The sequence below is a fragment of the Balaenoptera ricei genome, chromosome 6 (genome assembly GCF_028023285.1).
Source record: "Balaenoptera ricei isolate mBalRic1 chromosome 6, mBalRic1.hap2, whole genome shotgun sequence".
In the NCBI taxonomy this organism is placed as follows: Eukaryota; Metazoa; Chordata; class Mammalia; order Artiodactyla; family Balaenopteridae; genus Balaenoptera; species Balaenoptera ricei.
The window spans coordinates 73,876,703-73,948,791 of NC_082644.1; the positions used below are offsets into that span (position 1 = coordinate 73,876,703).

Consider the following 72,089-nt stretch of genomic DNA (forward strand, 5'->3'; position numbering starts at 1 on the left):
GGGCAAGTTGACAGACAGCTCAGGTGCCCCCTCCTTCGATGAGAGCAGGTGGTTCAAACCTCACAAGCCCCTACCCAACTGCAGAAAGCTTCACCCTGACCTCAGCCCCTAACCGCAATAAAACGGTGGACCACTCTCCTCTCCTTGCTCTCAAGCCATTTTGAATAAACTTGGGGCCTCCTCTGCCCTCTCCAGAAAGTCTTGTTATATGAATAATAAACCTTTCCATACCTCTTGGTGTGGTGGAGGCATCATTAATCTTGACGTCTGAACCAAATTTGGGGCAGAGTCTCCACAGCACCTTGTACTGAAGGAAGCCTTGTTCTTCTTCCTCTCATGAATTGCCTTCTGAGGTTGCTACCTTATAATATTTGGTACCCAGAAATTGCTCGACTGCCTCACTGCTGTTCTAATGCTGACTCTTAAATCTCCCTTGAGCTCAGTATATCTCCTGATTTTTTTCCCCTTGTTTTCTTAGTGTAGACCAAAAATTCTCACCAACCCACTCCTTATTTTGTACTTCTTTAATATTATTAATATTATTCCCCCTTTCTTCTGTGTTTATGCTTTTCTACTTTGGGTTGCCTCTTGCTCCAGTTTCTGTAGTGTACTCTTTATTCACTTCCACAAGTATTATCGAATGCCAGACATGATCATACAGAAGCAGACAGAATTATTGGGAAATGAGTATTTCCAGTCATGGTTTCACAATTTTTCAACCAGCAATGACTATTCTACCTTAACAAACAATGGTTATATATGTAGAGTGAAGGTTACAAATACTGCCTATAATTATTGGAAAGTTATACTTTAAAAGTCATTTATTTTCAATTAGAAAGGTAATATATGTATATGGTACACAAATAGTAGACAAGGAAGGCTCCCTCTTACCTCAGAGTTCCCTCCCCTTCCCCAGAGGCAATCACTGTAACACTTTATTAGGTATACTTCCAGAAGATTGCAAAGCAAACATTTTATATGTACATATATAAATGTGTGTGCATATATGTGTGTATGTGTATATGTACATGTATATATATGTATGTATACATACAAGCATATTTTTAAATTATACTTTTACATATACTTATAGATACACTTAAAAAAAACCTCACAAATAGAAATATGTGATACTAATGTGGACATGAGAATCAGAGAGCTTGTCTATCTTAAATTCTGTGTCCCCAGTGCTCAGACACTATCTGGCATTTAGAAGGTACTCATAAATAGTTTTTGAATGAATGAATAATGCTATTCACAACATCTATCCTGAGAAGTGTCCCATATCACACGTACGTTCTACCTCATTCTTTTTAACAGCAAATTTTATTCCATTTTCTAAATTTGTCATAATGTTTTTAATTGAGGCTGTATGATGGATATTTAGGTTCTTTCCAACCTTTTCTTTATAGCAGATTAAATTTATGACAAATAATCTATGCAATGCTTCTCACATGTTGCTTTTACACTCTGATGCTTATAAAATTTTTTGTTTGCTTCTTTCAGGAATACGCCATAAAAACTGATCATCCTATTAGAGGTTTGGGGTTTTCTGTTTTGAAGAACAGCTGCTTAAACATGAGAGAAATACCCAACAGAAAATGTGGAACGTGTTGACAAACAGGCAAAGTGGCATCCCTGACTGAAAAAAATTTTAAGTGTTTTAGAACAAAGCAGTTGCTTAAAATTTTTTAATTTGTAAAAGACCCCTGGAATGAACAGATGTTATCTATCTGTGAATTGACTGTAGGAGATAGTGTTTTGTTTGTTTACCAGTTTGCTCTTGGACAATTTACTAGGAATTAGAGATTAATAATTGTAAACAATGAAAGTATTGCTTACATAGCAAAATAGGTATAAACAATTTAAAACAACTCAAATATATCAGATTGAGAGGAACAAAAAAGTCTGGGAGGGAATCCCTGATACCACCTGGGTCCCCGACTCCCTCTCGTTCTGGACAAAACAGACCCCAAAAGAACCGTTGGTCAATGCAACACTGCAATGCTGTTTGATTTATAATAGATAAACTAAGTAACACAGTCTAAAAAAATGTGAAATATACCTGGAAGATGCGAAATGGAGACTCTCACCAATGTGCCCTCTGAAGAAGGAAACTTAAGAACTGAGAGATTGATTTCCCATAAATGCCTGATTCACAGAACCGAGATGTATCTCCTGACCAATGACCATCCACCAAGAATCTCTCTCCATCCTCAGGGCAATGAACTCACTGCTTGGACTCTGGCTGGATGCCTCCTCTTTGCACTCCCTGTCCATAAATACAGCCCACCCTAACCCTCAATGGACTGGCCTGTAGCTTGCTGGAGCGTGCGTTTCCCAAATTGCAGTTCCTCTGCTATTCCTGACTCAATTTCTAGTAATTCGAGTTTGCCTTAGTTTACCTCTTTATTTAGGTTGACAAAGTTATATCATTAGAAGCCAAATTTAAACTAGCTGAGACAAATTAGGCAATTCACTTACACACAGTTGGGAAGTACAGGGCGAAACAGGCTCAGCTGTATCCAAGGTTTCACATATGCTCAGGGCTCACTCAGGTTCTGCTTCTGAGCTCTTCATCCTCTGTACGTTACACCTCTTTTTCTCCTGCACACACAGTTTTTTCGTGCAGCCAGGAAAGATGGCCCTTCGCCGTCCCAGACTCATACAGTCCAACTTAGCAAATGCAGCAGACAAGCACACTTCTTCCCCAACATTGCTGGGGCCAATCTGAATATCTGGGAGAGACAGGGTATGGAAGCCCTCAAAGGATGGGGTTGGAGGGATGCTACATGAAGATAAGTTACACAGTCAAGGTACTAAGAGCTTCATGGCAAAGACAAGAGTAAACAGAAAGCTGTAATTTCATGATGCTGTGTGCTCAGGAGCCCAGAGGAATGAGCAACCAAATCTTTGTTTTTAAAAATGGACTCAACCTTCCATGGTTAATATCAATGTTGCCTCATCTGAGTAAATGCAGAGTCTTTTGACCTTTATACTTCAATTCTCTTAAGAGCAACATTTTCTCATGAAAAACTGAATAGTAGTTTACTCAGCCCCTTTCCCCACCTTCCTCCCACCCACCACTCCCTGATCTCAAGAAAAAGAAGCTTATTCTGACTTTCAAATGAGCAACGTTTTCTAGTCTATTTCCCCAGAATATGTTGACCTTATTGTTTCAATTGTGTTTCTGTATACATTATCATCAAGATTTCAAATAGTATTTTGGGGTGATGGGGGAGCACAGAAGCACCAGGAAAATTAAATAAATGCCAGTTTCAAAAGTAAACTTCAGGTAGCCTCATTCTGAAATGACTTTTGGAGTACATGTAAACTCTCAGATATTTAAATTGGAGGACACAAAACGTAAATATTTAAATGTTGAGACATTCCTTCATAGGATTCTGAAAAGAAAAAAAATGATAAGACTTGATAATAAAAATAAAACTGAAACACGCATAAAGGTTGACTCATTTAGGTAAATTCCTCAGAGGCCAACTGGGATTTCCATGGGTGGTGATAACAGAAAATTATTTTTTAGGATGCCCAAAGCTGATTACCTAAGACCAGCAGAGAAACACAGAAAGTGATTGTAGGCTTTTTAAAAGTGACTTTGATTTCTATAGAAAAAGAAAACATTTTTAGCCATTACCAGAGGTACTTAGGAACAGTATATTTCACGTCAATGCTGATCTCGACCCAGAAAGATAGAGAACAAGCCGTTTAGAATTCATTTATCTGTGGCTCCCTTAGAAATGGGGGAAGTTAGCTGGAATCTTGGGCGGCATAAACACTACACAATGAAATTAATGAACGCATCCTAGAAAATAATAAAAGCTTTGAGAAGCTATAGACGATTTAGCACTTCCTCTCTGGGAGATCTCTGTCTATTTAGAACTGTTATGTAAAAGAGTAAAAAGTCTGGCTTCGGCAGGGGTCTAAAATCTGCAGGAACCACTAGGAAAAGACCGCAGTAGAGACAAGGCGCTGAAATCAAGGGGCTAAAGAGAGTAGGGAAGGGCTGGTATCCTGTTGCTTTAGGAAAATGGGGAAATTCTGCAAACACTGATGGTTTGCAGCTAGTAAAAATGCAAAGAAGATACAAGATCCTAAGGTTTTTCCTAGGAGTAACAGAGAGCAAGCATATTCTAAAACTGGGCAAATATGGTTGTTGAGAGCTGGCAACAGAAGAAAACCTGCCTGCTCTGAGTCTCCAGGCTGTGTGGTATTTCTGCCTGAGAACAACAGAAAGGTCTCTCAGAATAAGCAAATCGAATTCGGTTTGGCTTTGTTATTATCACTCAAACACAGGGCTGTGGCCCTTTAAATCCTGCTCACGTGTGTAACATTTTGCTTAGTTAGGTGCATTTAATAGATTTTTACTTTATGAAAGAACTATAAACAGAATGGACGATATGTTGGACTCACCCTCCAATTATTTAGGCTCATTGTACCTATTTATAAAATTTACGCAGCCAGAGCTGGCCAGGTTGCAGATAGTCTCCACCAAAATACCCATTCTCAGAGAGGAAAGGAGAAAAAAAATCTGCAGAGGCTCTACCCAAGACACCCTGCTGTCCCTGTTAGGGGACTGCCCTTTGCACTATGCAACAAAATACTTACTATTAGTATCTGAACATCTCACCTACAGAGAAACGTGACGTGACGGTGACAGTGGTCTCACTGCATAGGAATCCTCACATGACAAAGAGATCACAGGGTCCTTTGAAAGCAGCATCTCCTCAGATGCTTTTTTATAAATTAAATAACAAGGGAGGCCAATGACAAAGGCAGTGTTCTAAGGCATTGCTGATTAAATATCAATTAAAACCTATGATAAAAAACAAATCTGAAATAATTACTTAAAAATAGGTATATAACCTAAAAGCTTAACCCTAAAAGCTAGTCTTGACCACTAACCTGCTGGCTCTTATCTAACAGACAGGCAGAGCATCTAGAAAGAAACATGCAGCCTTAGCTGTGTCAGGCTTGCATTTCAAACCTATCACAGACTTCACTGAAGTTAAAGAAAAAGGGTGGAAATGGAAACTTCAAAACTCAAGCCTTCAAGAGACATTTATTTTGATTACTTAAAAAATGCAATCCAGTGAGCACCAGGTCTCAAATTTAAAGCTGGTCTTTAAGAAATACTTAAATAAGAAATAGCCTAGAGCCTAGATAAGAGCCTAGCCTAGATTCTAGAGCCTAGACTTTTTCTGGAAAGAGCCAGATGGGAAATAATGGCTTTGTAGGCTGTACAGTCTCTGTCACTAATCCTCAGCACTGAAGGTGTGTGACAGCAGCCATAGACAACATGCAAATAAGTGAGTGGTTGTGTTCCAATAAAACTTTATTTATGAACACTGAAATTTGAATTTTAAATCATTTTCAGGTGTCTGATATAAAATTCTTTTTGATTTCTTCAACCATTTAAAACCGTAGCAGCCGTTCTTAGCTTGCTGACGCTATAAAGACGGGCTGTGGATCAGATTTGACCAGGTGCCATAGTTTGCCGGCCGCCACACAAACACCGCCTGCCCATTCCACTTCACACTCTTTCGTAAACAAAGCCTGATGTAAGAAAACGGGACCCACCCACAAGAGAGAAACCAGGTGGTAACCCCTAGTGTTAATGGAAGGCCATGTTAACTCTAGGGGTGAGAGATGGAGAGAACAAATATTTCTTGAAAACCTAGTACTGTGTTTAAGTCTTATTGATTTACTGCTCACAACAATACTACTACATTGTGTGTACTAATGTGCTACTAATACTATAGTATTACATGTACATGCACACTTTTCATCGTAGAGGAAAGTGAGACTCAGAAAATTTAAGTGCCTTGCCTCCACCTGGTTCCCAGGTAGGGTTTGAACATGCATTGGTCTTTTCAGAAAAGCTTCAATGTGGTATTGTGACCTGGGAAGAACTGAGTTGATAGTGAAGATGGGAAGAACAGAAGCTGCACTCGGAAGAGATGAAGCTCAAGAAGCAAGAGCTTCGATGCCGGGGGGACGAGATGGAGCCTGAATTAGAGCCCAGAGGAGAGAATGTGAGGACTCGCTGCTCTGCTAGCACAGCAGCTCCAGAGGCCACCCCAAATCAACCCAAACCGACTGGAGGGTGTGACCCCCAGGTTGGCCTGCCATGGTAAGAGAGGCAGCCCAGAAGCAGACAATTAACAAATATAATTTAATTAAGGCCAGACCATATAGCAAGTTAACCCCAGTTGAAGAGCTAGGGCTTTAATGTTGCTGCTTTTTACAACAGTAATCTATATTTACTTTATAGAAACTTCAGAAAAATACAGATAATATAAAAACTGCCCATCGAGATAATCACGTTTAACATTTTTGTGTAATTTAAATTCTTCTAGTCTTCTTCCTTTATGTTTTAAAGTGGGACTATGCTGTTCGTACCACTTTGCACCAAATATATCATGAACATGTTTCTGTGTCATTTCTCGAAGTCTAATTTGCAAAATGTCCCCCAAAACAAAGCAAACTGACCATAATCAAATAGATTTGTGCAATTCTGCAGTGTCAGAGCCTCAGATGTTAACAATGCCTGTTTGATTAGAGCAAAGGCTTGCAAAGATCTCCAGTGGAGAAACCTGGTTCACCTTGCCCAGAGTATCCCTTATTTAACTTATTTAATCATGGGATCCTTCTATAATGTAACTTTTGGAAAATTAATGTTCTACAGAATATCCTTTGGTGAAAAGCTGTTCTATATCATTTGTAATGGGTGCATCATATTCCATTGTTATTTAAAGGTTTCATTAGAGGGTTTCCCTCGTGGCGCAGTGGGTAAGAATCCGCCCGCCTATGCAGGGGAGACGGGTTCGAGCCCTGGTCTGGGGAGATCCCACATGCTGCGGAGCAACTAAGCCCGTGCACCACAACTGCTGAGCCTGCACTCTAGAGCCCGAGAGTAACAACTACTGAGCCCACACACCTAGAGTCCATGCTCCGCAACAAGAGAAGCCACCGCAATGAGAAGCCCGCGCACCGCAATGAAGAGTAGCCCCCGCTAACCACAACTAGAGAAAGGCCGAGCGCCGCAATGAAGACCCAATGCCGCCAAAAATAAATAAATTTCTAAAAAAAACGGTTCATTAGAACTAAATATTGAGATTGTTTTCAAATTTTCACTATTATAAACAATACCATTTACATTTTTGCAACTTAATCTTTGCAGACTTTCATGATAATTCCTTGGACATGCAATTGCTTGGTCAAGGATATGAACATTTTTATAGTTTTTAAGAAATGGATGTTATCATTTATAGAATTTTGTTTTACATGAGAAAGTGAATGCTACATTTCACTTCTAATTTTATTTCACTAATGATTAATACTTAGACATTTAATCAGGCAAATTTTTACTAGATATTTTATATTCTGTGACTATGCTAAAAGCAACATGTATTGATTTTACAGAGCAACTGAAACTCTCATATACGACTGTTGGGAGCATCTACTGAAATGAATACGTGCAAACTCTATGTATTAGTATTCTACTGCTGTATAACAAATTACCACAAACTTAAAAGCAAAGTCATTATTAGCTCACAGTTCTGTAGATCAGAAGTCCAACCCGTGTGGCTGGGTTATCTGCTCAGGGTATCACAAGGCTGAAATCAAAGCGTTGGGAGGATTGCATCCTCATCTAGAGGCTTTGGGGAGAAAGCCATATCCTATTTGTTGGCAAAATCCAGGTCCTTGAGGTTGTAGGATTGAGGTCCTGTTTCCGCGCTGGCTATCAGCTGAGGGCCACCCTCAGCTCCTAGAGACTACTTCTCAGTCCTTACATGTGGACCCCTGTATCGTCAAGCCCCCAACGATGCAGCAAGGACCGCTTGCACTTCGAATCTGACTAACTCTTCTGCTCCCGGCTGGCGAAAACTCTTGCTTTTAAAGCAGTTGGTGTGATTATATTAGGCCCACCTGGATATCTCCCAATAAAGCCCACCTGGAAAATCTATCATTAGGGCATGGATTCTTGGGGGCTATTTTTAGTATTCTGCTGACCGCCTCCTATGACTTCAGCAGTTCCAGTCCTAGATATATACCCAACAGAAATGAGTACATATGTTCACCAAAACACATGCACAAGATTGCTAATAGAAGCACTATTCATATTAACCAAAACCTGGAGAAATTATTCAACAAGAGTTGTGGAATATTCTTATAATTGAATACAGAAATGAGAGTGAACAAACTACAACTACTTACAATGACACGAATGAATCTCATAAACATAATGCAGAGTAAGTAGATAAACGTGTTTTGTGGGAGCAAATGGAGGGGTACCTAACCCAGCCCAGAAAGTCATAGAAAGCTTCCTGGGGGAAGGTACAGTTTTCACTGCAAAGGATTGGAGGAGTGATGGAGGAAGGGGAGGACAGGGCTGAATTTTAAATTTAAAGAATAATATGAACAGAAGTAACACATCTGTAAAAATTTTAAGCAGATGGGTATTATGAATGGATGGCAAAATAGTGGGGAAAAAAGGTGTGCCTAGCAAATCTGGCAGGAGTCAGAACATGGAGAACCTTGAAAGCCATATTAAGAAGATTGACCTTAATCCTGTAAGTGATGGGGACATGGGCGGTCCTTGTGAAAGGAAGGACATGGACAGTTTATATTTGGGACACTGACACTGCAAAGTGGAAGATGATGTTAAAAGAGGAAAACATGGAGGAAACTAGACTAGTTGGGGGGCTATTCAAGGAATACAGGTGAGAGATGATGGGAGCCTGAGTTAGCTGGAGTGAAGAGGAAGAGGGACAATATAGGAAGCATGAATGCCTCATACCCACCTCCCTTGCAGACATCTCTTCTTAAAGTCTTAAGAAATTTTTATAGTTTTAAAATTCTTATGGCCCAACTGTTTCCTAGAAAACATGCACCAATCTGGATTCCCACTAACAATATGCCCATCTCCCCCAGTTCTTGACAAAATGAGTGCTTTATTTTTTAAATGTTCACTAAATGCATAGGCAAATATAACTACCTCATTTTTTTTATATTGTGTTTTTGATTGAAAGCAGGGTGAACATTTTAAAATGTTTATTGATTGTTTTTATGTCAATAAATAAAGTGTCAATTCATATCATTTGCTGGATTTTTCTAAATAAGTGTTTTTTCATATTGACCTGTAAGAAGTTAGATATATTAAAGATACTAACCCTTTTTTAAAAAATTTATTTATTTATTTATTTATTTTTGGCTGCGTTGGGTCTTTGTTGCTGCGCATGGGCTTTCTCTAGTTGCAGCGAGCGGGGGCTACTCTTGGTTGCAGTATGCAGGCTTCTCATTGCACTGGCTCCTCTTGTTGCGGAGCACGGGTTCTAGGCACGCGGGCTTCAGTCGTTGTGGCACGTGGGCTCAGTAGTTGTGGTTTGTGGACTCTAGAGTGCAGCCTCAGTAGTTGTGGCAAACGGACTTAGTTGCTCCTTGGCATGTAGGATCTTCCCGGACCAGGGCTCAAACCCATGTCCCCTGCATTGGCAGGCAGATTCTTAACCACTGTGCCACCAGGGAAATCCCAATACTAACCCTTTTGAAGTGCATTTTTCCATATCTGTACCTTTTAATTTTGTTTAGGCTAATTTTTCATTTATAATAGTTTCACATTAAATAGTTACATCTATTAATCTTTCTGTTATTGGTTTCCACCTTTAGATTTGTATATTTGAGTTCTTCCCCAAATCATGATTTATGAATCTTCACCTATATTTTCTTCAAGTGATTTAATCATTTTATTTAAAGCTTTAATCGATATAGGAGTTAATTTGGTATACAGTATGATGTACCTTGATTTTTTTTCAGATAATCAACTGGCTAAACACAATGGATACTTCCTGCTTTCCCCATTGATTTGGAATGTCACTCTTACAAAATATATTAAAGTATTATGTCTTTAAAACAGGCTGTAATTCCTGGTAGGGCAAATTCTCCCACTTTTCTTTTACAAAATATTCTTGACTATTCTTGTAAGTCAGGGTTAAACTAGCTTCCTACAGTGAATTGAGTTGTTTCCCATCATTTTCTATGCTTTATGTTCTAACAGTTTAAATTCTAAAGAAAATATTGGTTCCTTAAAGATTTGAAAGATTTTGCCTATAAAATTATCTGGGTGCTGAAATTCTCTGACAGTTGTCAACTTCTTTTATAGTTTTTGGTCTATACTGTGCTATTCATCAAAATTGTTCTTTTCCTAGGAAAGCCATTTAATCAAAATGTCCAAAATTATTAGATCATTATATCTATAATCTCTCTTTTCATTCATAATATCATGCATTATTTAGATTTTCTATTTTTCTTGTTTTGCTTTGTCAAAATTAACTTTTATTGGTCTTTTCAAAGATCCACCTCTTGGGTTTATATGTCAATCTCACTTTAATTTTATTCTCTCCTCATGCTTTTCTCAGATTTTGTTCAATTTCTGGCTTCTTGAATTGATTGCTTGGTTTATTTGTTCATGGATAATAATAAAAACATATCAGGCTCTGAATTTTTCTTCTAAGTAAAGCTTTTGGGTATATCTTGGATATACAGCTTTCTCTATTTTTATTGACTTAAATGCTGATTATAATTTGTATTTTCTCTTTGATCTAAGAATTAGGACAATATTTTAATTTCTGCTATTTAAAAAATTATCCTTTTGTTGTGAATTGTTCACTTTATTGCCTGGTGGTCAGAAAATGTAGTCTCTGTTACTTACAGTCTTATTATATCATATTTTTGTACACATTCCACAAATATTTGAAAAGAATATGCACATTACCAAAATCCTCTCTTTTTTGGGTAAGACTATAGTTTTCATGAAATTCTCCTGCTGTTTTTATTTGTTTGTTTGTTTTTTATTTTTCTTTTTGTGTATTTTGATGGAATGTTACTAGCCACTGTTACATCTTCAACATAGAATGTGCCCGTATAAAGTAATCTCCTCTTTCATCCAGTTTTTTTTTACATTAAATTCTATTCGTTTCTGTTTTCAGTATGACTACTGCTGAATTATTTTTTGTTGGCCTCTGCCTTGTTTATCTTTACCAGATAAAGATAATCCTTATCATTTCATTTTAGGTGAGCCTCTAGTGAAATATGCGTGCACGCACGCGCGCGCACACACACACACACACACACACACACTTTCATATTTTGATCCAAATTGAAAAATCTAACTTTAAATAAGGAGATTTAGGTGACACGTGGATTCTACTTTCCTTCTTATTTTGTTTGGTTTTCTTGTGTCTCCTTTCTTTTTCCTATCTTGTGCTATGTATTGATCAAGGCAGTTTTTGTTTCGTTTTCTACAAATTGTGCAAGAAATGACTATACTTTCTATTTATGATTTTCCACCTCCTGATTACTCTTCCCCCTACCCAACCAGCGGTCTATTTCCACTATTCTAATGTAGCTCTAATAAGTCACCAATAACCTCAAATACCTAAATACTGTGGACACATTTCAGTACTAGTCTTACTCCAGACCCCAGTGACATTCAACATAATTGATTACTCTGCCTCCCCGACTGCCCCTTATCCTAGAACCCTGCAGTTTTCTAAGTTTTGTTACTTCTTGAGCCAACTTTCTATCCCCCCTCCCCTCTGTTCTAGACTCTAACCCTCTCTCTCTATTCTACCACAGGTGATCCCATTTCTGTGGCTTCAGTTACCATCAGACATGATTGTGACTTCCAAATCTCCAGTCCACACAACTTTTCTGAGCTCTAAACTAGTATACACAATCACTGTTCTCTCAACATGTCCACGTGATGTCTGACGGGCACATCAACCTCAACGTGTCCACGGATGAGTCCATGACTTTCCTGCACACCAGCTTTCTCCTTTCCTCCACCTTATCAAACTTCACTAACCTGTTGCTCAGGCCATAATAACCTGAGGGTCATGACGGGACCTTTTCATCATTCACCCCTGACATCCTAACATCTTCAAGTCCAATGATTCTGCCTCAGAGGTGTTTTTGGAACTATTCACTTCTTCCTACTTCCACTGATCCAAATAACCATCATTTCTTGCCCGGACAAATGCTAGTCTCCACTCTTCCACTCTTGCCCCTCTAAAATCCATTTTCCACCCAGCACCCAGAAAGAGCTTCTTGAAATATATATCTGATCATAACCTTCTTCTCTTGCAAACTTCCATAACACTGCCCTGCCCGGCCCTTAGAATCAAAATCAAACACCACATTGTAACCTGCAATACCAGGCCCTGTGATGTGGCCCGTGCCAACCACCCCTACTTCCCATCCCCTCTCATCTTCCTTGTTTATACTCCAGCCACCCCACCTTCCTTGGGTTCCTCCAAAATCCTGAACACCGTCCTGCCGAACTCCTCGCACTGGCTCTCCTCGCTCCCTCTATATCTGTAGGCCTGGCTCCTCCGTGTCACCCAGGTCCCCGCTCAAATGTTTAAGTCCCCTCAGGGAGACTCAATCTAAAGTAGCCTTTCCCCAGCACTCAAGTCACCCAACTCTATTTCCATCATAATGCTTATCACCATCCGAAATCACATGGATAATTTGTTTACTTGCTTATGTGTTTCCATCCACTAACACATAAACTCCTTGAATGCAGAGAGCTGGTATGTTTTTGTCACCTTCCTGTCCTCAGTGACAACAATGTGTGGCACTAACAGTTGCTCAATAAAATGAGTCAAATGCAAATAACCTGCTGCAGGCATAGACAGATGGAGGGTTGGATTCAGCAGATCCAGATTTAAATATGGTCTATACCACTTACTAGATGTGTCTTTTAGCAAGTTAGTAATTTCCTCATCTGAAATATGTGGATAACAATGGTATCTTCTGTAAGGAGCTGTACAGAGCTGCTGTAAAGATAAAATGAGAAAAAAGTCCTAAACGCTTGGCACTGTGACCAGCATACAATAAAACCTTAACAAACACTAGCTAGCTAGTATGTATCTATACTAGATTATACTACAATTATAGGTTTTAGAGTCTCTAGACTAAATTACACACACACACACACACACACACACACACACACACTTTGGTGTTCATCTTCACTTGGTTTAATGGGTCTACTGTTTTGCCTTTGAGACTTCAACTTGTGTGTTCTTATCAATATCATATCTCAAGAGAACAATCTGAGTAATATCCTCTGACTAGTTCCTGGCACACACCAGCACAGTTATGAGCTTTATAAACCTCTTTAAGTGATTTACCTGAAAATATAAATATTCCCCTCCAGTATAATACAGCAATTTCACGTGGCCTCCGTTCCATCTACTTCCCCAGAGGTCTGTGAATAGTAAATACATACAGGTCTACACAAATATCTCACATGTTGAAAGGCCTAGGGTAAATCATCTTTGCACTCATCACAAGTTAAAGAAGTAACCCCCAGTATGACAAAAACATGCCCCTTTTACAACACATAATGGCTGGAACAATGCAATCTTTATCATTTATTATTTTTATTTGGACAACATATATACATATGTACAAAATACCTACTGTCAGAATCCTCTTGTATAATTTCATTTGATTTACAAAAACGGGACAGCAAAATAACTTAGGTCACTAATACTGTACAAAAATAAAACTGATTAAACAGTTGTAAAGATAAGTATCTTACAGTGTTACAGATCATTCATCTGTTGTGAAAGAACATCTCAATCTATCCAGAGTGATGAGTACTGTGCTTAATCTACCTGCAAACTGACAACGAGTCAGTTTCTGTAATTATAACTATACCAAATATAATTCTCAAAAGAAGCATGATGTAGGGCTACACCTTAAAGCCACGGCATCGTTCCACAGTGGTGAAGGGCTTTCTTCTTCCCTAACCAAGGAGAGGAGTTATCTTAACTCTAAAACTATTAAATTTTCCAGAATATGACAGCTACTTACAGTATTAGATAAAACAATTTTTCTTTCTTTTGAAACACCTGCAATAGTCTTTCAAAAAATTCAGTTTGGTTAAAAAAGTAAACAAAAATTACTATCCTCCATTTGGATTTTTTTAAGTTAAATCCATGGTCTTTTTAATATAAAAAGTAATTGTTTCATAGTTTTAGTGTTCAACGAACTCTAGTAGTCCTATTTGAACCATATCTTGATAGAGTAAATCTAATTAGAATGCTGGTTCCTGTTTTGTGACATTTTAAAACAGGATTTATCACAAGGAATAAAAAGCCTTGAGTTTATACGTTATGTTACTATAACATATAAGAGAATATCAAATGTGTGTTCTTCAACGACTTGAAAAGGCAAGTAGCAACTCTTTTGGGGAAGTAAATTGTGCATTTTTTTTTAAAACAAGTTGCTGCATTTACATCCATCGAAGTGCTGGACAAAAGCCACATGTAGATTTACTCCTGAAACTACAAAGATTGTCTTTCACTGACTTTGCTTGGTTTTCCTTCATTTCGTTCTGTGAGGGAAAGATGAGTTTGTACAAGTTAGTGGGTTGCTAGGCAACGCCAAACTCCTCACTCACTAAAAGGCAGCATGCAGAGGATCACAAGCAGAACCATTCCATGAGTTCAGTAAGAAACAGGCAGCCTAACCTATTTCGTATGGAAGAACAGATGTCCTTAAAACTTATTTTGGACACAGAAATTAAAATTTGGTTTAAAATAAGCGTTTCAAAAATCTGAAACAGAGGTAGAAAGTGTTCTTTATTTTTCCTGACATGTTTTCCCGTGAGAAAACACTTTCCTTTTTATCCCATGGACTGCTCCCAGTCCCTAATGTTAAAAGCAGTTCTCTTTCCAGAACTACTGATACAACTACGCTGGTTAAACAAACAAAAGAAAAACACCATGCTAGTGATGGCTACTGTATTGGAAGTTGGAGTCAGCTGTGACCCATGCCTGCTGCAGGAGCCCACACTGGTTCTGAACTGGAAACAAGCATGTGTCAGGTGAAATGATGAATTCACCCCAGGTTTACACAACACGTCTCATAGCACACGTATAAACTAGAGTGCACCATAACTCCCTGTTTTAAATATCAGATAAAATTGTCAGAAAACGTTGTTTCTGATGAAAAAGAAGAATATGTAAACATTTCCCCCATGATCACTGCTGACTCCCCTATTTGAGGTTTCTTCTCAACGATGAAAACTCGGTTCATTTTTCTGACCACGTAAAGGCCAAAATTAAGTTTTCAGGTAAATGGTATACTATGCATATAGTGGTTGAGGCCATTTTAGACCCCTGGATACGAGATCTTATAGTGGTGAGGCTACTGATATAAAAGATACAGTGTTGTGTTTTCATTCCTCTATGTTCCATGTGCCTTCCTTCTCCAAAAGGGATGATTTTGCACAGTCTCCTCTGAAATCATCGTGGTATCTTCCCTTAGCGCTCACTATTTATAGGGGTATGTTATTTTTCTTTTCACATTTCAGCTCCCTTTTCCTTTTATGTAACTCTTGCACCTGTTATTGGGGGTTCTGTAGGAACATGGGAAGGTAACCAACAAACCTTTTCCCCGAAGAATAAACGTTTCCAGAGCTAGTTACTGTTATGCACCCATTCAAATAAAACCCAACAGAGTCAAAGCCCTCGCCCTTCGTGGCATTATGGTACAATAAGAAGAGGTTAATTAAAAGGATAGGAAATTTTGGAAAAGTTAATAGAGTTAAAATTGTTTGTTCTTTTTTAAATTAAAAAATATATATACTACCCTCCTTCTCCTTCAGCATCTGTTGTATGTATTCTGCCCTCACATCTCTGCCATGATTTCATAGGGAAATGTGTATACTGTAAAATAAGCAGATTATAACGTGGTTCCAAACAGAATGTCTGCTTCTATCCTTAAAGCATGTATTTAACTTATTCATCCTCTGCGTTAGAAAATAAAAGTGCAGCTTATGTTCAAAAAGTACAATTCATACAAAGCAAGGTTTGAAAGTTCTGTACTTACAGTAACCTTTCAAAGGTGTGTCTTGATTAGTATAAATTCATACTGCTTACCCATTGGCTATAAGTAACTTTTTTGTTTTCAAGTCTTTAGATGACAGATCATGCTGGAGTAGATGTGCTCTTGCTTGCATAAAGACAGCTGTGCTATGGCGTTTCGTATCTCAAAAGGTAACGTGATTCAAGAGAGTGGTTTTGCTAAAGAAACTGAAGCACACTCGTCATTACATTAAAAGGTAAGAAAACAATTCTGAGAGAGAGCAAGCAGAAAGGGCCCAGAATCACTGCGTGATGCTACAAGTCAACTCACCCAGTCAGACATATGTACACCAGTGTTGAATCTTTAAAATTCTACCCCAGTCTTGGCTTTAACCCCCTCCCCACACCTGCCACCCCTCCACCCCCCCCAAAAGAAAATTAAGGAGAGGAAAAAAAAAAAAAAAGCATTTGTCTTCCCTCCAACAGTCAGAGACGGTTCAGAGTTGCCTCTGCAAGGGGGACCAAGTGTTGACTTTGATCTTAGGCTACAACGTGCTTTTTAAAAACAACGCGGGGAGAGGAAAATTAGACTAGTGACCAAAGAACAGCGACTTCCTGTGCTGGCAGGGCGCCTCTTCTGGGCCGTGGTTCCCACCTGTCTGTCTGTTCGCTGGGAGTAGTTCGTCCTTCCGGGTCCGTCCCTCCCTGGCTCGGTGGGCAGCACCTCACAAAGGGTTGGCCAGCGCCTTTTTGGATCGCTTGATCATGCTGGGGTGGAACTCCGTGTGCCGTCGGGCGTGCTTGGTCAGGTGGTCGCTCCTCATGAAGCGCTTCTCACACAGCGGACAGCGGAACTGCTTCTCCCCCGTGTGGGTCCGGTAGTGGCGGGTCAGCTCGTCGGAGCGAGAGAACTTTTTAAGGCAGTCTGGCCACGTGCAGGGAAAGGGCCGTTCACCTAAGAGAAGAGAATCAGGGATACAGGTTAAAGAACGTGTAACTGAAATTCTCCAGGCTGGTCCTGGTCAACCATCCCCATGACTCAGAAAATAACTCCTTTGTGTTCTGGGCTGAATTGTGTGCCCCCCAGTCACAGGCTGAAGTCCTAACCCCCAGTATCTCAGAATGTGGCTGTATTTGGAGATAAGGGTCTTTAAAGAGGCGATTAAGGTTACATGAGGTCATGTAATCGAATGACTGGTATCTTTATAAGAAGAGGAGATTAGGTCACAGACTCGCAGGGGAAAGGCTGTGTGAAGATGCTGGGAGAAGATGGCCAGCTACAAGCCAGGGAGACGGGCCTCAGAAGAAACTGACTCTGCCAACATCTTAATCTTGGACTCCCAGCCTCCAAAATGGTGAGAAATAAATTTCTGTTGTTTAAGCCACCCAGTCTGTGGTACTTTGTCATGGCAGCCCTAACAAAGTAATACCACGAAGAAATTGCTGAGAATCGTCTTCTCTAGGTAAGTGAGCTTGCTATTTGTACCCAATGGATCCCCAAGAGCCTTGGTAACTATATTTTCCAGTTTTTGTCTACGCGGTTGCTGGTTTCACGAGTTCTCTCCGAGGAGTCAAAAACCTTAGTCCTTTGCTAAATTTCCTGGCATCGTACAGATGGAAGAGAACTGGGGCAACTAATCCAACCAACCTCCCACCAGAGGCAGGCATCTCCCCTTAAGCTCCTGAATGTTTGGCCACCCAGCCTCTGCCTGAGCAACTCCGGCGGCAGAGCCCCTTACCTGCCAAGGAAGTCTGCTTGTTTCTGAGCATCCCTGTAATAAACACTCTTATTGATGTGAAACCTGCCTTCCTGCGAAGGCCATATTGTAAGTTATATTGTCTTAACACTAAAAATTAGTTTTTTCCCTCTGCCACCTAATAATCCCTTAACTATCTGAAGACTGCTATCACGCCATTCTCTAATCTTTTCTGGTCTAGTTGAAACAATCCCAGTTTCTTCCATATTTCTCATAAAAGAAGAGCTCACATTATTCTAAAATAACATAAGCGCAGGCACAGCACTAAGGGTTGCACATGCATTATCTCACTGACTTCTTACAGGACACCCCACGGAGGCGGCCCATTTTACAGATGAGGCTTAACACTTGTCAGGGTTTCCACATCCCTCCCATTACGGTTGCTCTCCTCAGATTCACGCTATTGCCTCCCTGTCCCACTTAAAACGCAGCTAAGCCCCGCCCTCCAGACATGATCAGGCCAGCACTGGGGGCCTCCTGACCCCTGGATTGGCAGGGGAGAGTCTGTGTCCATGTTTGTTGGGCAGGACACACACAAGCAGACAGGCAGAAAGAGCTGCTTAAGATCAGAGTCTTGCTTGCTTTTCTTGTGACTGTCACCACTCCCCAGCTCTGAGCACCTGCCTGCCTACTCCTCACACCTTTCCAAGCACAGCCCAAAGCAGCTGCTTCACAGACTCAGGGCACAGACTGTGGTTTCCACAGAACTCTCCAGACACTCCTTAGGTAGGTGTGAGGAGTGAATCTTTTCTCACTCCTGTCCCCACCTTCCTGGAACCCAGAGAGAGGCTCAAAGGGCTGGGAGCTGCCCAGCGTGGTGCATCTGAATCATCCAAAAATGATTCTTTTCCCCCAGCTTCTCCTAACCTGTGCCAGAGATGTGAAAATAAAGATAATAACAACAAAATACCTCTATCACCTTCGTGACTAAGGTTTTATTTGCTGTTCTCTAAGCAGAGGTATGGCCATCACGCCATGTACAACCTACCTGTTCTTATGGGAAACCTGATGTGGGCAAAACAAATTTGTATAAACAGATTCACTATACACAGGTCTAAGTATAAATACTTCCTCGCTGAGCTCTAAGCTGAAAAGTCACAGCAGCAAAAGGCAATAGCAAGCCAGTGAATCCTGAGCCCTACCCAAGGTGGATGATGCCCGAGGACGCTCAGAGTCTCCAGCAGGGCCAAAAAGAGAGAGAGAGAGAGAGAGAGAGAGAGAGAGGAAAAGAAGAGCTTCAGACTGAACCCTCTGAAAAATCCAATGACATGGAGTTGAAAACTACACTTTTGCAACTTCTGTTGGATTAAAAAGCATTTTTACCCAGTTCAGCAGAACTTCTGAGCAAAAGGCGAAATGCAGGCTATCATAACCCAACAAGGTTGAGCTTCCCTGGGCAAGGACAACGTCCCGTCTGACCTCCGTGCTACCTGTGCTGTCAAGCATTTAGTAAATGCCTCAACTCTGTGCGTGTGTGTTCATCTTCCAGGTCGTGCAGGGGACCAAATCCTGCTCAGAAGTTCCCAGATCACAGGAATATTTCCGGGCTATTTCTGAATCAGACTGCAGCCAAGTCCTCACTAACCCAAACGAAGAATCTATGGGACAAGTGTTCTTTAAACATGTTATGTTAAAAAATATAATGAAGAGTTAGAATTCATAGCGTGATAAGTTGTAAAAAAAAAAAAACCAGACCAAAAACCCCTGTCTGTTGTCCCTTTCCTGGAGCCCTCTCTCCACTGCTTGATGATTTGGTGGGGAGGAAAGCGATGACAAGGAGAAGTTCCGTGTTTTCTCAACACTTGTTAGGACAAACACCCATCAGAGGCGGTTTCCTTGAAGGAGTGGTGATGTGGTTTAGTTATTCACTGGCACATGTTTCTTTCAAGCGAGTCATGAGGGGAGATTAATTTATTTGAACGGATCTGTGTCCATTGTGGGAAAAATGGGTCAGAAGACCACTCTACTGTGTGCTAAGACTGGAAAAGAAATAAGGCACCCCTTGTTTCAACAAGATGGAAGTGATAGCCAGTGGAAAATCGTCATGAAGCCTGAATCAGCTGCATGTACTGGAGAGCTATTAAGTATTTACGCTTATGATTTACAAAGATTTCAAGTGTAATCAGGGTCCATTCCCATTGGATTCACTTTTGGTCTAGCTTATGGCTACACTCTCTTCACTGCCCCTCATAGTTGTCATGTGATTGTTCTCATTGCTTCTAATCCAGGTGCTGTCATTGACCTAGCATCCTTTTCCCTGAGTGCTTCAGAGACGACAGGGCCACCCACAGAGCCCAGAGCAAATAAGAGCCAACAGTAGCCTTTGTTAGATTCATATAACGTGTATAATTCAAGCTTACAGTTTCCAAGCGTTTAAAAATAGATCTACTTGGAAGTGAGTTGCTGGTCTAAAAGCTCTAGGATCATTTTGAGTTTTCTTGGATCCTTTGGAAAAGCATTAGGGGCTTTTGGTCAATGATCTAAATCAGGGGTTAGCAAACTATGGACCATAGGTCAATCTCACTTGCTGGAATAAACACCATTCCTATACTTAGTTTTTACCAAATGGTTGAAAAAAATCGAACAGTAATATATTTTGTGGCAGGAGAAAGTTATATGAAATTCAGGTTTTCATGTCCGCATACAGAGATGCATTGGAACACAATCATACTCATTGTTTATGTATTACCTATGGCTGCCTTTTCACTACAACAGCAGTGTTGAGTAGTGATAAGAGATCGTACGGACCACAAAACCTAAAATATTTACTATCTGGTCCTTTATAGAAAGTTGGCTGACCCCTGATCTCAATCTGCAGGCCTGAATTTCTATCTAGTGTACACCAGAATTTGTAAATCCAAATGTCTATAGGAGCCAGACATATAATAAAAGTGGGTGAAATGCCAAGTATATTAGACCATGGATTGTAGAGGAATCTGGGGCCAACTGGGGAGTGCTTTCCACACATAAAGGCATTCAAATTCAACACTTGATAAAACACCGTGCCAGCCAAGCAGTGTGTGTTCAGGGGACCTGGATTCTTCTTGGGGATTTGCAATTTGCAGCCCTTTGAAATCATCCACCTCTTTAACCCAGTGGAGAGTTTGCGTACAACCTACTATAGGATGCATTTCCACATGTTAGTTAATGATAGACACATATTAAGGTATCTAGAAAAAGATACGTGTTTTGAACCTAACAAAGTATGGAATGGGGAAATCATATGTAGAGAGGGAAGAGATTTTCAGGCTGAATGGGACCAGAGATGATGTGCAGAGTGGAAAAGAGAGGGCTTAAGAGGGCTGGGATTTGCCCTTCATCCTGCAGCCGGGGGTAAATCAAGTCAGGCCCTTCCTTTAGCTCAAGGCTAAGGCCCCCAAAAGAATGGTTAACCTTCTTTATACAGAACAAATCATATGGTAAAGCAACTATCAATTAAGGAATATTTAAACTTGTCTTTCGTATTAATGAGAGAGTTACCATCCTCCTGGGGGAAAAAAATAAATAAAAAAGAACAGACATGTACTTGTGCTTTATTTCTGGCCTTCACAGGAAAACACACCCAGAAGCAGTGACACAATAAAGTCTGCTTTACTGGAGCAGAGCTGGTAACAGCACAAGTTTCTGTGCATTCTCATTATTTATATACCACTTCCCTTCCTCTTCAGCAACAAGCTCAGCGCCTCTCACTGACAGACTCAGCTCTGAGTATAAAACACACTGGATCAAAACGGCTACTGAACACTGCATCAAACGTGTAAAAGGCTTTCTTTGCAGAGACAGGTCAGGTCTCCAGAACTCTCCTGGGTCTCCAGTGGGTTCAAGAGAAGTGGAGGGGGGGCCTTCTGGCTATGCACTCGCTAACTTGATGGCTCATTGCTTTTAAGGTTTAAGGAGCCTCCACCCTACCTGGTGATTAGTTGATGATGTCAAGTGAAGCTTATTCTTTTCGGTAAAGTCATGAAATGAACAGTGGTGAGTTTTTCATATAGAGGGAGAACGAGGACAAGTACGGGGACTGCTAACTGGATATATCCAGCCCTGTCCAAGCTCCCCAGAGCTCAGATGGACAGCCATTGCAGTCCTGGCCTAGGGTCTAGACCCTCCCCCTCCCCCCTCTGATTCTCTCTCTTCCCCTCCCACAATTCCACGGAAGAGCCCCAAATGGGCTAAACTTAATTGGGTTTAAGAGGGTTAAAAATACCAACTCTGAAGCTTCCACTGCTTTGAGCAGAAGTAACCCAATCTAGTAAAACAAATCTAAGGGAATTGGGCCTCCTTTTCAAAATAGAACTCTAAAAATGTCAATTAATAATCATAGCTTCGCACAGATGTACAAAATCAAGGCTGTTTCTTGAGGAAAAATAGTGTTTTTCTTAATTACAAAAAAGCAACTAGGATTCCAGAGATAAAAGGATAATTTGATATTGGAAAATCATAATGATATTACACGTCATTTAATAGGTTAAATTCACCCCCACCCACACTCATATCTTGCCTTTATAAATGCAGAACAATATCTGATAAAATTCAACATCCATCCCTAATAAAAGCTTTCAGGAAAACAAAATAGTTCCTTAACAGGATAGAAAATATAGATTCAAACCTTTCCCCAGCAGGGTCAATAGTAAAATGAAGGCAGCATTCCCACTGAGGTCAAGCTCAAGGCAGGAATGGACTCCTGCCCCAATCATTATAGCTATTTAATGTTGTTCAGGAAATGCTAGTGACTGCAAGTAAATAACAAATTAAGAAGTAAATTGTGGATTACTGAGCCTGCGCGTCTGGAGCCTGTGCTCCGCAACAAGAGAGGCCGTGATGGTGAGAGGCCCGCGCACCGCGATGAAGAGTGGCCCCCGCTTGCCGCGACTGGAGAAAGCCCTCGCACAGAAACGAAGACCCAACACAGCCATAAAAAAATAAATAAATAAAAATTAAAAAAAAAAAAGAAGTAAATTGTGGGAAGGAGGAGGCAAAATAAGAATTACTTGCAACTGATACAACTTCCTATTTGGAAAGTCTAAGATAACAAAAATTAAAAACCCAGAGCAGAGATTGGCACAGCACTGTAAATCACCTATACTTCAATAAAAAAATTGGAGAAAAAAATGCATTCATAGGTGTAAATATACAAAAGAACAATGGTTTTCTTATATGGTAACCACAGTCAGTCAGGGTAAGCCTACCAATAAAATTCAGGACCTGCATGAAGAAAATCATAAAACTACGATATGAAAGGAAATGAATAAATGGGACATTTCCCATGTTCTTGGATGGTAAGACCCAGTGTTCTGAATATGGCAATTCTGTACAAATTCATCTATGAAATTAACACACACCATAGACATTCTTTTTTCTTGAACTTGACAAAATTATTTTAAAGTTCATTGGGAAGAATAAATACGCTCAACTTGCCAAGAAAATTCTGGAATAGAACAATAATAAATGAGCGCTTGCAATACCAGTTATTAAAATGTATGATTAAAGCTGCAAAAATTAAGATAGTGTGATACCAGCACAGGAAAAGACAAATCAGTGGAGCAGAGTCAAGTCTGAAGATAAACCCAGGACCTTAGGGATGGGCATTTCAAATCAGTGAAGAAAAGAATGTTTAATTCAATAAATGGCATAGATATCTGGTAAAAAAGAAAAAAAAATTAAATCTGGATTCCTACCCTTATACCTTACACTTAAATTCCAAATGGAATTTTTTACATTTACTGTACACGTAAATGTAAAAAATAAAACCATAAAGGTAAAAGAAAATATAGGTGAATATTTTTAGAATCCTGGAATAGGGAGAGACTTCCTAAACATGAAATCAAAGGCAGTATCCTATTTGAAGGATAGTTTTAAAATACTTAAAAATGTTAAACTTCTGCATGGTAAGATACATATACATACACACACACACACACACACACACACACACACACACACGCACATATAAGTAAAAAAATTTAAGAACTAAAACAGTGAACGAATAAAGGAAATTGCAGCCTATGACAAAAGGTTAAAATCTGTGGTACAGAAAGGACACTAGCAAATCAAAATGAATAGCCCAACTTCATAAAATTGGGCAAGGATGCAAATAAGTAATCTATAAAATAAGAAATACCAACAGCCAATTAATAAATATATGAAAATATAGTCAATCTCATAAGTAATCAAAACATGCCAATCAAGACACCAGTGAAATACACATCAGGCTGGTAAAAGTGTTAAAAAGTATGTTCATATACCTATCGTTGATGGTGGCATGAGGAAATAGGCATGGGTGGAAATTATAATTGTTCCAGGATCACCTGGCAATACATTTGTCCAGGAATTATTTGTGGTAACAATTAGGGAGCAACACAAAAATATACAAGGATACCAGCATTGTTTATAAAAGGTAAAACTCGGTAACAACCTAAATGTCTAACAATAAAGAACTGGTTTAATACTTTAGTGTTCCATACAGTGGAATAATATGTGCCTGTTAAAAAGGTACTAGATTATTCTATACAGAAGATGTTAGCAATACACGGCTAAGTGAAAAGAGCAGTGCATGATCTGCTGTGTATGTGTGTGAACATCTAAGGAGAGGAAAAATCCTGGAAGAATATATGCAAAATACGAACAATATTTATCTATAGGTGAGGGGATAACCTCTACTTCTTTTTGTAATTTTCCCCTATGTTTTCTGATTTTTTTAAGCAAGTACAAATTTCTTTTATAATGAGAAGTCAGAAAAGTCTTACACAAAACAAAGGTAACAATGATGCATATGAGTTCAAATTTTTCCACCAATGGGTTGATCAAGATCCTATTCCAGGGGCTTCCCTGGTGGCGCAGTGGTTGAGAATCTGCCTGCCAATGCAGGGGACGTGGGTTCGAGCCCTGGTCTGGGAAGATCCCACATGCCGCGGAGCGACTGGGCCCGTGAGCCACAACTACTGAGCCTGCGCGTCTGGAGCCTGTGCTCCGCAACAAGAGAGGCCGCGATAGTGAGAGGCCTGCGCACCGCGATGAAGAGTGGCCCCCGCTTGCCACAACTACAGGAAGCCCTAGCACAGAAACGAAGACCCAACACAGCCAAATATAAATAAATAAATAAATAAATAAATAAAAAGATCCTATTCCATTCGAGGGGTGGGTGGTTTACACTCTATTGAGAAATAGACTCCAGGGTCCAAGACCAAAGAAAGGCAAAGAATCCTTCTGCTTCCTTCTCAAATTGTGAGAAAGTGAGAAACTTTCAGAGTAAACTACATGTGTTTTCTCACTCCTCCCCCACCTCCTCCTCTCCTTTTTCCGTATGTGAAAGGAAAATGGCCCGTGAGAAGAGACAGGAATCTCCCTTCAGATACCAAGTGACACAGGCAGCGATGGCAGGGCTACCCCACCAAGGAGCAGGCTCCTTAGGAAGCAGGGGGAGAAAGAGGCGCAGACACACAAAGCCCAGAGCCCAGTGCAGTGTTCCTGGTGGAGCACCAGCCCGCACAACTGCCGCAACCGGAAGCCACTGACACCCCATTGTCCATTATCATCGGTCCTCATTCCCCATGGGAGAGCAATGCTAACTTGCAGGTACAAAAATGTGAGCTTTGCTTTACTGTTCTTCATTTCCACACCCAAGTGCAGAAGCACCCATACACTTGCATCGTCTGGGTACAGCCAATTCTACATTTCCCTGCATAAATCATTCCAATTAATATCAAACTCAAAAATCAAGAAATTAAAAGCCTCCTGGTTCGCCAGAAATGTTGCTACTACCTACACAGGTAGATGTCCTAAAAAGATAAAAATTCTTGATAGCTTTAGAAGAATCCTGCCTGAATGCCATCCCATCACATTACGGTTTGCTCCTGGCCTCTCTCTCTGAATCCTTCTTGTGATTTGGTTTCCTTTTATATTTCATTTGTTGATACAACAGAGTCACTATAGAGTTTGGATGTGAGATTTTACTTCCTGGTCCCTGTGTTTATCTGTGGAAGGCAGCCTGTCCCCATACTTGAGGTTCTGAACTGGGAAGTGGGTGTCTGTAACATCTGTCATGCAGTACTTCCTCACTGGAAGCTGGTGCCTAGCTATTTGGAAGCAAGCCTGTCCGAATATTGCTTGCACATTCCCAACCTCAACTGATCTGTGAGGTGGCACATGTGCCAGGACCTCAGAAATGAAGATGACAGACAATAGAGTCTTGACTCTTTAGGTTCTCAACCCAGCAAGAAATATATCATTATGCCTTGATGTCTCCGTTACCTGGCCCCCAGCTCAGCAACTCTGAAATGGCAGAGAGGTGATGTGACCTCCCCACGTCCGCACAGCTAGGTCCAGGCCCAGATTAGCCAATCCCCACGACTGCATTCTTCCTCCCACCCCAGCCTGTACTGCCTCTGCCCAGTTCTTTGTGGAAAAGAGAAATAGTAAATAAATAACCTACTAGGCACTAAACATTGAACAGGATATGTAAGCTTGAGGGCAAAGCTATGCTGAGAACGTAGATTCTTTGAATCTTTGCATTCTGGGTTATTTTTATGACCACCTAATTCAATCCCATCCTGTTTCAGATGAAGCCGACTCAGAGAGCCAATGACTCGCCCAAGGACATCCTTAGAACCGGTTTTCAAATTCTTGCTTCAGTTCTGAGCACAGAACAAGGTTAGAGGTGAGAGCAGAACACAGACCTTAACTAAATGTAGAGACAGGCTTTTTCCTGTGTTTTTCTAATCCTCTTACTCCCAGGCCCTCCTTTCCAGATGCATTGCCTCGGGGAGGGAAGAGACAGTTTAAAACAAGTAAGTTGCTGCTAAGCTTGAGGTTTCAAAATAGAGTTTTAAAAATGTAAAGCAGGCCCTGAAATCCTCAAATTCTCTTAATTTGCCAGAGCTTCGTAGCAAGACCTGAGCTATAGGGAGAGAAATTGGAGGAGCTGTGATTAGGGAACAGATGCAGAGGTCTGAGAAGTGCAAGCGTTCTGGACTCTCCTATTAGAAGCAGTCTTGGGCAGTCCCAGAGGCGCGACCACTGCTGCCTGGCCCACGGCATGCCTGGAGCCTGTCTGAGCCTCTCTAGGGAAGTCGCCACACACACCAGGGCACCTGAGGAGTTGGGTAGCCACGCTGAGAAAGGGGTCTCAAGTGTTTGCCTAAGTTTCCACCCCTCCTAATGTCGCATGTGAGGACCAGGACCCAAGCTGGTATATGACACCCTGGGGGAGACCAGCAAGGTCAGAGGATGGCACGCAACATGGACAGCCCTTCCATGATGCCGGAAGAAGAGATGAGGCTCCTGCCTACTAAGCAGATCACTCCCAGGAGAAAGAAAGGCAAAAGGAGAGACAGAGAGAACTCCGATTTTGTGACTATGTACCCAAAAGAGAATAAAACTGAACACAAAAGAGACTGAGAGACCCCAAATTGCCAGGATGAGGTTTGTCCACCAACAGCAGAAATGGTGGGGAGGGCAGGGGGGCTCAAGAGAACTCAGTTCTCTTTGGCTCAGAAAAGACAATGAGCAAACCAGGAAAACACAGGAGACTGTCGTCTGGTTAGTGCATGCCTCCTCTACCTGCCACCCAGGTCACGGCACTCACGGAAGTGACCCAGAGTGACTAGTGACGCTGCTCCAGCATCAGGTTTCCAGCTGTTTCTCTCTGGGCTCAACCTCTGTACACGGCTGGCACCAGAGTAAGGCTGCGACGACCACAGATCCTACTCACACATGCCACATGCGCCATCATCACATCATTTTTCCAGCTTTTACAGAGTGAGCCACTAATTCATACAGTCTGGTGTTTGTCACCAAAGACCACGAAGAACGGCAGGGTTGAGCTGTCCAGCTCTTACCCAACAGCCCCTGCCTGACTCCCTCAGCCCTCCTGGGGCAGGCGTTCCTGGACAGCGCTTTGAAGTTTGGGAGCAAGCAGGGCACTGGGAAAAAATGACTCAGGTCAGAGGTGCAGCCTGTGTCTCTTTCACACTGGGAATCCCCGCTTCGGTGGGTAATGCTCAGCAGACAGGCATCTTGTGGCTGGCCGTGGGTATGAATTGCAACACCCAAGAGGGAAAGCAGCTGTCTGGTTGTCATTCTGCTTATTTTCATTAAAACAGCAATGGTACAAAACTACTGTAGAATTATGACAGCGTAGGGATTTAAGTCATTTTTGTATGTTTTTTTAAGTTATTTTTAAGATCTAATTTTTGCCTCTTACGATTTATTGCGGTGTTTTTGCTGGGCATCATGTACACCGGGTAGATTTCTGAATCCCAGTGGGAACCACCATACAAACAGCCCATCTTTGTAAAGGCAAGGCCTCTCTATCAGCACACAGGGTGACAAATGTACACGTAAACACAAGTCATTTCTCTGGGCATTAAAACAGTCAGACGGCTGGAATTAAGACCAAGTGAACGGTGCCGCTGATCACATTGTTGCCGCTATACGTGTTCCGTGTGAGGCTTTGGGTACTGGCTTCTAGAACATCCACTGAGCAGGGCCTATGGGGCTGAGCCTGACCATAAGAAATACGTGTTGAAATAATCTATCTTCTACAAAGACCATTTAGTATACAGTTATCTTATAGGTTGAACTCCAAAGAGAGTTCAGAGCTCTTTCTCTTCAAAGGGGAGAAAAATGAGAAAAATTATTGTCATACCAACCTGTCTCTCATTTTGTCAAACTCTGCTTTTGGGAATATCCTGTCTGTAGTTCTAAATGGGTGGATCGAATGAACAGCTGTTGGTTTTGCCTGTCTGGCACCTATTGCCTCTTTGGGGTAATAAACAGCACACCTTGAATTTCCTTTTGGAAACCATTCCTTCCTCACTCTGAGTTTACGTACTTCCAGACGGGCGACCCCACACCCCAGGCCCAGAGGTTGGATGTGACCCAGCTGTGCCACAGTGACTGAGTTCAGGGACAGGCACAAAATTCTGTGTTCTGAAGCTTGAAGCCTGGGACTTTTGCTGGAATCATTAGGAAAGGGGAACTGTCTTTCCACAGGGCTTGCTGAATTAGCAGGATGGGAGTCCGAACTGCTGGCAGCTATCTTACCACCCTTCAGAGACAGCCTGTCGGTGAATGAAGCCAAAGCAGAGGAGAGCAAGGCTGGGCCAGGGAGAGAGGAAGGCACTGCCACTTGTATCCAGAGATCCCTAACACCAGAGCTACCCCAAAGGTGGTGGAAATGGCAACCTATAAAGTTCTCATTTTTACTAAGCCAGTCCAAGTTTGGGTTCTGTTCCTTACAACCAAGAGGCTTGATTAAAACAGCTGTGGACCCACAACTGGGATCTTTTTCAATTGGAAGGATGAAGGTTCTGGATAGCTACTGGAAAATACAGGATAGGTTTGGCCAGGTTCATGATTTCTGAAGGTATTCCTCACCAAGCTTCATAAAAACAAACCAGAAGCCAGAGCTAGAACCCAAGAGTAGAGACAATGGTGGCTTTGGGGCCAAATCCAAGAGAGCCATGCAAAACACAGGGTCTCTTACCGCTGGCAAAAACCCAAGGAGTCCTCGTCAACAACCATTCATGGTGCAACTCCAAGCACCTAGAAACATACTAGGAAAACTTCAGAGTAACCTTGGACTAAGTTAACTAACTCCAATTCCTCCTATAAAATGAGAATAAGAGTACCTTCCTATCGCATAGGACTTCTGGGAGTTTAAATGTAACAATGTGTGTAAACCATTTGGCTTGGAACTTGGAGTGTAATACATGCTGGATGCTTCATTATTATCACTATTAATAGCATTATTACTAGTATTAATAATTTATAACTATTATTACTATCAACACTATTATTATCCACAACATTCACAGTACCTGCTGTCAACATCTAGCACAGCTCTTTGCATGTAACAGTTACTCAATAACAAGTATTATTTAAATGAATGAGCTGCTGCTGGATTAATGTGGAACTGTAAACAAAAATTCTAAGCACCTCAAGGGCTTCTGGCCAACACATGTAGATTATTTTTAATTGTAATACTTAGTATATGGAGACACTGTGCTAAATGCATTAAATACCTCATCTGAACTAAGTTTCATAAAAACTCTATGAATATATAATTACTGAACTCCATTTTACAGATGGGAAAACTGAGGCTCAGAGAGTTCTCATAATTAGAAAGTGGCAGAGGCAGGATTCAAACACAGGTCTGAGGGACCCCTAAGCCCATGTTCTACTGGCTCTACCTACTGCCTCCCTGCTGAAGGTAGAGACCTCTCTGGAGACCCCTCATATTCAAGTTCCTTAGGGTGGGCTGGTTTCCTTCTCACAGGCCTTACTCTGCTTTTCTGACTGCCTCCGTCTCATCAAAGCTGGCTCCCTGGAAGGGAGAGCTGGTGAAACCTCCATCTCTTTGATGAAAGAGGATCTGTAAGATTCCTTCCAGTTCTTAAATGTCCATAATTCTCAGGTAGAATTTTTGTGCTTTTGTCTATTGCCTGCCTCACTGCCCCACTTCGGTTCAAGTCAGGTCCTCTGGGAGGCACTTCTGAAACAACGGAGACTTGCCATGGAAAAACGTTCACACTTTGTTTAATACAAAATACTGCTGCCTGCTTTTCAAATCCTTGTCATTAATTTTGTATGACTTAAGCTCCCATCTCTTTATTTTAATCTATTTAAATAAAGTCCTCACTTTAAAAAAATAGGGGGCTCAATCAGGGCTGAATTCCATTCTGCTGTTCAAATTTGCGATCATTTTCAATTTTGGTTAAAAAAAAAATTCAAATGGCCAGTGGTCCTGGGCTTAGATGGTGTGCTTACTGGTTCTTGCAGCTCTAGAACCTTTAGATTTCAGATCCAGATGTTCAATTCTCATCTCAGGACGCAAACGGCTGACAAACTGAGATTACAAGGGAAGCCTGCGGGTGCACCATTGTAAACATGGGCTTTAAGCACAAACGGAAAGGATGACTTGGAAAATCCCATGCATGAAAAATGAATGCCTCTCACTCCCTTAGTGGGAAAGGCATTCTCTATGAATAATAACGTTAGTCCTATTATTTGCTGAGGGGACTGTTTGAGGCTGGGATAAGACAAATGTCTACTCCTGGCCTTAATGCACCAAAAAGGTATTAAAGTTTCGGGAGGGCTCCAGGAAGGGAGGAGTAGGAAATCTCACAAGCAATGGCCTTGGACTGTTTCAGGGTGCTGCTCCCATAATAAAAGGGCAGAGGTCCCCCGACTGACTCCACCTCTGCCCCTTCACTCCGTTAATTTGGTTAATGCAAAGCAGCTCTTTAAACCAAGGTTAAAACAAAACAAAAAAATGTTAACCAGATTGAAATCCTCAGGAGACCATGGGGGAAAGGAATCCAAATCTAAGAACTGCAAAGAATTCACAGTGAAGGAAGATCTCCATTTGGCTAAGCTCCGGCCTGGAGCACTTCAACTTCCAAGGACCCCATGTCCTCATTGTGCTGCTGAGGAAACTGAGGCTCTGGTAGCTTCCACGCTCTGCCCAACGTTACGTGCCTGCCAAGGCAGAGAGCCAGCCTTTGAACCCTGGTGGTGTGCTTCCAAACCCTCCAGAGCACCCCCAATGCCTCAGTGGAACAATCCTCATCTATCTGAGAGGGTTAAAAAAAAAAAAAAAAAGCATTCACTTTTTTACAGACAAAATGATGGATGTGATGACCTCTCAAGGTCACTTCCAACCTCCAAATTCTGTTCTTTTGATACTAACAACTGCTGCCACCAAGTGCTCTGAGTTGGGCTTAGGCCTGTGACTAACTTCCCAACAAAAAGTGGGGCAAAGCAAGAGACAGGACTGCTCAAAGACCACGGCAGAGGATCCTATTTCTTTCCCTTTTTAACTGTCTGTGGGCTTTTCTCCTTCCTTTACCCCTCCTTTTTGCATGTGTTGCATAGAAACAGAAAGTGCCTTTGTACCAATTACTAGGCACTAATTTACGCTCTTCAGTGGGCACCCGCCTTGCTGGAGAAACATTAGGAAAAGGTGGGAGGGTCGGACGTGGGGGAGGATTCTAGCAGCAGAGGCCTGGAATGCTGCAAGCTCTTTCTCCAAGCCTGAGAACAGACAAGAGGAGGAGAGAAAATTAAAAAAGAAACTGGAAAAAATTTTTGGAAGTCAAGACTAACAAAATTGACAAAGCTGGCTTTTTTTTTTTTTTTTAAATCAAGTATGCTCACGATCATAAGGCATTCAGAAATCAAAATGATGGTCAAGAAATCCGACTCTAACCAGGGCACGACGTCAGGTTGTTTTAGGGGCTCCTGAACGAGTGAATACTGGGAAATCACCCACCCACTTTTCTTCTCAATGAGCTTATTAAGGAAGACCATTGTAGGCCGCTTTCCAATATGTCATACGATGTTTCTCCCTGGGAAGTTCAATCGGGGAATTTCCCACAGACGTTGCAGAATGACTAGTTCTTAGGATAAGTGTCAACAATTGAGCCAGGGGTGTATATCTGACCCTTATGTTCAGAGTCTCGAGAACTGATTTCCCTCAGGTTACATCTTTGCGTCTGAAGGTAATGGGGTGTTACCATCAAAACAGCACGCTATGGACTCCAGTACCTCCCCTTCCCTGACCCAGGCCCCACTTGCATTCCTCCCCTCTCTCTTCTCACCACTCACAGATTTGAGAGGAAAATCACGGGAAACAATGGTTTTACCCTGTAATTCTACTCCACTTGTATGTTCTGTTGTGAGACAGTAATCCTGCCAGCAGCAGCAGTTCTTCTAAGGCAACCCTGCTTTGTCTTGCTAGGGCAGCTAGATGCAGGATGATGAAGGACGGGGGGAAAGTGAGGAGGGAGCAACTGGTCCTTCCTACCTCCAGGACCAGGAATAACAAGCTGTTAGGCCCCCTCACAGGCCTCAGTCCCCAGGGTGAGATTCCAGCAGTGAGCTGGGGCTCAAGCAGCTGTGGGCCATCTTTCCTTGGAAGCAAGGGAGTCTCTAGCCTCTTGTCTGAAACCCAGAAACAAACCCTACAGGACATCCTTGCAATTCTTAGGCTACTATCATCCTCCACAGCTAGAGCCCGTTTGCAGTCCTTCGCTCTCATTTTTCCCCCGACAGGATACATGAGCCTGGGTCTAGACAGCCTCACTGGGGATGGGGATGGGGGTGAAATCGCCACCACAGGGCAAAGACTGGATCTTTGGCAGGTTATAAAAGTCTTAGTTATTACAATGGTTTGTGACCTTATAAAGGGGCACAGTACATAAGCAGCTCTACAGTATATCTGTGGTACTAAAATGTCACGGGGAGGACAATTATAGGGGAAAAAATGGCTAATCTCCTTAGGGGAGAGAAAGTGGAAGAAAAGGTGGCGAAACGATGATCTATGCAGGCCCCACTCAGACTTAATTGTAAGTATATCTTGGATGAAGCATGTCAGGCTATGAAATACCACCCTGCATCACTTTGGGGAGCATTATGGAAAGAAGAATGGGGCAGAGAGAAGGTTTCCTTAAGGATCAAGGCACAGGGCCTCCCTTCTACTCATGAAAAGAAGAGCAAGTGGGAAAGACTGGGCAGGGGCTAATTAATGGGCTGCCCAGAGGCCATGTCAACACCCTGCCCTGTCCCTCAACCCCTGCCTCCTGGGTAATGGAAGTGGGTCCTCCTCATACCTCTGATGGTACTAGACTCTCCTGAACCAAAAAGTTGACTCCAAAGCTTTTTGTAGCAATTAAGGAAGAAGGGTTCATGAGGCACCGAGCAGGCCTGGCTCCTGTATAAGCAAACTTTTAAAACTTTAGTCTCAGGGAAGGAAATCCGCCTGAGTGAGAGCTAGCCAGTGATGGATGTTCCTAGAGAGGCCAGAAAAATCTATTTCCTGTTTGGAGGATAACTTCCCTGGTGGGAGCTACCCAGGTCCCCTCCACCAGATATTCTAGGTAGCCCAGAGAAATGTTCAAACAGGATAAAGAGAAACAGAAGCAGCCACTGTTGGCTGCTTTTGCAGCTCTTGTCTCTCCTTGTTTTTCATGAACTTCCTTCTGCCCTATTAAAAAAATACATTGTTTTAAAATTTTTCCCACAAAACTGGGGTGTGATGATTGGGATTTAGGGCTTTCTGGTTTTCAGAATCCTGTAAGCAGTGCCCTTAAGCTCAACCCATTGTCACCATTTGGGGACAGCTGATTTAAGTCCCTCCAAAGAGATAGTAAAATTGCACCTGGCATGGAAATAAGGCCTCAGGTTTCTATCACTGCGATGGCAACCTAGCATGACTCTACATCAGCTGGTTCTGATGACTTCTGAGCTGGAATTTGGATGCAGTTGTTTACCTCTCCAAAAGATACCCCCGTGTGTGTATGTGTGTGTGGGTGGGCCTGTGTGCATGTGCAGGGTGACCACAAAGTTAGGAAACTTGGGGTAATCCTTTTTTCTTTTTTCTTTTCACGGTCCTAGAGAGGCTGAGGGGACGTGGGAGAGGGTCTGGGGAGTCAGTGGGTTTGGGTGTGGGTTTGTGGAGGCCAATTTGGGGTGTGTGCTCAGATGTGGGGGGCGGCGTGTGGATGTGGGGTGTGCCAAGATAAACTTAAAGTTGGTTGCATTTTCAAATAATAAGCTCAACGTGTTTTCAGGCAAAGTATTCCAATGGGTCTAATACTTAATCAGAAACAATAAATACACTCTAAAGTGTCCAAAAGGTCTGGAGACAGAAAAGCTCATATTCCTTGTACTTTTTTTCAGATTAACCATGGATCCACTGCTTAAATTTTATAGGTACATCACCTGAGAAGATATCTGATCTAGAGGGTGAAGAAAAACAAACTGAACATAGTATTAGAAAATGTGAAGTACTGTACTACTTAAAAATAAGTTTCTCCTATGTTTCCTGATTTTAAGCTCAGCCCATTACACACAAATTATTATATTTGCACAAGAATCCAAGTTCAGAGATAGTACCCTATCTTGTGGATTAAGAAACTGAGGCTCAAATAGAGAAGAGACTGCAAACTTAAATGCCAACAGAGACCATGTAAATGATTAAAATAAGGGACACTGCCTCATATAAAGAATGGTCAGTTCAAGCCAATTGTTGCTGGGCAGGAATTCAGACCCAGTATTGCCAGTTCATTCGATTTTTCCAGAGAAGCCAGAAATCTGGGTTTGTGTGGAAATCCTGATTTTTCCATGTTAGTAACAAAATCTTTACAAACCCTGTGCTGGTCAAGCCAAACAAATTAGCAAAGCAAATTCAGCAGCAGACCTCTAGTTTACAAGCTCTGACTTCAAGGAACTAGGTTAACATCTCACAACTGGGAAACAGTAGGACAAATGAGAACCCACCTCAGTCCACCTCAAAGGGGTCTTTTCTCCTAGGATACTCCAGAAATAACTGCACTGAACTAAACACAATTTTGTTTAAGTGGCTCAACTTCTAAAGCCACTGGTTCTGGGACTTTCCAGGTGGTCCAGCAGTTAAGACCCTGCGCTTCGATCCCTGGTCAGGGAAGTAAGATCCCGCATGCCACGCAGCATGGCCAAAACAAATAAATAAATAAATAAAGCCACTGGTTCTATAAAAGTGGCAGCTGTATGAGGCTCTAGGAGGAGAGGAGCAAGCAGCAGGAGGGATTCTGGTTGGGCCACATTGAGCAGGGGGGGTGTGGCTGGAATTTTACTTCTTAAAGTCTTCACAAAATACAGACATTCCAATTGCTATCTCTTGGCCATCTTCTGGGTTTAATACCAGCAAAATATTTTAAAAATTTAAAAAAAATTTTAAAATCAAGATGCTACCCCACCCTAAAGACAATCTAACTGGAAGCTGAATCGGAAACTTCCAAATGCATGAGGCCTCCTACGAGTCTCTGTATCCTTTGCACACACCTTCTCTAGCAGGAGTACACTTTTGACAGTCTTTACAGAGGCTGAGGGTTTTGTCCAACCATGTCCTAGCATTACAGAGCCCCCAAACATAAATAAGACACCTGCAATTACCACATCACTAGTTTCAAAAGACTGACTGTAGCATATAAAATGGGATTAACACTTCACTTCGTTTTCCACTCTGGACTGTGTAAAAGGTCCTCCTGAAACAACCGAGCTGACTTGCCTCATGGAGAATTAAAGAGCAGCATGCATCCACGCACACCTAAGCAGCCATTGCTATAAATGCCTGAGAAAATCACTCAGCAGAATGGTCCAGAATGCTTTTCTGAGTTGGACAGACTCAGGGAGCTCACAGAGAAGCTCCGCAGGCCTCCCCAACTGCACAACTGGGCAGCTCCCTGAAGGAGAAAGTGCCTTTGCTCAAGGTGGCAGTGGGTGTCCCTGTGAGCTGAACTCCGGGAACATGGCTGACACAGCCAGGCCCGCCCAGCAGCTGTCGGTGAGAAACACCCTCTGGTTATTATACCCCTACTTCACCCTGGGAGCCACGCTAAAGGTCACATCCCCCAAGCCAGGCACAGCAACCTAACAGACACAAACTTTAAAATGTGCTGTTTTATGGCAACCTAGATGACAGCCGCAAGCAGAACCTGATTCTGCATTAACCACGAGGAGGAAATTCAGCTTTACTCCTGTGCCAGCAGCCACCTCCACAAGAAGCACTTTCCAAAGGAAATAAAATATGAGATGCAGTTACGTGGCCTTTTTAAAAAAAAGCAAAACCAAACCAAACCAGCCAATGATCATTTTGAAACCACAGGCCCAGGGCCTCATCTTAAAAGTACCAACAATTACACCAAAAAACGACAATACTTTCCAAGTAATTCCAACAAGCTCCTCTTCAACATGGTGTTATAGGACAGAGGGAAAGGAGTTCATGAGAGGACCAAGCACTGTGCTTCCTTATCAGAACAGCAGCTGTAAAGGAACCTTACTAAAGATGGGGAGACAGCATGGTCAAGTGTGAATGCTTTCCAACTTTTTCTGAATATGTTAAACAGAACCAACAGAATTGGCTGACCAAGGTTCCTATAAGTCTCCAAAGCCCATTTTATACTGCAGATGTCTTACCAGCCACATGCATCTGATCAGCCCTGCCTTTGGCTCTCCCTGGGAGAGATCCTTCCACAGGGCCTCCAGAACATCCCAACGTTTGTTATCAGCCTTGACCTCCTTGACCTCCGTCAAGAACCACACCTCCTCACTAACTGCTCTATTCAGGGTGGAGGGTGCGACCTAAATCACGTGGGAAAAAATCCACTCTGAAATCTCATTAAAAAGGCTAACTAGTTGTGAAGTTAACCAACCATCGCTTGATCAAACTTCTCTGCTGCCTGAAGCAGTGTTATTTTAAACCTCTCTGGGGATTCTTGGCCAAATTTAAAACCACCTTGGCAAGCCCTGAAAAGTAGCAAGCATACAGCTAACCGAGCCCTTAGTCATCCCTAAAAGGTTCCATATAATGTGCGCCGCTTCTCTCCAGGTTTCGGCCACTTCGCGGCAATCCCAAAACAGTAAAATAAAAGATACGCCATTTGACTGTGCCCCCCAACCCCCCGCCAGCGTCTGTCCAAGTGGGGTGGCCCCAGAGTCGCCGGGTGCGGGAGTCCTGGGAGGGGGCGGGGCGGGACAGGGGAGGGGCGGCACCACTCCCCATGAAGCCACGCACATCGGCTGGCACTCGGCACTCACTCTGCCCGCCAGGTTAAGGCTCTCCGTGGCTTCTAGAGGCTGGGGACGATTAAGGAGTGAGCTTTCCGTCTCTACCCGGTTCAATCATTTTAAAGAGTTAAACAGCATCTCATCCTAAGTATTTGCACCCTTTCGGCCGAGCGTGGTGTCCTTTAACGCCCAGGAAGGCTGCCCGGCCAAAGGTTAACTAACCCGAGAGTTGGGTGGGAGAGGGAGACGCCGCTAACCTGTATGCACTCTGTAATGGGCTTTGAGATGGGAGGATTTTCCATAGACTTTCCCACAGCCACTGTAGGGGCACTTGTGCCTCTTTTCGGAGGCGTGTTTCCCCTTCGCAGCCACTCCAGGGTGGAGGAGGGAGAGCGGGCTGGGCGCGCTGCCAGGATCCTGTCTCTCCTCCGGGCTGTGGGAAGGACTCGACCCAGATTCGGTGGTCACGTCGCTGTCGGATCCCATATCCTCATCTGGACTCTCCAGGCTGTCGCTGCACACCGAGGGGGTCTGGATGGGTCGGTACTTGTTCAGGTCCAACAAGCTCTTGGCGATGGTGACCAGCGTGCAGTAATCCTTCCAGGTGTCCCCCGGGTCACCATGCTCCTTGGTCACCTCGCGCTCAGGTAGTCGCAGCCGCTCGGCGTCCGGAGCGCCCCCATGCTCCGGCACCGCAGCGCGGTTCGAAATGGAAACCAGACACTGGGCAGCCACGAAGTCCATGTAGGCGGCCGCGGACATGGTGCGGGCGACAGCAGCCCCGGAGGCGCGGCCAAACTTGGCGGTGGCTGCGGAGGTTCGGCTCGCCGTGCCCTGGCCTCGGACGATGAGCGCGGCGCAGCGCGGCGCAGCGGCCAAGGGGGCGGGGGCGCGGGGCGCTTCCGACTCGCAGGAGCGCCGAGGCGACCTCAGCCCCTCATCTTTACGTAACCGGCAGCGCCTCCGCACGCAGCATCCACGGCCCCGGGCTCCGCCGCGCTGCCGCCTCTCGCCGCCTCCGGTGCCCAGAGCCGGGCGCAATCCCCCCGACGGGCGCACAGTCTGCTCCGAGCCGGCTCCCCTGGAAAGATGCCACACGTGGCGGTCGCAAGTTTATTCGACCGAAAACGCCCCCGAGGCGCTGGGAGAGGAAACTGCAAGAGAGGTACACGCCCTCGGCCGCCTTTTCAGTCGAGCCAAAGCCCCAGGACATTCACCCAACCACCCGGACGTGGGTGGCAAGGGCCGGACCAAGTGCCAGGTCTAAGAGACACTTTTCCCCCAGTCCACTGACGGCTTCTGAGCCCCTGCTCTTGCCGGTCCGCACCGTTCCGGCATTCTCTCGCTCAGTAACAATTTCGCAGAATCCCATCACGTCACAATCCAAACCCCCTCCAATTGGCCAGTGGGGAGGGTGATTCAACTCTGTTTACTTTCTTCCCCTGCCAGTCAGAACAGCCTTTCGGTGGAGAGGTGCGTCTAGAACTGAGGCGTGCGGCCAATCCGACAGTTCTGTTTCGATGCCTCGTGCTACCTCTACAGCCTCGAACGCCGACATTTAAAAGGGTAACAGCCGGGAGGCTGGAAAGGAGCAGCCGCGCATCTTTGGGAGTGTCTCTCAATCCCTTAGCCGGTCTAGGCCTCTTGGCTCACGTTCCAGCTTGCGGAGTGTGGGATACACCTTCCCTACTCGGTTGCGTTCCTTCTTATGACAAAAGAGAACTTCAGTTTCATTTTCCAGCTCGCAAACAGTTAAGTGACTTCCTGCAAACGCTACAGTCCCAGCAACCAGCCTTCCAATCAAAAGTAAGTTGGTTGATGTCACTGACATTGGCTCAGCCAATCAGAAGGGCATTCCGAAGGCCAGCGCTGCACACTTGTAAACGCGAAGAGCTGTAGTGAAACTGAACACATCCTTGTACTTTGTGTTGATGATGGTAAAATCGAGATATGTATGGGAGGGCAGTGGTGATAAATAAATGCAAAGTGAGTCAATAATTTTAAAAAAACAACTAAATATGTCAGGCCAAGTTGCTCAAGAATAAACACTAATGAGAAAGCATCAATTCGTTTTTCCATTTCAGGATGCAGCATACTTTGGGGCAGATTTTTAGTAATTCTTCCACCCAATACATTAACTATGACTAATTCAACTTAAAAATGCAGAGCTGACAAAAGTTCTGTTTTAAAGCATAGTCCTTCTTCTGTCTGGCTAGTCTTACTTGGAAACGCTTCATTTTTTCTTTTGTGATACCTCAATTCCTCTCCTTCCCTCGTGCAGTTTATTCTAAGGAAGCTGTTTTCGTTTTGTTTTGAAGCTATTGTAACCTCTCTAAAATAAATGGAGACAAAAATCCCTGCATAACTTTTAAACCTTTAAAAAAAACAACAACATTCTTAGCTCATTTTCTTTCCACAGACTCCTGTGGGATGTTAGGGTGTGTATCCCTTCCCTCACTTAACAGATATGAAGACTGAGATGCAAGGAAGTGACTTGTGACAGAACTCCATTGAAAACATAAATCTGCTTCCTAGCTCTTCGGGCTTCACAACTGAACTCTTTGGTTTTGTGAAATATTAACTCTGCTTAACAGATTCTTAAGAACTGGAACCAGCCAGAGGTCCTTAGCCATTGAATATTGTGGCATTACTTGATCAACAATTAGTATGACTCTTAGAGTCTGATTAACTATGTTTGCCTCTCCCTCTGTAGGAATGATGGGGTTGTTTTTCACCTTGATAGCTGATAAAAGAATCTAGGGCCAATGTCTCTTCCAGGAGGTGTACTATCCGCAGAATTGATTAAAAATACATTTATTTTCCTAAGTGGGTGTGAGGGACACCTGTTTCTATGTGATGTAGATCCAGTGAGGTCTAACCATACCCCCCACTGGCTATTAGCCTTTGTTAAGGTTTGGGAAAGTTACATCAGGTTCCTGGTCTCTAAAGGAAGGGTCTCAAATTTACTCTTCTAGTTTGAAGTCTACGGTAGTTTATTTCGACTTTGCTTTTAAAGTGGTACAGAAAGATACTGCAGTAGGTGACTACACAGGAAAGGGAAGTTTAGAAAAGGGGTGCTGGTCAACTAAGAATATCATCATCACCATCCTACTAAGGTAGGTGGTAGGTACATGTAAAGTGAAGCCATCTTAGAGTTCTTGTATTCCAATCTCCTTAATTTTAGAAAAGAATTCACTGAAGCCCAAGGGAGTCTGCCTACTTCATGATTTTTCTGGGACAAACTCTGTCCCCAAGGATACAAGATCAGTTAGAAATTTCACATTTGCTTGCCTCTTTAAGGTCCACCACAAATACCAGCAGGATCTCTCCAGGACTCCCATGATCACGGCCTATACAGTCTCTCAGATTTGCATTGTAACTGGCATTGCAGTGGGCACCTTCAGATAGCAGAAAGCCCTATAGTTAACATCGGGGTTATTCCAGAAAAGAAGGAAAGTTTGTATCTTTCCTTGAAGATTGTAATCCAGGAACCTGAATAAGTCAATCATCATAGGTTTTTGTGTTTTTTGGTTTTTTTCTATATAGACTTACTTCTTGCCCTCTTCTCTTTAACTCCCTCTAATTTAATTTTGTTTGGACTGGACATAAACCCTGAACTCTTCCAACTCATTCATTTCAGAGCTATACAAGAAAGTAATAAAATACAACTCAGATTTCATTTACATGAATTTCTCTCACACACTTACAAACATAACTACTACTTGATTTAGAGTATCTTTTTAAACCCAACAATTCTAGAAGTGTAGACTGCTTTCTCCTTTTTCTCCTCTTCCACGTATCCACTCTCCAGATATTTATGTTTCTGTCAATGAGTTAGGCATGGGGGAATACAGAAATGAAAAGACAGTCTGTCCTCAATGAGGCTTATATGTTAAAAACAACTATAGCTATAGATAGATATAAATATCTCACAAGTAATAATTCCTACATCAGGATTTTTTCTTGTGTTTTCAACAATAGGATTTCCTTTCTGTGCTAGAGTGCATATTATAGTGAAAACCAATTAATGCTGTTTTGCCAGCATGTGGTTGTCCCAATTAAAATTCTGGCAAAATAAATTATCCCAGATCAATGTGAATCATTCCAAATTGCAATGAATAATTTATAGTAAAGTATATATTATGCCACATAAATATAAGAAGTCTGTTTTCCCCCAAGTTAATCTTTGTAAATACACATTTCAAATCCACACAAACCAACTGGGAGGAGCAGAGCATTCAAAGACTAGAACTGTGCTTACAGTTTGTAAGTATGCATTTTCCTCCCTAATTTCTGCCTAAACCTTGGCTTTATTTTCCCAGTTCTCAAGAACAATGGCCTGTAGCAAGAACGTCTAAGTCTGATTTTCTGTGCATCCTAAAGTTTTTATTTTCATTATCACCCCTCCTAAGAGGCAGTGCCTACAGTGAGCTGATTTTCAGTTCAGGCCAGCATGGGGCAGGGAACTGGCCTCCTGGGCCTGAGGGTGGCTGTGTGACCTCAGGCAACCTCTTAAAGCTATTTCCTTATCTGTGAATTAATGGGATTAGATTAATACATCTCTGTAGTCCCTTCCAAACTCCAAATACTCCAGGGGTCCTCCCACCAACCAAAAAATTCTAGGCAAGACTTGGGTTTTTTAAACACCACCTCATCTGCTGTGCATTTACAAATGCAGCTCTTTAGGACAGTGAAAGTGAGAATACCTTAAATCAATATTTAATTGGATAGCAGGCACAAATATAAATTCGTTCCAAATCCCTTAAATCCTTTATTCCTTAGTTTCTTGTTATAGTGCTGCTTCTTTCTTCAAACTAGTTTGTGGGAAGCCGCGGAGCGGGGGAGAGGTCACAGAAACCCACCCTTTTTCCTAGGCCAGTTTTCCACCCCAGCTCTTAGTGAGGTATTTCCAGGCACACGCAACCCATTCCCAGGCCCCTTCCCTGGAGGTTTTAATTCAAATGGAGCCCACGGCAACTCCCGGGGTGGGGTGGGGGGGGAGCTCATCACCTGGAGCTTAATCTAAAATACACATTGCCCAGTCTCACCCTTGCCCAAGGCTCAGGGACTTTTAGGTTAAAATCGCACTCTGTAGGTAGTGGGTTCCAACGCTGGCTTTTCTCCCTCTTTCCTGCTGGGAGGCGTGGACGGTGCTGGGCAGAGCTGCCAGCCTCCCTGTTGGAAGGAAGGAGAACAGATGGCCCGCTGGGGGTAGGGGATCACGTGTCGGACCTCACTCTGGGCTGGATCCAGACTTCTTTCAGGACCCAGGTCCTTCGGCTTCATTGATCCCACCAAGGCATACAGGGCATATTGGGGGGCGGGGGTGCAGGAGGAGAAGCAGTGTTTATTTTAGTGAAAGCTGGGTAATTAGGGGAAGGTGGCAAGTTTGGGGAGGAGGGAGGAGGGAAGAGGGGCTGAAGGGATCGAGCTTCCAAGAATGGCGGTGTGCCTGGATTTGAAATGCAATCAGGTAAAGCCCTCCCTATCTGTTGAAATGCCCGTGGCCATAACGACAGTTAACACGCAGGTGCTGGAGAGGGAGGAGGGCCCCCGGCCCGCGCGAAAACTTGCACGACGCCCTACTTTGCTCTCGCTCCACTTAGCAGCCTTCCGCAAAACTCCAGGCCTCTCCTTTGCCGAGCCGAAAGGCCACCCGTTCATGCATATGCAAGAGGATAAGTTTAGCTCTCAGCCCCGCGCACTCGGAGGAGCCCCACGCCGCGCACGGTGAATCACCCGAGCTCGTGGGCGGGCGTTCGGCTGGGGCCGCAGACTGGCGGGCGGCGCAGCCACTCGCCGGCCGCGCGCCCCGGCCTGGCGTCGCCCTTTTAAAAAGTCTTCCGCGGGCGGCCGCCGCAGCAGCAGCCTGAGGAGGCGAGTTCATCTGAGGACAGTCCCAGTTCTCAGAAATCCCTTCCCTGCTGGAACATCAAGCTCCCTTTACTGCAGTTGAACAAACTGCCCTAGATTAGGGGATGAGGAACCCGCCCCAAACTCGTGCAAGAAGCTCCGGGCGCCCGCGCCCGCGTGAGCTAACCTTGAAATTAGCCCCTGCACCCGGTCGGGAAGGGGTGGGAGTGGGCGGAGGCTGCTCGTTGGCCCCTCGCGGCCCAAGCCCTAGGGTTTGCGCCCTCTGTGCGTACGGCCCCCGTTTCATAACTCTGGCGGGGTTGCATTTAAAAAAAAAATTCCCTGGGGGAAGACAGGTGTGTGTGGGGGGACTGGGGGGAGGAGGCACCTTCTCCATCACCCACGCCCGCGAGGAAGAGGAAAACCTGCCCTACTGTCCCCTTGGGAACACTGCGGAGTAGGGTGTCGGATGACATCAGCTTCTAAACATATCCCGCACCGCACCCCAACTCAGCGCCGCGAGCTGGGCTAGCGCGGGGGAGGGGGGACAGCGGGGGAGGCGTGTGCTGCCGGCCGCCGGCGGGGTGGGGCGGGCCGGCTGGCCGGGCTGTGCGGGAGGAGATGACTTTGCAGGAATCGTGCTCACGGAGTTTGCAGGCAAGCCTTTCCTGCGGTGGTCGGGCCACTGGATGCTGGGGCCACGGGGTTAGGAAACATTCGTGCCATTCCGCGCTCTCTCCTGCCCCACAAAAGCCACACGCACGCACGCACGTAGCCCTTGGATCTAAGCTGCTTTTGTTTATATAAATCAACCCATCCCCCAGTTGTAGCTGTAGCGCCCGGCTGGGTCGGTCCGGTGACCCTCCGCGCCCTCCAGCCCCGCGCCGGCCTCCAGGCTAAGCCTGAGAGGGGGTCGGCGAGCCCTCCCGGTGAGTCAGATGGGCTGTGTTTCCTGTAGTTGTTGTGGAACAGTTTGTCCTTTTTAACCCCCCGCCCTCCTCCCCCCGCACCCCCCCCCCCGCTTGGTCTCCACCCCCTTGGTAAATATAGCGCTCACGTTTCATCATCTCTTTGTCCAACGAGCGCTAGACACCCCGGCCCGCGGCCCCCGCCGCCTCCCTCCTCCTCCCCGCTCGCGGTTACCTCGCATAACCCCGCGCGGGCAGGCGGCGGGAAGCAGCCTGCCCCGCGGCCCCCGCCAGCCCTGCACCCCAGCGCTTCCCGCCGCAGTACACTCCGACCTCCCTCCCAGCCCCTCCCTTGCTTCCAATTCCCACTTAAGTTGTGTCCCCAGGCCCTCGTCCCACCCCCCGACCCCCGATACGCCCGTGTCGTGGGGACCGGGTCGAGAAATGTGCATATGTTGGAAGGTAGACACCCCTTTTCCCAGCCCCAGGCGGCACCCCACGCCCAGGCCAGTACTGGATCTTCCACTCACCCATCCTACCCCTTCCCAAGGCCGCCCCCTGTTCCCCTCCTGAGTGCAGGTGACAGCTGCTTAGACAGTGTCTGATTCACCGACAGCTGAACCAGCTACGAGTACTTGGGGGTGGGCGCTTCGTGAACCGTCTCCCTCCCACCCTGTCACCCCAGAGGGGGAGTGGGCTGGTGGGTCAGGAAAGGCGAGGTGGGTGGGTAACAGCCGAGGAGCGCTTGCTTACTGTTCCCTCTCTCCCTTCCCCTCCCAGTTTCATTTCCACACATACAGCCACCCACCGGGGACCGGAGGCGGCTGGTGTTCTCTGAACGCAGGGAACTGGCTCTCTCTGTGGTCTTCTGTTTACTTCCCTTCTCCTCTCCCCCTCCCTCCTCCTCGCCCCCACCACCCCACGCCGCCTCCCGCCCCGAGCAGCTGGGAAACCTGCAGCAAAACACTGCAGTCATGAGACTTCCCTGGACTCGAGCTGCGGCCTGGGTTTGCCCTGCCCTGCCTTGCCCTGTGTCCACTTGGGGCACTTTTTTGTTCTGGAAAGGCCCTTGGGGCTCCCCATCCAGGAATGTGGAAGAGGCCTCCTTCCCTCCCTCCCTCCCTCTTCCTCTCCCCTCTTGGCACCAGGTATCGTCCTGTGGGGGCCCTGCCGGGCTGCCTTTTGGGCCAGGGCTCTGGGCCACTGCCATGAGTGGCCACCTGTCCAGGGACAGGTAGTGAGAGAGCTGACCGTGTGCAGGAATTCGGCATCCAGGACGCCGCAGAGCTGGCTTACTTGTTATCACAGGCTCTCCCGTTCATGACAGGGTGCCCAAAGTTCCCTGCTGACCAAGGTTTCAGGCAGATCCCCGAAACCTGCTCCCAGGGACACACCCTCTCCATAGGGAATCTGGCAAAACCTTTCCTTTCAAAGCTTGCTTCCCAGCAGGGAAGAATTCAAGCTCTCTCCCTAAGGAAGCTGAAAGAACAAAGAGCTCTGAGGAGGCCATGAGGGTTGAGCTCTGGGTGCCGCCTGCCTGAAGTTCACCCCATTCAAAAGCCACCTCTTCACCACCGCTCTGCTCCACTACCATGGTTACCAGTTCCCTGTCCTTCCGCAGCACAAATGTTGCACAGAGGCAGAAACAAACGACGGCATTTTAAATGTTCTGTTAAATATCCAAAACACTGCCTTGGTATTTTGGTAGCAGAGAAGAGAGAGTGAAAATCCCGGCAGTTCTCTGGTTTCCTTCTGACCCTGTAACCCGGAATAAATCCCTCACCCTGGATGGCCTCTCAGAGCCAAAGGAGGGAAGGGAGCTTACTGAGATACTAGAGAGTAGAATTCAGAAGAGCAGGTCCACCTACACCCAGAGAATTAATACCCAAGTTAGAATAGTTCTCCCCTCTGCCCTCCAGCTGTAAAACCCCCAGCTGCTCTGAAGTACCTGCCATAAGACCATACCAAGCCCTGCTTGTTGCTGTGTTCTGCCACATCTCTCTCTTGTGCACCCCCCCACCCCCCATTCCCGGAGATGCTAGCATCTGACAGCAGAGTTCCCCACCTCCACCTCATTCCTGCTGACATCTTTGGTGAATTTAGCATCCTTGTAGAGTAATGACCCAACTGAAACCCTAGTATCTAAACTGCAGCCATATCCCCTTCCACCCTACTGTCATGTGGGTACCCTGGACCTTTGCATCGCCAAATAACAGCACCACCGCTGAACTTTTCATTTCAAGCATCCTGTTCCCTGATCAACATGTCTTTCCCTTCCAGCTTATTTACTCTAATAACCCCACTTGAACAATTCTTTGCCCCCATTTTGACCTCTAATCTACTTTCCCACTGTTCTTCATTGCCCTTATATTCTCATATCTCTCCTACGCACATTAGATTTCATAGTCATCACTATATCATCCCTTTGCATACACTCCTCACTTCCTTGTTCCTGGGACTACCTGCCAGGCAAAACCCTGATTCTGTCCAGCTTAACACGCTGGACAAAAATAACAGTGCTAACTGTTGTCACTAAATTTATGATCATAAATCTCAAGTGCGCTCTCAACACTGCCCTTCTGCATTTCCCTAGTCAGTTTACTTTCCCACACTCTGAAATGACTGCATTGCACCTCCTATCCTCAAATATCAACACCTCTCCCCTTCCCCACGCTGAGCTGAAAACTTTACTTCTCATTTCACTGAGAAAAATAAAAGCAATTTTACAAGAACTACCTCATCTTCCCACCCCATGGCTTCCATCCTACCTGCCTCTCTGCTCGACTCTGCCTTCCCTCCTGTCTCATGTATGTAGTGTCCCTGCTCTTATCTAAGGCAAGCCCTTCCATTTGGCACCGTGGTCCCTTCCCCTCTTGACTATTTAATGACTGCTCCTGAAATTATCTCATCTACTGCTCATCAACTGTCCTCTCCTAAATAATTCACTTCAGCACAAAAACATGGTGTACACCCTCCTGTCTTTATATGTACACATACGTCCCTTTAGCCCCATATTCCCCTCTAATATTACTCTAATTTGCCATTTCTCCTTGGCTGCAAACACCTCAAAGTTGCCTGTATGCCCACACCTCCTATTGTCTCTTGATCTCATGGCAATCAGACTTTCACCCCCATCAGTTCACCAAGACCACTCTTGTCAAGGTCACAAATGACCTCCATCCTATGAAATCTATTGGACAGTTATTTCACTTCATCCACCTCGAAGCAAAGAAGACTAAGAAAGAGTGGGCTGCGAAGTAAGAGGAAAACAGGAAAATATGGTATCCTGGAAGCCAAGAGAAATTGTTTCAAGGAAAAGAGTTTAATTAATTCCTTCTTAGTCTCCTTAACTGGACTCTTTTTCAGCTCTTCTCCTGGCTCTCTAAGAATTGGGGTGCCCCAGGGCCCTATCCTTTGCCCTTTTCTACATCTATATTCACTCTCTTGGTGACTTAATCCACCCTGAAGGCATTAATACCTTCTATATGCCAGTGGCTGCCAAATTTTTATCTTCAGTCCAGACCTCAAACATCACACTTGACAACCATCTATTCCTCATCTCCACTTGAAGATCTAACAGGCATCTCAAACTTAACATTTTAAAACTGAACTACTGAGTATAGCACAGGGAACTATATACTCAATATCTTATAATAACCTATAATGGAAAACAATCTGAAAAAGTATATACATATATATGTATAACTGAATCACTTTGCTGTACACTTGAAACTAACACAACATTGTAAGTTAACTATACTTCAATAAAAAGAAATAAAATTGGACTACTGATAATTTCCACCCCAAAAGGCTCAATTCAGAGACCCCCCCCCCATCTTAGATAAAGGTACTCCTGTGATTCTGATTGCTCAGGCCAAAAACCAAGGAGTTATTCGGATTCCTCTCTTTAATCTATACCCCACAGCTGATCCATCAGGAACTCCTGTTAGCTTTATTTTCCAAATACAGCCAGAATCTAGCACTTCTGGTCACCTTCACTGCTACCACCTTCATCTCTTGTATAGATAACTTCAGTGGTCTTCGGCTGGTCTTCCTGCTTCCACCCCTGCCCTGGTTCCTTTTCTCAACACAACTGCTAGAGAGCTCTTTTAAAAACACACGACAGGTCACATCTCTCCTCTGCTCAAAACTCCGCAGTGATTCCTGTCTTAGAGTGACTGCCGAAGTCCTCACCATGGGGACAGGGCCCATACCATCCACCTGAAAGGTGGCTGTCTGACCTCCTCTCCTTCTTGCACCCCCTGCCTCATTCCTCTCCAGGCACCCTGCCCACCTTGCTCAGCTGGGAACTTTCCAGCCACATTCCTTCCTTAAAACATTTGCAATGGCTCTCCCATCCACCTGGACCCTCTTCTCCGAGATCTCTGCCTGCCTCACTCCCTCACCTCCTCCAAGCCTTGGCGCCAATGTCCCCTTCTAAACAAGGTCTGCCCTGGCTGTCCTATTTGTAGTTGCAACTCCTGCAGTTGCCCTTTTCTACATTGTCTTCCCATGGCACTTATCATTCCCACATGCTACATACTTTGCTTATTTGTTATATTTGTTGTTTATTATCTGTCTCCTACTAAATACAAGCTGTTTGTTCACTGATGTATTCTTAGTGTCTAGAACAGGGACTGGCAGATAATAAGCTCTCAGTAAATTCTGCTGAATGTAAACAGGGGATAAACAGCTGTAATTTTGTTTGAACCTTGCTATATACCAGGCACTCCAAAATACACTCTGTGTGGTCTTAGTACTCCTGGTTTATTGATGAGGAAATTAAGGTTAGGAGAGAATCAGTGACAAATCCAGGCTCACACGGTGGCGAAGCTAGGATTTTAACTCAGTACTCTGAATCCAGAGCCCGTGCTCTTTAGCACTCTACTATCGTGCCCCTGTATATGTGGAGGCTGTAAGGCAACAGTGAGTTCTTTCAAGCTGTGGCGAAGCACATTGTGACGTATACAGATGTCACCTGAGTGTGTGGCAGCAAGGTGGGTCACACAGGCTCCTTCCCTTACTCTAGTCGCTCATGCTGAAGAAAGGGTGAGGGTGATGGGCAAGGACATGGCCATGTATTTAGCTTGCACTACAATATTTTGGCTACTTATGAAGATGCTGAGCATATTTGTAGAACAGAGGCAGCATGGTGCAATAGATTGGTTTCTTGTTCACCATATATTTTGAACAAAGACTGGCTGGAGTCTCTTTTAATTCAGGACCCAGGTTGCTGGAACAGCCACTATTTGGAATATTCAAGTCATAGTTTCTAATTACATCTCATTTGTTGCCATCTCATCCATAAAGGGAACAAGAAGAAGCACAATCCTTCCATGTGCCCAGATGGCAGAGAGCTAGAAATAGTTGTTGGGCCCATGTCCAGTATTACTGACTATGCTCTTGTTGGACCAACCCTCTTAATAGATACCAACTATAACTCTGGATAAAATATAACTCTGGATAAAATTACCTGAGGCTCCTGAAGAGTGAACAAAAGCAGGCAGATAGTGGAAGGGAGTTACATTTGGAAGAAGGGAATGACATGAGGAGAATTTCCTGTTTATTATGGCTTTTAGCTTGCATGTAGGTCCTAATTTGTACCACTTACAATGGCTAAAATACTGACAGAAAGGCAACAATCTTACTGGCTTAAAGAGCCAGGGGGTAAGTTTTGGGGCACCCACAAATGCTGGTAAGTAAGGGAAGAAACTCCAGAAAAGAGACAGCTAGAGAGGAGGAGCCCCAAATTCTAGGTATAAACTCTGCCCAAACCTCTGGCTGATCGCTGAATCATACATGCATGCGACAGACTCCAAGCACCCCAGGTAAGAACACACAAGTGACCTGAAATTTGAGCAGCCACTCACTGTAGGGGAAATGGAGTTTTGCCATTTGAGTTCAGCCAAGTTAACTGTTCACTTAAATGAAAAAAATCAATACTCTTTAGAGGAATATAACAGAACCCACAGTCTTTACAACCTGTTATCCACAGTATCCAGGGCATATTCCAAAGTTACTTGACATATGAAGAAACAAAAAAATATGACCCACTCACATCATAAAAGACAGTCAACGGACAACAACCCCTGGATAACTCAGATGTTGCATATTTCAGATATGGATTTTAAAGCAGCCATTATACTCATGCTCATGGGTGGAAAGAAAAATATGCTTGTAATGAATGGATAGGAGGTCTCAGTAGAGAAACTGAAACAAACAAAAAAAAATCAAGTGGAAATTTATAGAATTTAAAAACAGCAGGTGGAAATGACAAGAGCCAGTGAACTTGATGATATCAATAGAAATTACCCAATCAGAAGACAGAGAGAAAAAAATGGGGATAAAAGAGCCTCAGGGACCTGTGGGTCAATATCAGAATATCTAATACATGTGTAATCAGAGTCCCAGGAGAAGAGAGAGAGAGAATGGGACAGGCAATATATTGGAAGAAATAATAGTGAGACGTAACTGACATATTCAAAAAGGTCAGTGAACACTAAGCAGCATTAATACAAAGAAAACCACACCTAAGCACATCATAGTCAAGCTCCTGAAACATAAACACAAAGAGGAAATCATAAAAGCTGCCAGAAAAAAGTCATATTGTATATAGAGGAATAATGATTTGAATGCCACTGACTTCTCATCAGAAGCAATAAAGACTGGAATACAATGAATGACACCTTTGAGGTACTGAAAGAAAAAACTCCAGTCAAACCAGATTTCTATATCTAGTGAAAATATCCTTCAAGAATGAAGGCAAAATAAAGATAATTTCAGATGAAAGAAAACCAAGAGAATTTGCCACCAGCAGGTCAGCACTACAAGAAATGCTAAAGGAAGTTCTTTGGGATGAAGGAAAATGAACTCTGATAGAGACTCAGCTCTTTAGGAAGGAATAAAGAGAATCAGAAATGGCAAATACGTGGGTAAATATGAAAGACTTAAAACATTTCTTTAAAATACATATTAACTATTTAAGGCAAAAATTATAACATTGTCTTGTGAAGTTCACCATAATGTATGTGTACTATATATAATAATTATAGCATAAAAGATGGGGGAGGGTAAGTGAACCTCTATATTACAAGATTTTAAAATTTTATGTTAAGTGGTATAATATTAACTCTAAGCAGATATACTGATGTATAGGAAATTAATGACTACTATGGTATACCTTCCCAAAGAGTTCACAGTATGGTGGAAGAAGACATATGTCCAAAAAATTACAACATAGTGTGGTATGTGCAAACAAAACAGGTTGTACAAAGACAAAGACCTCTGGGATTCCAGAGAATCAGTAATTAGCCCTCCTTGGGGGGTAGATAAGTAAAGGCTTCATGGTAGAAGTTATATTTGAGCTGGGTTGTGAAGGATGATTAAAAGACGAGAGGAAGAAAGGCATCCCACACATGGCATAGATGTGAGGGCAAGATGGTGCAGAATGTGTTTGGGGCACCAAGAGTCATCTAATTCTTCCTCTGGGAGTGGCAGGAACTATGAACCTGTCAAGAAGGGCCTCAAAGAGAAAGATAACTGTAGGGTAAATATGGAGGATCAACTGAGGCAGAGAGAACCTGGAGGCAGGAAACTAATTGAGAGGTGATTACAAAATTCCTTATAAAAGATGACGAGGACCTGAACAAAGGCTATGGCAGCAGTACTGGGGATGAGGGAATGATGGGAGAGATGGTCAGAAAATAGCATCATTCAAGCTTAGTAACCAACTGAATATTAGGAGGAGTCCACAGTAAGCCCCAGGTTTATGAATGTGGGGACTGGTGCCATTAACTGAGATAGAAAAAAAACACTGGAGGAGTGAATTTGAACACGGGGGCAGGGACTGGAGTAATTAACTTAGTTTTGACACCTTGAGTGTGATGAGCCTGAGGGCCATTGGGTGTCCACCCAATACCAATTCTCCCATTTCTTGGGAGCTGGCTTTGATTTCTGTTTGAGTACCAGTGCCTCCTTAGGCAGTCCAAGTGTTTTGGGAAATCTGAACTCTATGTCAGGATATGGAAGTTGGGCATTTTGCTTTACTTAACGTAAGCTTTTCAGAAAAACTTAATCTTCTGGTACTTTAAGAATGCATAAACTTGCACTTCCCTGGTGGCACAGTGGTTAAGAATCCGCCTGCCAATGCAAGGGACACAGGTTCAAGCCCTGGTCCGGGAAGATCCCACATACCACGGAGCAACTAAGCCCGTGAGCCACAACTACTGAGCCTGCGCTCTAGAGCCCAAGAGCCACAACTACTGAGCCCACGTGCCACAACTACTGAAGCCCGCATGCCTAGAGCCCATGCTCTGCAACAAGAGAAGCCACCGCAGTGAGAATCCCGCACACTGCAACAAAGAGTAGCCTCCGCTCACCGCAACTAGGGAAAGCCTGCGTGCAGCAACAAAGACCCAATGCAGCCAAAAATAAATAAATTAATTAATTTTAAAAATAAAAAAGAATGCATACACGATCCATCTTAGATCAGTTAACCTGTACACTTTCCTGGGGGCTTCTAGAAAAGAAGCTCCTTTTGACTCTTTCCTTTTGGATGAGGTAGTAATATATGATGGCAGAGTCTGGAAGATCTTCATGCATTCTGTGACCATGAGGGAAGCCAGCCACAGGGTGAGCTGGACAGACAGAAGTCGGATCAGAGAGTTGGAAAGGAACTGGGGTCTTCGATCCAGTGAGTTAATGACTCAAATTGACCCTAGAGCTTATACAACCTGTGAATTTTCATGGTATGTGAACCAATAAGTACCCTATTTTATAAAGCCAGTTTTGTTATGGTGTTTGCAACACAAAGAGCCCAACTGATCTATTTAGACAGAGATGGCCAGTAGGCATTTGGAAAGATAGGACTGGATCTCAGAAGAGTCTTAGGGTTTAGAGAAGTCAATTATCTGTCTAGGTTGATACTGGGGTTATGGTAGTGGATGAGATTGTCCAGGGAGCAAATGTCAAGGGAAAAGAGAAAATGATGGTGTACATGCTGAAGTGGAGAACAGGAGAAAAGGTGTATCTCAAGAGCCAGAGGGGGACTTCCCTGCTGGCGCAGTGGTTGAGAATCCGCCTGCCGGTGCAGGGGACGTGGGTCTGATCCCTGGTCCAGGAAGAGCCCACATGCCACGGAGCAACTAAGCCCATGCGCCACAACTACTGAGCCTGCGCTCTAGAGCCCGCGAGCCACAACTACTGAAGCCCGCGCACCTGGAGCCCGTGCTCCGCAACAAGAGAAGCAACTGCAATGAGAGGACCGCACAAGGCAACAAAGAGTAGCCCCTGCTCACCTCAACTAGAGAGAAAGCCCGCGCACAGCAATGAAGACCCAATGCAGCCAAAAATAAAAATGAAAAAAAAAAAAAAAAAAAGAGCCAGAGGAAGAGAGGGTCCAGAGAAAGGGAGTTGTTGACCGTGGTCAAATAGGATGAGGACTGGATTTAAAAATTAAGAGGTGATGGGGCAGTTTGGTGAGTCAGACACTTCACTTCCTAAACAAAAACTACCCCTCCCCTCTCCTTTCTGGTGGAGATCCCTTGATCTCAGAAAAAGTAGGCCTATCTCTGCTCTGGAGGTGGGCATGTGACTCGGTTCTGACAACTGGGTGTAAGGAGGCTAAGTTTGCTGACAGGCAGGCATAGGAGGAGAAATTCTGTTCATTGAGCCATTCAGATCCCCTCACACAGTTGTGTGAGGGTAGGATGTTTAGATCTGTTATGACCATGAGAAGAAGGCCAAGAGGATACCTGAGACCAAACCAGAGCCCTGTAATTGGTTAAGTGCTGAATTGCTAGCAGTGACCTACTTCTGGGCCTGTTTATGAGGAGAAATCATAGTGTTTGTGTTTAAGCTACTGCCAGTTGGATGCTCTGTTATTTGCAGCCTAACAGACACATTTAGCAAGAAATGTTTCAGTAGATTAGGGGCACATTAATCAAACTCAAATGAGCTGAGGTCTGAACTATAGGTAAACACATATCATCAGAGCCTATGGTGTGGTTTTGTAAGAAGTTGGAAGGTTAAGGGGAAAAGCAGATGTAGGGGTATATGGAGGGAAGGAAAGATGATCGGGACATTTTTTCTAGATTGCAAATACTTGAATACGTTTCATCGAGGAGAAGGAGGGAGTGGTTAGGCATAAATTTAAAATATATGAAGGAGGAGATCACCGATAAAACAAGGTACAGAAGGGAAAAGTGTCTCGAGAGCCCAGAAGGAAAAAGGAAAGCTCTGTCTTCCTTTGAGGCAGAAAGAAGACTGTGAGCCTGGTTGAAATGCGAAGTTTGGAGGTGGAAAGAGGAAAGCCCTGGGGAGTTCATGCCTGTTTTCTTTGTGAAGTAGAAACAAGGTAATCTGTGCAAGGGAGATGATGGAGAATGTGACAGAGGCCATGGGGAAAGTGGCAAGGGTTTGGAACACCTGTCATCAGAATAAGCCACCTTATTTATATCTCCTTGCACCGTGCCTGGCACATGGCAGGTTCTGTCTGCTGGAAGAATGAATTGACTCAATATGAGTAATAGGATCGTTAAACAGCAACAGCTGCCCAGTTGAGATGGTAAACCATGCATTTGTGGGGCTTTCTTAATAACTTTTATTCTTGTTACGAAACGAATATACTTTCATTGTAAAAGAGTTAAAAAATACAGATAAACTCAAAGAAAAGAAATAAAAATTAATCATACCCCACAAACCCAGAGGTAACCGTGGTTAATATTTCAGGATATATTGGTTTTGTCCTCTTTATGCACAACTATACATTAAAAAAATAAAAGCGAGATCAGGCCGTACATATTTTTGTATAACCTGTTTTTCAGCTAACAAGTCAGCTGAACAATTTCAGCTAACAAGTCAGCTGAACAATTTCAGCTAACAATTCTATGAATGTTTTCCACATTGTTTTACATTCTTCTACCTTATTATTTAAAAGAATTATCTTTTGAATAAGTAAGCATTCACATGGTTCAATTTAAAAAGTTTAAAGGGATATGTAATGAAAAATCTCTTCCCCAACCCTGTCCTTCAGCTACCTAGTTACCCTTTCCAGAAGCAACTAAGTTTTTTTTTTTTTTAAATCCCTCCGGAGACATTTTATATATATCCAAGAAATACACATATCTTGCCCACATTTTTACACAAATGATTAGTATCATAGCAGTGTTTGCATCTTGCTTTACAAACTTAATAATATATCTTGACGATCACTACAGACCAATACATACAGTTTCCTCACACCTAAGGACTGCCATAGAATTCTAATACAAATGTACCTTAACAACTCCCCTGCTGCTCAGCATTTAGGTTACTTTGGGTCTTTTGGAATTTCAAAAAAGACTACTTTAAATAACCTTCTTTCACTTTGGAGCAATACACTTGAAGGATAAATTTCTTAGAGTGTAATTCTGGGTTAAAAGCTACGTGCATTTGTGATTTTGATAGATGTCAAACTGCTCTCCCTAGAGTTTGTACCATGTACATGTACAAACTCCGTATAGCAATGTATAAAAGTATAAACTAGCAGTGTATAAAAGTGCCTGTTTCTCCACATCTTCATCAATGAGTTGGTTAAAAAGCTGTTTGACCTTTGCCATTCTGATTGATAAAAATGATATTTCAGCCTTTAAATTTTCATTCTCTCATTAGAGGTGAGGTTGAGAACTTTTTCATGTGTTTGAGAGCTTTGGATGTTTCCTTTTTTAACCCATAGCTATTGTCCATTTTCTTTTGGACTGTAGGCTTTTTCCCTCTAGAGTCTTTTTATATTAGGATATTAGCCCTTTGTCTTTGGTATGAATCACAAATATTTTTGGCCAATTTGTCATTTGCCTTTTATCTTTGTTTATTGTGGTTTTGCCATGCAGAAGTGTTTTTTTTTTTGTTATTGTTGTTATATTTATCAGTTTCTTTTACTTCTAGATGTTATTTCATAATTTGAAAGTCCTTCCCCATTCATATTATAAAATAATTGTCCCATGGCTTCCTCTAGAGCCCTTATGATTTCATTGATCTATTTTAAATGTTTTTTTTTTCCAGTGTACTTTGTGAAGTATGTACCCAATTAAATTTTTTCCAAATGATATCTAGCTATTCCAATCCTATGTTTTGATTTTATTTTTTTAAAGATATAATCATGTCATCTCTGAATAAAGACAGTTTTTCTTCCTCTTTTTTGAGCTTCATGCCTTTTCTTTCTTTCTCTTACCTCATTGTACTTCCTAAAACCTCTAGTAAAATGTTGGCTGAAGTAGGGGGAGTGAGCATCTTTGCCTTGCTCTTGATCTTACCTGAGAGCAAACAGGTAAAGGACCAGCTGGCTCTGTGTTGCCAAACTGCTCTCCACAAAGTTTATGACAATCTGAAGTACTCTGCAGTGTATGGAGTTGCCTAGGAAACCATAACCATTAAGTATGATGTTAGCTGTAGGTTGTAGATACACTTTATCAGATGGAGAAAGTACTCTTCTATTCCTAGTTTGTTGAGTTTTTATCATGAATTTTGAAAAGTGCTTTTTCTATATCTATGGTGAGCGTGTGCTTTTTTTTGGCCTTTATTCTGTTAATGTGGTGAATTACATTAATTTGTTTTTGAATGTTAAGTCAACAGCATTTCTGGAATAAACCACACTTGGTTATAATTTATTATCTTTTCATATATTGCTTGGTTCTATTTGCTAATACTTTGTTAAGGATTTTCATATTATTTTCATGAGGGATATTGATCAGTATCCCTCCTGCTGGTCTTTCCCTGTAATGTCCTTGCTGTGTATTGATCTGAGATACCACTTGAGTCATATACTAAATTTCCATAAATGTTTGAGTCCATTTCTGGATTTTATGTTACATTTTGTTTCATTAATATTTGTCTTTCCTACCTCATTATCATTAATGGATGCATTGTTGGATATTTGGGAATTAGGTTTTTCCAGGGTTCTACTACTACAGACAATGCTGTAATAAAGAGTATTTTGGCTAGATCTTTTCCCACTCCATGATTATATACTTAGTGTAAGTCCTTAGAGGTTGAATAGCTGGGTCAAGGGGTAGATATAACTTTAAGAATTTAGCTACTTTTCAACCAGTGTCCCATCAGGAAAATAAAAACCATGGTAATTGTTTCAATCAGGGTACCTAATTTAAGGAATAATTATTATTGTCGGAAGGACTGAAGAAGCAAAAAGGGGAAGGTGAGATAACCCCTACATTAGTAACTGCAAGAAGCCATTACCAACACTAGGATTATAGGAGCAAACAGGAGGAAGTAGTGTCGCCAGAACCCAGGACACTCTCACTGCGGACACTGGTGAAGACTTGTACTTAACTGTTGAAACCACTCACGCTACTGCTAGAGTCGCTGCAGGATGCGGGAACCACAGTCACCACCACTGCAGCTGCTGGAACCAAAGTATGCTCCATTGCTTCTGGAGGTGGAGCCAGAAGCAGAGGGGGATACAAATGCCTTCTTCCTTCCTGCCTTTCAGTTGCCCCTCCCACCCCACCAATGCCTCCCATTGACTGAACCTAATCAGAAGCAAGATGGCAAAGAAGTCTGGAAAAATAGTTGACAGAGTCCAGCTCTGTATGATACAGAGACACAAGGCCAAGCAAGGTCAGCTTCATGGCCATTCCATCTGTGCAGTTGCACAGGGCTTCATCCTTAGAAGAGCCCCATGCTGTCACTCTTCTGAAATTTGTTTTGAACAAACAGTCTAGCATTTTTGTTTTGCACTGACCCTGCAAATTATGGATCTGGTTCTGCAGAGCAGAGCACGGATGGGCAAAAACGGAGCTGACAGCAAAGAGGAAAATGCCAGGACTGCTACGTGTTGCCAAATTGCTCTCCACAAGTTTATATCAATTTGAACTTAGTACTGTAAAGAGGTGTCTGGGAAACCAACCATCAATTAGTTACAGTGCTGATAGGCAAGTTCCTAAGGTTTCCCCTAAGCACTTCCTAACAGTTCCAAAAGCAGAAAAGTTGTTGAACTAGTCCTCTGGCCTCTCAACTCAAGAGAGTCAGATTAGTAACCCTCTTTGAGATTTGGTATGTAATTTCCCTACCTCACCCCTTCAAGGAGGAAACAGATCTGACTGGGGAATGTGTTGACTGTGATAAAATTCATTATGTAATTGCTTTTGTATTTGCATATCTGGTCTATCATTACATTTACCTTTTATTGCTCTTTCTATGTCTTGTTGGAGCAGAGAAAAGGGTGAGTCAGATACTCAGCAGCACTTGGGGTTTTGTGAGGCTCAGCAGGCCGACTTCCAGATGCAGAGCCTCTGGACATGCTCCTGGACGCAGACAGCAGTCTGCACATTGGACCTGAATAACCCAGCAACAGTATGGGAATGGGGGAGGTGGTCAGAGAAGGGCCTTGAGATCTTGCTCTGGTGGTTACATTACAGCAATGACCAGCGCATGCCATGTCACTGAAGGAGGTGGGCAGGTGATGTGGAGAGGAAGTAGAGGGACCTCACAAGGAGCTCAGAACCAATGCTCCAGCCCTTTAGGGACCAAGAAGAGGCCACTTTGGGATAAGACACTTTCAGTATACCCCCCCTATAGTCTCCCCTTGTCTGTAGGGGAGACATTCCAAGATCCCAGTGGATGCCTGAAACTGTGGATAGTACTAGACACTATATATATTGTATTTTCCTGTACATACATACCTATGATAAAGTTTAATTTATAAATTAGGCACAGTAAGAGATTAACAATAACTAACAAATCAAGAGAAAAAATGATAACAATATACTCTAATAAAACATAAGTGAATGTGGCCTCTCTCTCAACCTATCTTACTATACAAATTTAATGCATTTTCCATCTGAACTAAGCACTTATCATGCACTGTGGCCATAATTTTTGCAGTTTGAAGTGCAACAGCAAAACTAGTACAAATTTCTTTTTCCTTCTTCACAATTTCACGAATAGAAGATTCGTTCTCAACCGTGGACCTTAGCAAGTTCAGCAAACGATTTTTAAAAATCGTTTATTTAAAAATTAAATCACGAACTTCCACCTTTTCACTTAAAGGAAGCACTTATGGCTTCTCTTTGGCATATCCGAATGGCCAGCATCACTACTCTTGTGCTTTGGGGCCATTATTAAGTAAAATAAGGGTGACTTGAACACAAGCACTGAGATACCACGTATGATAACCAAGACAGCAGGATACTCTGGACAAAGGTATGATTCATGAATCAGGTGGGATGGAGTGGGACAGCACAAGATTTCATCACGCTGCTCAGAATGGCACACAATTTAAAACTTGTGAATTATTTCTGGAATTTTCCATTTAATATTTTTGGACCCCAGTTTACCGTGGGTAACTGAAACCATGAAAAGCGAATCCTTGGATAAGGGGGACTACCGTACCTGCTACAGTTGTCTGAAATGTCTTCCTTAACAATCCATTTCCTGAGCTAGAGCATGGAGCCCATAAGTTTTTACATTTACTCATAAAGGAAACAAGTCATTCACTCATCATTCATCTATTTTTCAATAGATTGGGCCTCCATATATGCCAGCATTGGCACAAGGGATATAATGGTGAACAGAACACACATGACTACTGTCTTCCCAATCCTATGTTCTAGAAGTGGGGGGAGAGAGGGGGATAATCAATTGCAATACAGTGTAATTAATGCTATGACAAGAGGATTAAAGGGTGCTACAAAGAAAACATAATAGGGGTCCTTCACCTTGTCAAAGCATCAGGGAAGGACTGAGAGCTAAGCTGAGTAGGATTTAGGCAAGCAAGGAGGGGAACTGGGTGGAAGAACGTTCTAGGAAGAAGGAATAGCAAGTACGAAGGTCCTGACGTGAGAGATCAGGCTACATATAAGGAACTGAAAGTAGTGTAGCCTAGGAAGGCAGGGGTGAAGAGAGGTGAGGCTGGGAAGGAAGGCATGGGTCAGATCTTAAATGTGAATACCCATATGGCTTTTATCCTAAGGGCAATGGCAAGCCATTCAGGTCTCTAGCCAGGAAAGAGACATAGACTTGTATTTTAGAAATACCACTCTGCCTGCAGTCTAAAGAATGAATCAAAAGGAACCAAGATTAGAGGAACAGAAATGAGAGTCCAGGGAACAGATGGAGGTAGCTTGGAATAGGACTGTGGCAAAGGAATGGAGAGAAGTAGGCAGATTCTGGATACAGTTAGGATGAAAAATTGACAAGGCTTGGGAATTAGGTTTGGTGGAGAAGGGCAAAGGAGAGGGTAAGGATGTCTCCTAGGTTAACGGATTCAACAACTGTGGAAAGCAGATTTGTAGGTGAGGGGAAGCTGACTTTGCAGTGTCTGTGGGACAGTCCAGTGGACAAGCCTAGTAGACAGCTGGCTAATTATTAGCCACTAACTCCTCACCTTAAATTACTTTATTACAGATTAACAACCTAGTTAACTTAAGGTTCTAAAGGAATAGGATACAAGTACTTTTGTTTTGCTGAAGGAGACAGGGCTAAGTAAAAGCCATGAACTATCTCCTACCTCAAATTCATATGCCCTCCTAGAGTTCATCCTCCTACCTCTGGTTGACCTAAACTTTCTCCCTGAATCTTTAGTATAGCACTCTCTCACTGCTTTCCAAGTTGTCTGTTGACTCACCAGTGTCTTTTATCAGAGTATGAGTTTGAGGCAGGATCTCTGTTCAGTTCATCTTTGGATTTCCAATGCCTTATAGGGTGCCCTGAACAGGGTATATCCATCTCTCACTCAATGACTTTAATTTGTACTGAAAATTCTGCTACTATGTGAAAAGCTATTACATGAAAAAAAACTCTATTCATTTTAACAGGAAAAACTGTGTTGTAGCCCATCCCAAGATACCAAACAACTTTACAGATAAAGAAAAATATATGACTTGAGCAATGAAAATAAATTTAGTTAAGTAATAAACAGCAATTTGAAAGTTAAATCAATACAGTTTATACATAAAACAATGTATTAAAGGCTAACTGTACTTCTTTTTCTTCTTTCTTGTTCAATTTTTCAACACTTTGGAGACTTTTGCACTTACACGGGGTTAAAAATAAAATTATAGCACAGAAGGATACCTCTATGGCAAAATAAAAGTTAAACATGAGAGTGCTTCGAAATATATGGAAATAGTGCACGCACTCAACAGGTCAAAGAGCCATAGATGCCACGACCTCTTCAGTCCTCTCATTGGGCCCATGTACACAAAACAAAATGTTTGGGGTTTATATAAACATGGCTCACAATTTAAATTGGTTCCAAATAATATTCCCTACAATAAACCTGTGTCAAGAAAATTGGTGAGTGGGTTTTTTGCTTGAAACCCCAATGAAGAAATATTACTTCTTGTTCATTATTTATTTAGTGAGGTTTTGAGTGAAAAAGTCGTTATATCAAAAATAAAGTGGTATGACCCAGCAATCCCACTGCTGGGCATATACCCAGAGAAAACCATAATTCAAAAAGATACATGCACCCCAATGTTCATTGCAGCACTATTTACAATAGCCAGGTCATGGAAGCAACCTAAATGCCCATCGACAGACGAATGGATAAAGAAGATATGGTACATATATACAATGGAATATTACACGGCCATAAAAAGGAATGAAACTGGGTCATTTGTAGAGATGTGGATGGACCTCGAGACTGTCATACAGAGTGAAGTAAGTCAGAAAGAGAAAAGCAAATATCATATATTAACGCATATATGTGGAATCTAGAAAAATGGTACAGATGAACTGGTTTGCAAGGCAGAAATAGAGACACAGATGTAGAGAACAAACGTATGGACACCAAGGGGGAAAATGGCGGGGGGGTGGTGGTGGGATGAATTGGGAGATTGGGGTTGACATATATACACTAATATGTATAAAATAGATAACTAATAAGAACCTGCTGTATAAAAAATAAATTAAAAAAAGGAAAAAAAATAAAGTGGTATAACTTTTCAAAGGCTGGGATGGTGAAAAGTTGTTAATATGTAAAAGAAAACATGGAAGTTGAATGAATAAACGAATAACTGTAAGGCTCTCTGTCAGCAGGAACCCTTGTTGCATGAGAGAAGCCTGAGAACACTGGGGAGCAGATGATGGTGGAGGAGGTGAAGGAATGCCCAGAGGAACCTGGAGAATTCCAGCCACCATTTATTGACCATTGAGTACATGTTAGGTGTAGTGACAAGATGATCTCATTTGAGACTTCATTCTTCCATCTTGTCATTTTGTGGAAAGCCGTATACTGTTCAATCATCGGCCTTTTTCAGTAGTATAATTCCAATGAATCAAATATTTTCTAGGATAGTATTAATTTCAAATATTTTGTTCTATTGTCAGATCATGTGTTTCATACTTTGGAAAATATGGTGCTCACAGGGAGACTATAAAGACCTGGGACAGGGCAAAATAATTTTTTGGTGTGAATGAAAGAAAGGAAGGAAACAACTGTTGGCTGGTATACTTTGGGGTAGAATATTTAACTATGGGGTGTCCTTACTGCTATGCACACAAGTTTTTGTGTCTGTTTTAGAATTAACTAGAAATGTTTGAAGTAAAGAAGACAAAACTCGCAGGCTTTAAACAACATCCTAACCACTGACTCTTACCTTAAGTCCTGGCCTCCTTGGTTACAAAGTTAGGAAAACAGGAATCTGAGGTGAATGAATGAGTAAGGAATGGTGGGTTCATTCCACCTTATATTTTACTTAATTCACTTATGATGATTCTTCTCCAACTTTTCTACCAAAATATCCTAAAAGGCCAGAACAGCGGACCGCTGAGATTCTAAGGGCTTGCCACAAAGGAAAACAGCAATTTCTTGTCATTTCTTTGAAGACTGGTGTTTTATTATAACGACTCAGGAATTTTGTATTGATGCTACATATCTATATGTATTTTAATATAAAAATATAAAAGTTTTTTTTTCTTACCCAAATGTAATGGTAAAATTGTCCCCCCAGAGAGGCTGGCTGTATAGTACTTATTCAGTGGCTTTACGTGTAGCTCCCACCGCCATCACTGCCACATGACCACATACTCCTAATTAGGGTGCATATCCTCATGAGTTCAAGGGTAAATTGATCTTTGGAGTTTTGTTTTAATAATTTAAACATGTGTTTACTTACCAACAGTATGTAAACTCTTTCTTTGACTGGAAACCTCAGGGAGGATCTCTCTACCAAACAAAGGGATCGTTAAGCAGTGGGGCACCTGGGGTAAACCCTGTGATGGCCACTATCACTTCCGATGTTGATCAGAAACACAATTACTGGCAAGGCTAAACAAATGCACCCCCCCACACATACCCAAATTTAGGGAGAATATGTGGGACAACACCGAAAGTTGTGGGCCTCCAATCATTAAAAACTCTACAAATAAAAAATGTTGGAGAGGGCTTCCCTGGTGGCGCAGTGGTTGAGAGTCTGCCTGCCGGTGCAGGGGATGCGGGTTCGGGCCCTGGTCTGGGAAGATCCCACATGCTGCGGAGCAACTGGTCCCGTGAGCCGCAATTACTGAGCCTGCGCATCTGGAGCCTGTGCTCCGCAACAAGAGAGGCCGCGATAGTGAGAGGCCCCCGCACCGCGATGAAGAGTGGCCCCCGCTTGCCACAACTAGAGAAAGCCCTCACACAGAAACGAAGACCCAACGCAGCCATAAATAAATAAATAAAAATAAAATGACTAATACTCTTAAAAAAAAAAAATGTTGGAGAGGGTGTGGAGAAAAGGGAACCCTCCTACACTGTTGGTGGGAATGTAAACTGGTACAGCCACTATGGTAAACAGTATGAGGCTCCTCAGAAAACTAAAAATAGAACTACCATATGACCCAGCAATCCCACTCCTGGGCATATATCCAGACAAAACTCTAATTCAAAACGATACATGCACTTCTATGTTCATGGCAGCACTATTCACAATAGCCAAGACATGGAAACAACCTAAATGTCCATCGACAGATGAATGGATAAAGAATATGTGGTATATATATATACAATGGAATACTACTCAGACATAAAAAGGAATGAAATAATGCCATTTGCAGCAACATGGATGCAACTAGAGATTATCATACTAAGTGAAATAAGTCAGAAAGAGAAAGACAAATACCATATGATATCACTTATATGTGGAATCTAAAATATGACACAAATGAACCTATCTACAAAACAGAAACAGACTCACAGACATAGAGAACAGACTTGTGGTTGCCAAGGGGGAGGGATGCAATGGGGCACTGGGGTTAGCAGATGCAAACCATTATATATAGGATGGATAAACAACAAGGTCCTACTGTATAGCACAGGGAACTATATTCAATATCCTATGATAAACCACAATGGAAAAGAATTTTAAAAAAAAGAATGTATGTAAATGTATAACCGAATCACTTTGCTGTACAGCAGAAATTAGCACAACATTGTAAATCAACTATACTTCGATTTTAAAAAATTTTTAAAAAAGAGCATATGGGATGGGGAAAAATAAAATAAAATTCACAAAAAGAAAGCTGCAGGCCTCCAAACACAGATTTTGAATCAACATTTGGAACAACATCCCTGTCCCTTCCATAAAGGTTAAATTTTTCCATGTAGACAAAGGCTTTTGTGTTTTGAGGCTTGGTATAAGAATTAGCTGGAGACTTCTGTCAAGATTGTATTGTAAGTTCATCCTCCAATCAGCATCTTTGCTCCAATGATACTGATGATAGATAAAAAAATAAAATGAGAAAATAAAACTACATAGCCATGCTCAAAGGCAAGATAAACATTTGTTGATCAGAAACGTAGCAGAAAGACAAATAGTGAGTAGGCCTGAAGCAGCAGGCCCTGGGTCCAAAATCAGGCAGAAGCAGTGAAGAAAGTTTTTGCTTGAAGTGGGGCATTCAACACACTTATTAGATATGAAGAAAGGCTCAAAATAAATTAAATATTGTACTTGAGAAGGTAAAGAGAAAATAACAGAGTAAATCCAAATAAAGTAGAATCAAGAAAATAGTAATTATAAAACTGAAATTAAGTAAAATAGAAAACTAAGAAACAATAGAGAGTCTCAACAAAGCCCAAAACTGATTTTTTTTTTTTTTTTTGGTCACACTGCGTGGCATGTAGGATCTTAGTTCCCTGACCAGGGATTGAACCTGTGTCCCCTGCATTAGAAGGTGGAGTCTTAACCACTGGACTGCCAGGGAAGTAACCCAAAACTGATTTTTTGAAGAGTTTAATAAAATAGTCAAATTACTGGCAAGATTAATTAAGGGATAAAAGAGAAATGTATAAATAAACAGTATTGTGATCATAGCTATAGACACTTATAGATTTAAAAATTCACAGGTGATGAATATGAACTAGGTTATGACACTGTATTTTAAAACTTAAATGGAATGGGCAATATGCTGGAAAAATATAATTCACCAAAAAGTGAATCAGGAAGAATTATCAGTAACTATTTAAGATATTGGCTTAGTAATTTTAAAAATCTTCACTTAAATGACACTAAACCCAGAGAATTTTACAAAAAAGTTTTACTAAATCTTTAAGAAACAGATAATTCCTCCTGTACAAATGTTTTACAGAGCAGCAAAAGACAGAAAACTGACTACTTCATTTCTTAAAACAAGAAAAAATATCTTTAAACCTAATTTCAGAAATGACATACCATCCCATCTGCCACACTGCCATTAGAAGTACATCACTAGGTCCAGCCCACACTAATGGAAGGCATCACACAAAGGTGTGAATACCAGGAGGTGAGGATTACTGGGGGCATCTTGGAGTCTGGCTACCACAATCAGAATATAGGAGAAAATATACATAATTATTCTAATAAATGAAACGAAAACATTAGTTAAAATTTAAAGTATGTTCATGATAAAAGACTTAAATTAGGAATAGAAGGAAAAGTTTTTACATTAATATAAAGTACATTCCAAAAATCTGTAAGACACATGATACTTAGTGGTGAAATTCTATAAGTAGCAGGTATACTTTCAACAGACTTACAGAAATCAAATCCTATAAATCATTAGTAATCAGCTAAGATATGTAACACTAAAAGATTCCATTCAAAATATCAAACAAAATTGTAAGGTACTTAAGGTTCAATATATGCACAAGACTGTTCTGGAGAAATTCATAAAATGTTTCAAGAGACATAAAGGAAGATCTGAATAAAAGGAGAGATAAACTGGTTTCATGGATGGAATGACTAAATATTTTAAGGATGCCAATTAGTCTAAATTATTCTATAACTTTAAGCCATTCCAAATAAAATCCCTGAGGTAGTCTTGAACAGTGCCAATTTAGCTAGGCAGGAACTTTGTTACCCAGACTTACCTTCACTGAATGGTCCTAGGTTAGGATGAGGCATAGGAAAAGTCTGCGTAAAGATTGGAAGGTGGAGGTAAAGCAGTAGTAATTTTTTATGCTCTGAAGTTCTGTCTAGGGCCAGGCCCTGTTGCAACTCATGAGGTAGCAGCTGCACCACGTCTGTGTGACAATTCTATGGTGAAGGGTGCCAGCTTATCCTGAAAATCATCTGTATCATGGAGGTTGGGGGCAATGAGAGAAAGACACAGGTTTGCCCTTGTGGTTTCCTAATTGTCTCTGCTCTGCCCTATTTTTCTTGTTTCCCTCTTACTGGTCTTGTTGACTTCAGGTCCAACACCAGACACAGCCCTAAAATAAATCCCTATTCTATATCATTCATAGTGGTTGTGTGTTTCTGATCAATTCCTAATTAATGCAACTCTTAACTAATGCAGTCCCAAAGAGGCATTTCATAGAAATTGACAGGCTGATCTGAAAATTAATTTGAAAGATGAAGAGGCCAAGAACAAGCTAAGAGAATTTTGAAAACTTAAAGAAGGTGGGTGGGGGGAGACTTGCTCTAGCAGATATCAAGACTTATTATACAGCTATTAAATCAAAACAGTATGATACTGGTGGAGTAATAAAGCAAAAGGACTAATAGAACAGAACCAACAGACCATAAAGACAAACAAACATACATGAAAACGTAATATATGATAAAGGGGCATTACAAATCAATAGGGAAAATGAACTATTCAACGTTGCTGCTGTGGCACTTGGATATCTTATATGAGAAAGAATTAAAATATATCTTTACATTCCATCATACTAAAAAAATACACTCTAGAATATCTAAAGCTCTAAATATAAAAAGCAAAACTTTAAAAAGAATTATAGCAGACTATCATTTAGGATAAGGAAGAATTTCTTAAACAAAACAAAAATTGCAAGCATAAATGAAAAATTAATAAACTTAACTATACTAAGAAAAAGAAGAAACTTAGTCTAAGTGATAAAAGACACCAAAAAAACAGAGTTAAAATACAATTATATTTTGGGAGAAGACTTTGCATTACATACAATATACAAAAGATTAGCAAACAAAAAAAAAACAAACCCAAAAACAAACAAAAAAAACCCCCAAAGGATTAGCATCCAGAATACACAAAGAACTCCCCTAAATACTTGAGAAAAAACCTACTAACCAAAGAAAACGGATAACAAAAGAATACAGACAGGAAATTCATAGAAGATGCTGACCTGAAGGGGAAGATGCTCAGTCTCACCAGTCATCATAGAAATACAAAGTAAAATTAAAATGAGATATTATCTCATACCCATCAACGAAAATTAGAAGTCAACAATTATACTGAGGGTGTGGAGAAAAAGGAAACCTTACACAGTGCTGGTGAACATAAATTGGGAGGACTGTTATAGGAATAATTTGGTAATATCTATGAAAGTTGGAGATATATATACTCTACCACCAAGCATATATCCTAGAGAAACTCTCACGAGGATTTTATTGCAGTGTTGTAGCAGCAAAAAATGAAAACCAAAAGTCTATCAAAAGAAAAATGAATTAAAAAATTGAGGGCTATTCAGATAAGGGAATAGCATGCAACAACTAACTGAATAAATTAGACCTGTAAGTAGCAATATAAATGAATCTCAAAAGCATAATGCTTAAATTTTAAAAAGCAAGTTTCAGGATCCTATGTACTATCTTTTATGCAAATTTTAAAAACACCCTCAAACAATGCCAGCTACTGTTTATGGACGCATATAGATGTAGTAAAAAAAATAAATAAATAAAAAGATTTAAAGGGTAAACACGATTTTCCTGATTGTGGTTACTTCTCAGGAAACAGGATCAGAGAAGGGTCCGGATAAGTTTCCAAGTGTAGATGTAACATTTAGAATAAAGATTTAAAGCTAATACAGTAAAGTATTAACATTTATTAAGTCTGGGTGGTGGGTACTATGGCTTATATTACACTTTCCTGTGGTTTGAAATTTTTCATAATTAGAGAAAAACAAATACTAGTGGTGCTATGGACTGAATGTTTGTGTCCCCCTAAAATTCATATGTTGAAGCCTTACACTCAAGTGTGATGGTATTTGGAGTTAGGAGTCTTGGGGGCTAATTAGGTCATGAGAGTGGAGCCCTCAAGAATGTGATTAGTGCCCTTACAAGAAGAGAAACAACAGAGATGATCTATTTCTCTGTCAGGTAAGGATACAGCAAGAAGGCAGCCATCTGTGAACCAGCAAGAGGGCTCTCACCAGGAATCAAACTGGCCAGCAGGGCAACTTGATCTTGGACTTTCCAGCCTCTAGAACTGTGAGGAAAAAAATGTCTGTTCTTTTTTTTAAACAGATTTTTATTTTTTAATTTTTAAAATTTTATTTATTTTTGGCTGCGTTTGGTCTTTGCTGCTGCACGCAGGCTTTCTCTAGTTGCAGCGAGCAGGGGCTAATCTTTGTTGCGGTGCATGGGCTTCTCATTGCGGTGGCTTCTCTTGCTGCGAAGCATGGGCTCTAGGTGCGCGGGCTTCAATAGTTGTGGTTCGCGGGTTCTAGAGTGCAGGCTCAGTAGTTGTGACGCACAGGCTCAGTTGCTCCGCGGCATATGGGATCTTCCCAGACCAGGGATCGAACCTGTGTCCTCTGCATTGGCAGGCGGATTCTTAACCACTGCGCAACCAGCGAAGTCCAAAATGTCTGGTCCAAAATGTCTGTTCTTTAAGTCACCCAGTCAGTGGTATTTTGTTATGGCAGCCCGAGCTGACTCAGACAAGTGGACACCTGTGATTCCCCTAGACCTGACTTCTCCCAGAGGTGTAGGCTCTGCAGAGAACCTTGGCAGGTGGTCTGATTTTACATCCTGAGGACTTGCTCTGCACACCAGTCCAGAAGGCCTTCATGTGATCTCCCTGTAGCTTCCTTGGCCCAGGGCTGTGTTGCTATGGTCAGCACACGGGCTGACATGACTTTCCTCTCCTTGCAGCCAACAAAACTGCTATCACCTTCCATCTCTATTCCTACTGCCTCAGCTCAAAACAATCTGGAACAGAGAACTGTCTCCTTCTGCATCTACCATCTACCTGGCATGTGGATTCCTTGAAAGGTAGATATCTTATTCTCCCCTCTTTGCCTTTTCTTCTTCTCCCTTCTCTGTTTTTGCATTTGCTTCTCTAGTTTCCACACATGACCTTATTGTTTCACTGTGCGTCCACTTTGCTCTCTCTGGTCTGTCCCGGTGCTCCATTTTTTCTGATCTGTTTCCTCTGTATTTCTGCCCATTTGTTCCCTCTGCAGTTTCCCAATACATGTATGTGAAGACTGGTGAGAGTTTCCCATCCACAAACCAATGGGAAAACCATAGGAATCTCTGAGTATGAGCACTACATGGACAGAAGTAGAAGATCACAATAAATTGCAAAACAACTTCAGCATTGTAGAATCTTAAATCCTCCAAGACAGTAGCCATTGAAATTCTATATATCTAAGTGAAATTTTATTCAAGGCTTTCTTTCTTTTCTTTTTTTTCCTTTGGCCGCACCGACTGACATGTGGGATCTTAGTTCCCTGACCAGGGATTGAACCCATGCCCCCTGCAACGGAAGCGCAGAGTCTTAACCCCTGGACCACCAGGGAAGTCCCTCAAGGCTTTCTTAAGCTTTCAGTTCTATCCAAGGCATTCTACTGATCAGGCCTAAGTGTTTCCCATCAGTTCATTAGATTAGTGGGAGTTGGGACAAAGATGGAGTAGAAGGCTAATATAGAGGTTCTCCCAGGGATCTACAATGATTATAGGAATCTTCTTTGGATCAGTAAGCAATGGTCTTCAGCCAGCTCTTAGCTTCTAGCTCCTTGAGTCTAGTGTTTACAGTTGAAAGGTTTATGACTTTTGCCTTGGAGGCACCTTCCATACTGCAAGATCTATAATGGGGTTTTGGATTTGACTAGAGACTAAAAGAATCAACTGACCAGATAAAATTTTATCTTGGTGTTAGGCAGATTTCAATAAATTATAAATTGAAGTAGCCACAAGGAGGCCACCCATGTAGCCCAAGTTATATGAACAGTGGTTTAAGATGTCAGTATTCTCATAGTTCATATTTCCATGCTGGATCTAATGGAAATTTTACTCAACACAGCCACTTAAGAGGGAATAGCATGTGAGTTATTTTAAAAAGACAGTCTGTCTTCGCTTAACACTTTTATCCTTTTGGTGTTTTATAACCATCTCTGTCACCTGAAATAGAGGCAAGCATTATCACTCTCATGTCATGGATGAAGAAATGGTGCACAGACATTAATTGACTTTCACCTTGCAGGGCAATGGCTGAGTCATTCAGGGTCACAGGTCTCCTTTTTGCTGCTTATTCTATAGGACAGCATCACCTCGTGGTCAGTGAGTTAAAACTCCTGGGCTCTCCTACGGAGGCAGGCGGTCTGTTGGTGACCTTGAGCGACTTTCATTCTCTCTGGATGCTCATTTTCTTGCTAGAAGTCTGGACAACAAACCCATACTTCTGATCATATCTTTCTTTTTTAAAATTAGGAATGATGGATTGCCAGTAAATCAGAGGTGAGGGATTCCATATGACATTTAAGCACAGAACCTCCAGGTTGGAAAGGACCTAAAAAGGGCAGCTGTCAGGGTGGTCCTGAAATTTTGCCTTACAGGGGAATTAGTGAAGGAGTTTAAAAACAAACAAACAAAACAGATTCTTGAGCCCATCCTACTGAAATGGAAAATACCAATATGAGGACCAGAATTCTATATTTAAAAAATCACTCCAGGTAGTCTGGTGCAGGTTTAGAAACCATGGCTTAAGTGGAAGCCCTCCAAGTGCACAGGAGAGGGGACATGGTCTGCAGCTGCTGGGGGTCAATGTGCACTGTAAATAAATAAGCAGGGGATCAGAAATGCAACCCATTTGAAAGCAACTGAGCAGATGAAAGATGGACTGGGCAGAGGTGTGGAAAACCCTGGAGTCTGTTTTTGCCAGTAAGTCCTCCAACTTAAGTATGGAAGGATGCTGAAAAGAGCCCCAAATGGAGTGAGGCTCAGTGTTGACCGGCTGTGTGATATGGGCAAGCCATTCCCCCTCTCTGTGCCTCAGTTTCCTATATGTAAAATGGGACCATGGACTTGTTGATCTCTAAGTTGCTCCTATGACATTTTGAGATTTACCTAATGTCCTTTTCGATGTGAACACGCTATAATTCTAAATGTTGTCCAGTATCCTAATCTATTAATATAATGCTTTGTGGACTTAGTGCTTGTCCCACTGTTTTCAGTCCTGGGTGTCCCCGAGCAGCTGAATGAAAGCTGTGCTCAGCCTCTGAGTCAGTGCAATTGCCCATAGAACTCAAAGCATTCTAAGATGACTTTCTGCCACCTTAGACTGGAAAATCAACCTCCAAGAAGGCAAGTTCCAGGGAAGGGAGGCAGAAGCCTAGACTGCAGAGGCATTTGGAAGAAAATGTGGTTTGGTTTGGAGGAAGGTAAGTATCCTTCCTTCCAGACACACCTCTGCCTCAGGTGAGGGTAATTCTATCTGCTGCTCGCTGCTTCAGAAGGTGACCAGAGAAGGTTCCATCAACTGGCAAAGACTGAATGCTTTCCAGTGACCATGCTCATCTTACCCCTGGGTCATGGCTGCTCTTGGCAGGAAAAGCGTGTAATGGTTATAGTTGCTGGCACCAGTGTTAGCTGCTCAGGCCCAAGCTTGGCCAATGAGAGGAGGCTTAGCAGAGAGAGACTTGCATTAGGAGAAGCATCTTGGTAGGACAGAAATGATCAAGTGTTCACCCT

General features: G+C 42.6%; 2 protein-coding genes across 2 annotated transcripts; one reads left to right on the forward strand and one right to left on the reverse strand.

Moving 5' to 3' along the window:
* Window positions 1-13,445: 13,445 nt before the first annotated feature.
* On the reverse strand, window positions 13,446-38,910 carry KLF9 (KLF transcription factor 9). The gene is made up of 2 exons (XM_059924884.1): window positions 37,459-38,910; window positions 13,446-16,854 (listed from the first exon to the last, which is right to left on the reverse strand). The coding sequence occupies exons 1-2, from the start codon at window positions 37,961-37,963 to the stop codon at window positions 16,625-16,627; spliced, it is 735 nt and encodes a 244-aa protein (XP_059780867.1). The 5' UTR covers window positions 37,964-38,910; the 3' UTR covers window positions 13,446-16,624.
* On the forward strand, window positions 37,480-39,263 carry LOC132367109 (uncharacterized). Its single transcript, XM_059924883.1, has 2 exons — window positions 37,480-38,366; window positions 38,651-39,263. The coding sequence occupies exons 1-2, from the start codon at window positions 37,962-37,964 to the stop codon at window positions 39,098-39,100; spliced, it is 855 nt and encodes a 284-aa protein (XP_059780866.1). The 5' UTR covers window positions 37,480-37,961; the 3' UTR covers window positions 39,101-39,263.
* Window positions 39,264-72,089: the final 32,826 nt, after the last annotated feature.

What these genes read in the sequence shown, in the direction of transcription:
- LOC132367109 (XM_059924883.1), top strand. Translation starts at nt 37,962, where the DNA reads ATGGTGCGGGCGACAGCAGCCCCGGAGGCGCGGCCAAACTTGGCGGTG. An exon ending in GAGAGGAAACTGCAAGAGAG is followed by an intron (nt 38,367 to 38,650) that starts GTACACGCCCTC and finishes TTCCCCTGCCAG; the next exon opens with TCAGAACAGCCTTTCGGTGG.
- KLF9 (XM_059924884.1), bottom strand. Translation starts at nt 37,963, where the DNA reads ATGTCCGCGGCCGCCTACATGGACTTCGTGGCTGCCCAGTGTCTGGTT. An exon ending in CCATTACAGAGTGCATACAG is followed by an intron (nt 16,855 to 37,458) that starts GTTAGCGGCGTC and finishes CTCTTCTCTTAG; the next exon opens with GTGAACGGCCCTTTCCCTGC.